This window comes from Xyrauchen texanus, chromosome 8 (genome assembly GCF_025860055.1).
Source record: "Xyrauchen texanus isolate HMW12.3.18 chromosome 8, RBS_HiC_50CHRs, whole genome shotgun sequence".
Taxonomy (NCBI): Eukaryota; Metazoa; Chordata; class Actinopteri; order Cypriniformes; family Catostomidae; genus Xyrauchen; species Xyrauchen texanus.
This window is the reverse complement of record NC_068283.1, coordinates 49203740-49275828: the sequence shown is the minus strand read 5'-3', so window position 1 is coordinate 49275828 and position 72089 is coordinate 49203740. Positions and strand designations below refer to the sequence as shown.

The 72089-nt window shown below is 38.4% G+C and overlaps 1 long non-coding RNA gene and 1 pseudogene across 1 annotated transcript; both read right to left on the bottom strand.

Annotated features, from left to right (window-relative positions):
* Positions 1-25519: 25519 nt before the first annotated feature.
* On the bottom strand, positions 25520-28700 carry LOC127648214 (GTPase IMAP family member 7-like; annotated as a pseudogene).
* Positions 28701-42346: 13646 nt separating this feature from the next.
* Positions 42347-42879, bottom strand: LOC127647619 (uncharacterized). The gene is made up of 3 exons (XR_007971083.1): positions 42787-42879; positions 42519-42557; positions 42347-42416 (listed from the first exon to the last, which is right to left on the bottom strand). It is a non-coding gene; the product is annotated as an uncharacterized LOC127647619 (long non-coding RNA).
* Between the last annotated feature and the right edge of the window lie 29210 nt (positions 42880-72089).

The window sequence follows — 72089 nt, the reverse complement described above, 5'->3', positions numbered from 1 at the left end:
CCCTTACTGTACATACAATAAACTAATAAGTTCAAGAAAACGTTACTGTAATTCCCCTAAAGTATTTTTTCCTGTTCCAATGGCTGTAGTGCTTTCCTAGTGACCATACTGACTTACTACAGGTGACATTTTGACAATAACTCCCTTACTGTACATACAATAAACTAATAAGTTCAAGAAAACATTACTGTAATTCCCCTAAAGTATTTTTTCCTGTTCCAATGGCTGTAGTGCTTTCCTAGTGACCAGACTGACTTACTACAGGTGACATTTTGACAATAACTCCCTTACTGTACAATTATCACATATATTTATGTAATAAACATTATTACATGTGTTTATTACATATGTTTATGTAATAAACTGTAATTCCCCTATAGTGTTTTTTATATTTATATTCAAATGGTTGTAGTGCTTTCCTAGTGATCAGACTGACTTACTACATGTTGAATACTGCCAATACCTACCTTACTGTAAGTATATTACAATCATATTATTCTGAAGAAATTATTCTATTTTCACCTTTTTTCATGTTCCAGAGGTTATAGCATGTTCCTAGTGATCACTCTACTCAATTAACTTTGATCAATGTATTAGGTAAAAGTATGTATTATAACTGCTGTTCCTTGTACAACACATTTCTTTCATTGATTAAAGAAATTCAGATACTTTACATTTATCATATTTTCAACGTTATAAATAAGCAACACCCTTATTGTAATGATTCAAGTTAAGTTTTTGTTATGAAGTCCTGAAGAAGTGGATTCTGGAATACAGGATAATGTATGGAATTCAGAACCATGGACAGCGCCGTTTCCAGCGTCGCGAAAAACATGTGTTGTGCCAAATTTCAACCCCCGCCAAATTATTACCCTCTATTGGTACGTTTAGGATTAGTTATGGGGAGTGGTTAGGGTTAGGATTAGGCAATCAGGTACTGACTTCAACGAGGGGGGGTAATAATTTGGCAAGGGGTCGAAATTCGGCACAACACCGGAAAGGACACGCGCACACACTCATCTTATGTTCAAAATGCATTTCTATAATCACAATTCAGTCACTGCAAAGATTGAAAATAAAAAAAAAAACATGTTACCTTAAGTTAGAATAGAGTATTATGCCTTGGCTTGACTTCGATGTGAACCCAAAGTGTGTGAGTGATACACTCTGGTTTAGCTATCGCTTGCTTGCTAGACATTTTTAGTATGACTTCTCAGTTTCTTCTGTTTGGCACACATGGTTAACTGGCATACGTGCACAGGACTGGTTGGCTCAGCTTGACCAAAAATAGAACATTTGTGAAAAAATGTTTTAAATTCTGAATACTGGACATGGTGAGGACAATTGTCCAACTGGACAATTTAGTGACAATAACATTTTATTTAGAAATATTTATATTTTGCTTTTGATGCTTTCAGAGGGTCTCACCCAGCTAACACAAATCACGTGACTTACATAACTGCAACATTTATAATAATATGGGAGGACATTAAGTGGTCTAATTTAAGTTGTCCTCATTGGCCCAAAACTGTTTTAGGGACTTTTTCAACGACATATGAACGATACAGACTCAAAAATTTGTGCATTTACTATAGAACAAAGCACAAACAGCAAAAACAGTATGCAAACAGGTTATACATTTAAATGAACAAGATTTTTCCCAAAAGCACAAAGAACAGTTCAGTGTTTTCCAATTTAACATTTAAATACACAAAGCAATTAGCAATGAAAGATAGAATCTATAAGCAGACAGTTTTGTTTAAAAATCAGCTCATATATTTTTCTAAACATTGTCACAAAGTTATGTTGTGGCAAGTGCATTATTTAACTTTAAAAAATGTTTATAACTTCATGACATGTATCACTATAATCTAGAAAACCTTAGTTTGAAATCATTACTTTTACATTTAATAATACATATTATTTTGTTTTTCTTCTTCTGAAGTCGTGATTCACGATAATTTGTTTTTTAAACTAGGAAACTAGGCCTATTTATGATTATTGCTGAAGGCAGCATTAAACCCCAAAATGTCAGGTGGTGGTGCAACTGTCTGAACAAATGAACAGACTAAGAAAACAATTTAACATGGTGTCTTAATAATTAAAAATGTAAAACAGTGCCATCATTTTAGGTTTGAAGCCTTTCATGTTATTGTTTTTTTAATAAATATCAGTAGTTTTAAAGCTATTGAGGTAATTGAGAAACTTTTGTCCAACAATTTGTATATTCTCAAATATTATTATGAATTTACAAGGTAATAACAGTAAACATGATAATGCATCATCCAGAGGAGCCTAACTGATCTCTTTGGCAGAGTGAAAAAGTTTGTAGAGCTCTCTCAAATACTGATAAAAAATGCTAATTTCAAGTATGGGTAGGTTGGTGGTACACTTTCCATGTCAGGTGGTACAACATCATATTTTTGTTGTACCACCTGACATAAAAACTGAAATTAGTTTAAACACTTTAAAATATCATTTAACATCTGAAAATTGTTCAAACACATTGTCTTCAAGAGTGTTGATGTCATTAGAAGTCTTACCAAGTGAGGCTGGATCCGAACTGGAGCTGCTGTAATCTCTAGTAAAATATGCTGAACATCCTGAGATACAAACAACGAGACAACAGGAGAAAGATTAGCATTGCTGCTGTTCATATTATTTCAGGCAAAAGATGGTCATGTGCACTTTTTACTATTTCATCACATAGTACAAAATTATGATATGTGTTAATTGAATGCTTAGCTAAAGAGATGTGTCTTTAATCTAGATTTAAATTAGGATAGTGTTTCTGGGCCCCCAAACATTATCAGGGAGGTTATTCTAGAGTTATTCCCTTACATTCTATAGGAAATCATCTGATTTTAATGAGAAATCATGGCCCAATGAGTCGTCATTTTAATTTAGTGCATTTTTATGTCTATGCACAAAAAAGGGGCTGACATTGAAGTGTTTTTAAGGTTAGCACTGTTATGGGGTTAACAGCTGTCAGATCCAGGACCAGATATGATGAAAGAAGACCAGGAGTCCTGAAATTCAATCAAATAAGTAAAATTTTACTGAAGAATAGTTTGCAGTTAAATTGGTAGAGCCAGCGTCAAAGTCACGAGGAGGTCGCAAGCCAACTCTACCTTACAAACAAATCTCACACAAGTATACCTTTTACAAGGACATGCATTACATAATCGTTTACTTCTGATTGGCTAAGACAACATAAAATCTAAAAATTATACATTTATACTTGATTCTTTAGAGACATACACATGAAAGAAGTAAGATTTTGTGAACTAGATCATGTAAATCACATAGAGGTTGACCCCTGTAACCTTTACTTGGTCAAGAAAAATCAGACACCATAATGCACTTAAAAATATAATGGTAGAAATGATGACAACAAAATATGATTAAAACAATATTTGAATCACTCTTTGAATATAGTAATGATTATATTGTGGAATATAGTAATGATTATATAACTTGATTCACACTTGTTATAGGAATAATGTAAAAACTCAAAACGATATATAGATATAGTGAAGAGACAAGGGATTCTGACCCCAACCCTTCAGCACAAAATATAATTAATAATATGAAACTAAGATTAACTCAGTAAACTACATGCATGCATGAACTAAATAATTTTGATCACACATAGTATTTACATTACAACAGTACATCATCAGACATGCTAATTTACATGGATTCAAAACACACCATAATTTTTCAGACAACAAAGCAAAAGCATTTTTTTTGTGAGACATCTCTTACATTTAAGCAAGCTAACATAAACCCTTCTTCTTAACTCTTACAACAGTTATCTCGTACCACAGATAACATCTGCTCTTATCCTTCTAATCATTACCTTGTCACCCTAGGTAATTAAGTTTAAATGTCATCTTCACTGCCACTTTGACTGGAATCATATGTGTCACATACATACAAATCACGATGATGCGTTTGGTGTTGAAACGTAGATGACACAGCATTTCTAATCAATTTCATTACACATGGCCACAAACACAAGATCAACAAGAACGAGCAAACTATACAAATTACCATCATCATCGCATTTGTCACATTACTAAAAATACCTTTAAACCATCCCCATCCAAAAGAGAATGAATTAGTTTCCCGATCTGTCAGAGTCTTTGACATGAAGGTCAAATTATGTATCCCTTCTTCAATGACATGGCCTTTTGCATCATTATCTGGAATGTATGTGCAGCACGTTTCTCCCACTATCACACAAACTCCACCTTGTGATGCCGTAAGTTGGTCTAAAACTAAGCGATTCTGCAGAACCGTGAGTCTTAGTCCTCTCAGCTCCTCCTTGATGCCTTCCATCATAATATTTGTCGTGTCAATGAAAGAAATCAGTTCATACCTGGTTACCTGTACCTCTTCCATTACTGATGCAACACCTATTCCAGGCACAAAAAAAGCCAGCAATTTCTCAGCTATGTTCCAGATGTGATGATTTCTTGGCACTGGGCTGTCTTGCACAATGTTAAGCAGTCCCCTTTTCTTTGGTTTCATAACTTCATGTGGTTGGTGCTGTATGACCATTGCTCCTCCGTGCAGTTGAACTAGAGCACATGTTCCTGTCCAGTTTATAGGCAGAGACACATAGATTGCATACCCACACTGCCAGTATGCATTTTCTAGTACTCCTGTGCCCAATTCATCTGATACATGCACAGTTGCACAAGCAGCCTTACATGCATCACGTATGGCTGTGTGTGATGTCAAGTATTTGAAAGCCATTATAGCTTGTGTCGAACTCCCAGCGGCAAAATTAGGTTCAAATAAGCATCTATAACAACGTCGTTGTGTGATAGGATTAGTGTCGTTCTCTTTGTAGATTATGTTGCATTTACTCTTTGGTGTTTCCCCTAAAGCATAAGTTCCTGAAACTCTGCTGTAACATGTGAGATTAGTTGGTATGTTCCGAACAGTTGCTGCCTTGCCAAACACTCTTTTTGTCACCTTCATTGTTGTCCATTCCTTGTTGTTTAAAAAGAGGATAGTATTGTCGTTATATAAAGTTGCTGACACAGCCACTGTAGCCATGAAGGTTGATGTTCATGGCTCCAGCGGTACTGTGCGCGAACTGTGTGCACACGTAGCAGTTGGGAAACCCACTTTTCTTTGCTGTATGGTTGGTTAGTCTCCACCACAGGTTCGTAGCATATGGATGAGGAGGGCTGGGATGGTCCATCCAGGACTCAGATAAGCTTGCTAAAAAATCTTCTGCTGTTTCTCGTACTCGTCTCGGTCGCAAAGTATGGTTAACTGAAGCAGTACCATTCATCATCATCCTCACAGGCTCAGGATCAATGCCTTTTTTTGGAGTGAGCAGTAAAACAATCAACAATGACAGAACAACCAGTACGCATGTCGTAGCTTTCAGATCGCAGTGTCCAAGAAGTGTCATTGGATGCCATGGTCGTCGGTGTAGCTCCATATTGCTCCCAGTGGCCTTAATTGATCTGGGTCGTTCAAGTCCAGCCCGTGTCACTGCGTGTTCAGCTCACAATACACTGGCTGTGTGTGCCTGTCTTTCCCAGAAATAACGACTTTCATTACCCCCCAAAGAAAGTATGAATAACAATGGAAAGTTACCACAGGCCTCGATGTGAACTTTGTTTTATCTTATCACAAGTGGCGATAGGGTAAAAATGTTGTCCATCCCCAAACTTTCCCATAAGAACGTTTGTAATCATCTGCTGGTCAGATGAAGTCAGAAACAAAGACTCTGTGAGACAGAGCGAAGGACAGATGTTTAGTGTGAGACAGTATTGATATATAGGGATGTGGACGGCATAGTCAGACTTTGACACTATCTCTCACACTGTAGAATGGGGAGGCCTAAAAAAGGCACAAAACCTGTAAAATCAGATCTATGGTCACAGGCTGGAGGGATTGATTTTATGATAAAGACGCTGCAGAAAGCTGATATTTTGAATAGAAACACAGAATATTCCTCACAGATATGGTCCCAACTTGCCATAGATTTACTTAATGAAGACACACAGAAAAATCAGCCATTGGTTATGGGTCGTCTGGAATCATAACCATAGAGGCCTGAGAGAACAAGTACATCTGGCTGCAGAAAATCATACCAATGGGACTGAAGAAATCCAACCCGCAGATCAAGGTAAAATAATTCAATCACAATACTAAAATAAATAAGAAGCTTTTACAGTGTGCTTATTTATTTAAAAATGTATATTATTTGTTTAAGATAACAAAAGTATTACAAGTTTTTATTCAGCTTTGGTACTATTTTCACAAGATGTACATTTTCCAAACTCTTAGTGCTAATATCACAACAGATCATCAAAAGTGCATTTTTAAAATCAATTTCATCATGTTTTCAATTGTGTTAGTACAATTCACAAAATCACAAAGTATCCTTTTCACAACACAAAATAAGTGTTTCATCTACATTATTGTTTCATTCACAGTAACTGCCTTTCATAAAGCTCTTACTATCAAACTTTTGATTTGCATCTCTTTTTGTTCAGTTTAATACATTTGTCTATTATTTAATCCAACTGATCTTAATGGTTAATCAATTAATCATTTGGTAAACCTATAGATTTTCATTTCAGAAATATACAGTATATGGATTTTGAGAACTACAGAAATAAAATGTGTGTTTGTATGAACATTTACGTAAATTACGTGTAACCACACATGAGGAATACTCGTTATTGCTAATTGATTTCACATAGTGGTAACCACAATTGGCCACTATATACATAAAAGTGGGGGTGTAAACAGGGCGTAGCACCAAATTTTGGGCCCTGGGTACAAACCATCTTGCTGGGCCCCATGTACCAAATATGTATGTATAGAAAACTGACTTCTAAGGGGCCCCCTGCCTCGGGCCCTGGGTACTCGGTACCCTTTACCCCCCAGTCCGGCGCCCTGGGTGTAAACACTGGCATTTTCTTTCAACATGGAGCAGGATAGACAGCAAGGAATAGGAAGAGCTCGTGGACAAGGGATCCGTTAGAGAGGTCAGAGAGGTCAGAGAGGTGGGCATGGGGCCCGTCAAAGGGTTGGTCATCAGAGAGAGGGAGGCAGAACTGTTGTGTCTAATGAAGTCCGGGCCATCATCGTTGATCATGTGGTGAACCGAGGCCTTACTTTGGCAGAGGCTGCCAGATTAGTTGATCCAAATCTAAAAAGATCAACTGTCAATTCTATCATCCGAACTTTTCACCAAGAAAACCGGTAAGTGTGGAGGATGTATACTATATTAAATTTACAGTAAATTGTAATGCATGTAAATTAATCAGACATGTTACAGTATTGGTACAGTATGATTTATTGACAGTATACTCTTTTATGCTTAGAATTGACAGAAAACCCCATAGTGGTGGCCGTGTGCTGACCGACCAGCAAGAGAGGGCAGTGGTGGAAATGGTGAGGGCCAGAAATGATATACGGCTGTCAGAAATAAAGCAGGCAATTGAGGAAAACAATGAAACCTTTGCCAATGTGGCATCCATCAGCCTACCAACAGTAGGCCACCTTTTAAAGAGGCACCAGGTATCAATGAAACAAAGTTACCTGGTGCCTTTGGAGAGAAACAATGACCGGGTGAAACAACTAAGGGCTGAGTATGTTAAGGTACAGCACTATACAATGTATTACTGTTACTATTTGATGCATCACTTACATCATATGTATATTGGAACAACACTGTAAAAAGAACTAACCAAAATATATTTTTTAGAGGGTTATGGTGCTTGACGCTGATGTGAACCATCACAAGTAAATTTTTGTTGATGAAGCGGGCTTTAACCTGGCCAAAACTTCGTCGCCGTGGGCCGGAACATCAGTGGCCAACGGGCCACTGTCCAAGTGCCTAGACAATGTGGAGGAAACATCTCCATGTGCGCAGCTATCTCTGAAGATGGTGTCGTAGGACCTAGGCCATTACTTGGTTCCTATAATGCTGCACATCTTATTGAGTTTCTCAATGAAATTGAGCCGGGCTGTCAAGGTGAAGGGGTCACCTATGTAATTGTCTGGGACAATGTGAGGTTCCACCAAGCAGATGTAGTTCAAGCATGGTTTCAGGTCCATCCCCGATTCATGACCCTCTACCTGCCTCCATACTCTCCTTTCCTCAACCCTTTTTTCAGCATGGAGGTGGAAGGTCTATGATCGCCAACCCCTTGAGCGTGCCACCCTCCTTCAGGCCATGGATGATGCATGTGATGACATCAGTGTAGACCAATGTCAAGCATGGATTCGATCACACCAAAAGGTTTTTCCCAAGGTGCATGAACAATGATAACATTGACACTAGGACGAGAATCTATGGCCAAATGCTAAAGACAGGCTTGATCCAAATTAATGTAATGTGTGCATTAAATGTTATGTTTTGTTCTCATTTAGTTACATTTCATTATAGAAAGTATACCTATGTTACAATTATATCTGAAAAATAAAAACTACAGTAATTGGCCCAAATGATTGTAGAGGATGTCTTCATTGATCCTTCACTTGATTACACATATGATGGATATTTTGTAAATTATAGATTATGTAAATGTTGGGTAATGTAAGTGTATTGCCTAATGTGAAAACTGTGTAATCTGTCTTTTATAGTACTGTAGCATATTAATTTCAGCACTTCTAAAGCCGATTTGAAACATGTATCTTGCATTCTTTGCTTTTGGATGAACTGATTGTTAAAAGTACCAAGTTGAAAGAAGATCATACTGTTGTGTTTCTGTGATTAAACCAAATGTTCTCATTACATATTACAATAATCTTGCTTTTGAAACAATGATTATGTGGACTGAAAAATGTATAACTGTAATGAAAGCATGGGATCTTGTTTTCAAAGAATGACTAGCTGTGTTACAAGTGTGATCAGTTTGGATTTTTGTACTAAGAGTTTTGAAAATGTACACCTTGTGAAAATAGTACCAAAGCGAACAAAAACTGTAATTAAATATAGAATTACTTATTTTAATATAGGGATATTTTCTGTTTAATTTTTGTGTTACTTTAAATAAAAGTGTGGTTATTTTATATTATTGCTTTTAATTTAAAAGTATAATAATAATAATAATAATAATACAATTCAAAAAAATAATTGAAAATAAGTAATTAATAACTATATATATACTGTATTTGTTTTTTGGTTGTTTGTTTTTAAGGACCAACATTTTTATTTCGGTGCATATTCATTCCTAATATTTTCTTTATTCATAATAAATAAAATATTTTTTCAGTCATTTTCCATTTATAAATGAAATGATTGGTAAAATTTGCACATAACAAAACATTTATTGTATTGGAAAAATGTATTAATTGATTCAAGTGATCTACCACAGATACAGAAGTGGCAGATGTGGAAACCCAGTTTGACACAGAGATTTTGAAAAGAGAGACAGACTTCGACTCACAACCTATTTACCAAGAGCCAGATACTGACTCGGAGGGTCTAGAGAGTACACCTGAGCCCACAAAGGTACAGGAAGGAGAGCCTGGAGTAAATGTTCAGAGACAATGTCCAGAGGTACCAAAACAATTTGTTATCTCTATGAAAAGAAAAATGTGGAATGGGATCAAGCCACGAATATGGTCCTCAAAATTAAGACCACCTTGGACAGACGATGTGTATGACAGCTTTAAAGAACAAAATCCATGTTGTACTCTCTCATTTAAATATCAACATGTCAAGACTCCCTGGAGCAGAAAAAAAACCTTCCATATTTACATATAAAGGCAGTGTGCACATTTTCAACTTGCCCAGCCAAATACACTTTCACAATGCAAAATAATCCTGCTGCACTGGGAAAATGTGATGTGAAAATGTTAGTCCAACAAACTGGAGATATACACCACAAACTTTCAGAGAAAAAGGCTAGGCCAGCAACCAAACTAAAAAGAGGGAAAATAGCAAAGGCCCTAACGCATGGACCCAGTCAGTATTTTTACAGCGCACTCCAATCAACACCAAACGAGCAGCTCCTGGCTGGGAACATGACGGAATCTCTCAATAAAAAAGTGTTGAAAGTTATAGGCTCAGAAATGAGGAAAAAGGAGTCCATTCACTCCAATGTCATGATGGAAATATACTTAATGCAGACATTGTTCAAGGAATGTGACACAAAATACTTCAAGGTACCAGGCTACGTACAGCTTTTCAGTATGAATCCGTTCATTGCTCATTCGTACACCGAGCTTGGCATCAGCATTCTTGTGCATCATTTGCGAAGTAAGTCTCCCGTGTCCCTCTATCTTGATGCCACTGGAGGAGTTGTGTCAAAAATACGGAACAGCCGAGGCGTGTGCTGTACTATGCACTCGTTCTTCCAGGGAACGCTAGAGATGCTCCACCTCTTCCCATCTGTGACATGCTCTCCAACAATCACTCAATACCACCAATCACATTTTGGCTCATGCAATTTACATTGCATTTGTCACAATACACACAAATATATGTTCACCAGGTCGAGACTGATTACAGCTGGGCTTTAATACAAAGTGTAATGCTTGCTTTCAACAAAGAGCACATCAGCTCTTACCTCGACAGAGCATACAAGTTCTGCATTGGGAAAACATCATGGGATGAAATGAAGTCATATACTGTCTTGCACATTTGCTCTGCACACATTTTGAAAGCTGTCAGACAGGCAATCTCTAGGCAAACAGATGACAAAGGACTGAGAGACTTTGCCACCTATGCTTTCATAAGACTCCAAAATGCCAACAACATGACTGAATCAAGAATTGTGTTCCGTGCATTTTGTGGCCTGCTCACAACCCCACAAAACACAAACCTTGTCAAAGAAAGTCTGTGTGTTTTGGAGAGTGTCATTTCAAGATCCAAAGAGAATACACTGGAAGAAACTTCCCAATCTGAAGACTGGGAAATGTGTGAAAGTGAAGAGAGAAGACATGCAATGACCATCATTGGCAGATCACCATTCACTGCTTTCTTCCAGCAGATCATGAAAGAGGTGAAGGAAGAAGAGGAAGGTGATGAGACATGTTTGGCCAAAGAGGACAACCCATACTTTTGTCCGGGCATCCTCACTGTCCTCTTTGATACCTACCTTGCCATTTTTCCTCTTTGGAGTGGCTTGCTGTTGGGAGACCTGACTACCAGTAGGTATGAATCTTGTGAACAGGATTTGGTGACAACACTGACACTACCAAAAACAAGAGATACCAATTGTCACATAGAAAGGTGGTTTGGAATTGTCAAACATTCCATAATGCATAAACAACAAAATGTCAAACTAGGAATCTTCATAAGAAAAATGCATCAGTCTCTGCAAACAAGATATACAGAGCACATCATTCTGCATAACCTTCCTCAAAAGCTGTTGCTCCAGCCTGAGCCACCTCTGAACCTTGATCAGTGTAAAGAAACTTGGATGAAGAAGAAGAAAGAACGTTTCCCAAACACCAAATCCAAATTCTTTTCTGTTCCTCAGAGAATGCCTGTTCCACAAAAAAAGAAAAGAAGGATCCACAAAGATAAGCCAAAAAGTCACAAAGAGTCAAGTCCTGAGCCAATGCAGCTTCCTGCAGAGGCACTCCCTGTAGAGGAAGAGGTAATTAAGTTAGTACAAGAAATGAAACTATTTATTGCATATATTCAGCTAACTTATTATTGACTATATGAAGTGTGTAACATTCACAGATTGACATGTTATGGACAAAACCGCACAATGAACTGGTTGTAGCCATTGTGAAGTCTGAAGATCAGAATCTGGAGTTCCTGTTACATCACGAGGAGTTCCTAACACTGAAGCCGCATGACTGGTTATTTGGAGAGGTACACATATCATAACAAAAATATCTAGTAAATACAAAATTTTACTATATATACATTTATAAACTATAAAAAATGTTGTACCTAAGAAAAAGTAAATGCCAGATACTACATGTTTTTTCTCAATGTACGTACTAATTGAAATAAATTGAATAATTGCAATAATTTATCTTTTTTTTCCCCAGACGATCGAGTGCTATTTAAGAGCTGTACTTAATGCAAAGGGTGCAAATATCTACCAGCTAAGCCATTACACCACAAGTGTCATTTTAAATGGCACAGAAGACCAGGTCATACGACAAGGTTTGAAAAAAGTGAGTGCAACTACTTATGATTCTGCATTTTTATATGTCCATGTATTTTACAGTACACAAATACGTTTATTTACATTTCTGATATATACGTCAACTTTGAGCAATATGATGGGGTCATCTCTGTTGTAAATATCAGACACATGCACTGGAGGTTTGTGGTAAGTAAAAATATATTACAAGTAAAAAATACAATTATTGTGTTGTATGACTATTACAGATAAACATTGATACACCCATACATAAATGTTTGACCTTTTCACAGACATTTAATTGAATGACTAATTATTATTCTTTTTTTATATTTAGTATCTACATGCTACAAATAACACCATTTTCATACTTGACCCTCAACGGTAGTGATGAAATGAAACTTGCCACACAAGCATGCAAAAAATTTGTGTATGTTATGTTGTTTAAAAAATCTGTAACCTTTTTCGATCTACAACACTAATATTGGAATATTACCATATGGATGTTGCTGAAGACCACCACAACCCCACACACTGTATTTTTCCTACAACAGGGAATATTTCAGGAAGAGAGGAAACCAGCATGGAAGAAAAGACTGGGTGGACACTATGTGGAAGCCTGGGACAATACACCATTCGTTCCAGGAGGATGCTTTCAGCTGTGGTGTCTTTGTGATGCAGGTAAATGGAGGAAAACTACTTTACATAAACACTGTTCTCACATTTTCCCATATGAGACTAGTAATGTTCTCCGCTCTCCTTCTAGATGGCCAAGCAGGTGGTGGAACACTTTCCAAAAATTCCTGAGAGCATCAACATAATACCCAGCAAAGAGGAGATGTGTCACATCAGGAAAAATGTTGCCAAAACTATTTTGCAGGCATCAGGTATTGGCAAACTATTTAAAAGAACAGTTTATTTCCTGAGACAGAGTGATGGAGTATAATTATCTACATTATCATAATTGCAGTGTCGAGAGATGAGTATTGCTCTGCATGTGGACAAAAAGACACTAAGGACCAAACAGAGGAGCTCTGCACCTGGGTATTCTTTATGTCATTATTGCCTATTTGTTGAAAGTGAAAAGAAATTGAAGAGAAAATGAGTTTTCTCAAATACATTTCATAATTACAACAGTTTCTGAATAAATCTAACAATGTCCTATTTTTCTTCCAGGTTCAATGTGAATTATGCCAGAGGTGGTTTCATGTCCAGTGCCTCGAAATTAATCTGCCACCAAAAGAGGAACCATGGATTTGTGGTTTGTGTTTGTAAGCTATTCAGTTAGAGGAGCTCATGCTAAAAGTGTGTTTAAATTGTAAAAAATATGTATGTATTTGATGAAGCAGAAAAAATACATACGTATATATACACTCACCTAAAGGATTATTAGGAACACATACTAATACTGTGTTTGACCCCTTTAGCCTTCAGAACTGCCTTAATTCTACGTGGCATTGATTCAACAAGGTGCTGAAACTTCTTTAGAAATGTTGGCCCATATTGATAGGATAGCATCTTGCAGTTGATGGAGATTTGTGGGATGCACATCCAGGGCACGAGCTCCCGTTCCACCACATCCCAAAGATGCTCTATTGGGTTGAGATCTGGTGACTGTGGGGGCCATTTTAGTACAGTGAACTCATTGTCATGTTCAAGAAACCAATTTGAAATGATTCGAGCTTTCTGACATGGTGCATTATCCTGCTGGAAGTAGCCATCAGAGGATGGGTACATGGTGGCCATAAAGGGATGGACATGGTCAGAAACAATGCTCAGGTAGGCCGTGGCATTTAAACGATGCCCAATTGGCACTAAGGAGCCTAAATGCCAAGAAAACATCCCCCACACCATTACACCACCACCACCAGCCTGCACAGTGGTAACAAGGCATGATGGATCCATGTTCTCATTCTGTTTACGCCAAATTCTGACTCTACCATCTGAATGTCTCAACAGAAATCGAGACTCATCAGACCAGGCAACATTTTTCCAGTCTTCAACTGTCCAATTTTGGTGAGCTCTTGCAAATTGTAGCCTCTTTTTCCTATTTGTAGTGGAGATGAGTGGTACCGGTGGGGTCTTCTGCTGTTGTAGCCCATCCGCCTCAAGGTTGTGCGTGTTGTGGCTTCACAAATGCTTTGCTGCATACCTCGGTTGTAGCGAGTGGTTATTTCAGGCAAAGTTGCTCTTCTATCAGCTTGAATCAGTCGGCCCATTCTCCTCTGACCTCTAGCATCAACAAGGCATTTTAGCCCACAGGACTGCCGCATACTGGATGTTTTTCCTTTTCACACCATTCTTTGTAAACCCTAGAAATGGTTGTGCGTGAAAATCCCAGTAACTGAGCAGATTGTGAAATACTCAGACCGGCCCGTGTGGCACCAACAATCATGCCACGCTCAAAATTGCTTAAATCACCTTTCTTTCCCATTCTGACATTCAGTTTGGAGTTCAGGAGATTGTCTTGACCAGGACCACACCCCTAAATGCATTGAAGCAACTGCCATGTGATTGGTTGATTAGATAATTGCATTAATGAGAAATTGAACAGGTGTTCCTAATAATCCTTTAGGTGAGTGTATTTTCTTGCTTATGTTTTATCAATTTTGCTTATGCTTTATCATTTAATCATTTGTATATTTAATATCATTTAACCAAATCTAATCAATCATATTGTAAGAAACATTAGTATTAGGTTGATGTGTTTCTCATTAGTATCATTTAGATGTGTTTACCATTATTATCATTTGAAATGTATGCTTGCTGCTTTTCTTTTATTAATTTGTATGCCTCAAATGTAGCTGACTGATTTAGAAGTCTGTAAGTGTCCATAGACAGACCACAAATGCTTGAATGTCTCAGAATAAAGTGACAAATTAATGTTCTATTAGCTAAACATCTTGCAGAAGGGACATGTTGTGCAGTTCTGTATTGTGTATTGTATTAAATGAACATAAAATAAACAACTTTCTGACTGACACTTTTAGGGTACCAGACAATGTGTGTATGCCTCACCCCACTTGTCCTGGCAAATTATCTCCGCCCCATAATTCCCTTTATAAAACAGACAATATAATTTTCCTTCAATGACTTCATAACAACAAAATATCTCAACATTGCTGATTCCAGATTCATTTCTGGAAGCCGGGCTAAATTAGCAACCACTGTTACTGCATTCAGATATCAGATACAGACATTAAAGAATACATGAAAAGAACATTTCAGTAATTACACTGGTAACTTCTATAACAAAGTAAAATCTCACAAGCCTAGAGAAGTCATTCAACTCATGTGATATTTAGAAAGAAAAATATTGATGAATACCTTGATAACTCACTTATTACATTTACATTGAAGCAGCAGTTTATTCCAAAATCCACACCCTCCACACCCAAAATAAACATCATGTTTGCTGTCATGTTTTCTGAGTACTTGTCAATAATCTGATGGATTCAGTACCACGGACAGTAATATTTCTGCAGGACTGTAAACATTATAGTATATTTGCAATATTCTAGTATGTTTTTATATATAAAAATACTTATATGAGTTTCCAGGCCTTTGTGTGAGCCAGGAGAGAGCATATGAGGTTACTAAAAGTGTTGATACTGCAGAGAACACAAAGAATGGTATATAACCTTGAAAAACAGGTGTATTCTCTTCAAAAACAAAAAGTGTTTCTGTTAATCAATAGTACACTGATGAGAGTCCTTGGTGTGCTGGCATGTATCTTTTCAAAGATACTTTTAATCAGTTATTATATGAATGGTGTCTTGTTTTAATAAGCTAAATGCATTATAATTTGGCAACTGGTGTTTTCTTTCAAATAATAATGTGTTTGAACAAACAAGGCTGCCCATTGAGGGAATGTGCTGAAAATGCAGGAAAAAGATAAAAAGTATTTGATGGAGACATGGCTGTTTACGCAGATGTTTCTAGGAGTTGATGTACTCTGTCCATGAACTGTAACATGAGGTCAAGTTATGAGAGGCTACCAAAGATGCATGTTTCTTTTTCTTTTTAATAGATAGACGAGGGATCTCCCACCAATATTTAATTAACAAAGGACGTAGAACATATTGGTGGGAAAGAGACAAGGCAGTGACCTCATGCGTCAGAGACAGTGGGTAACAAGATAACAAAAGGTATATAAACTGAGAACTTAGGATAATGAGTCAGAACGGACAGCTGGCCGGTCTCATGTTTGTTGGTGTTCAATAAAATACAACTTTGGCATCTGGAACTCAAGACTCGAGAGTTTTCTTACAACTTAGAGAGATTCATTGTGATATTCCACGACAACATCAATCAATGTACATGAATTGTGTTATTGTTAGAGTTCCATGTTAAACACAGATGTCATACAACAGGAAAACATAAAATAGAGTTTAGCCATTTTTTTTATTCAACACCTGGAGAACACTGTTACACAGTCTTTATCACAGATAAAAACAGAAAAACAGAGGTGAATAAAACAGCAAGACATGGGCTGTAGTATGTTCTGTAGGGTCCAGACAAGATGATCCAACTTGCTTTGTAGCAGTGGTCTCAATGCTTTTCAAAACCTTTTTAAATAAATCATATGTCATTATTAAAACCACCACACTTACACATTTCTTTTTCATTTTTTTTTTCTCAAATAAATAAATAAATAAATATAAACGGTTGTACAATGAAGCAATTAACTATGTTCAGGAGATTAAACATGATTTTCCTTTCTACAGTCTGGATTGTTACCAAATTACAGTTCATGTACAGATTCATTCATTATTATTTCATAAACACCTTTTTCAACACCATCATTATAATGCAGGTTTTGTTGCTAAAGGACATTCTATAGCATCAGAACACATAATGTGAGAGATATTTGCCAGTAGGCTAAAATGTAGTTGTCTGTTTGCACACGATGAAAAACAATATTAACTTTTAGACGGTCCCTATCTTGGTTACGACACACATTGAATATTCATCTCTAAAGTACATGCTTAAAAATATACTTGCCCATTTTGATCGATTGTAAAAAATGTTGTAGTTCACAACCTTTGTTGTCAATATCATGTAGCTGCTTCGAATCTGAAAAAAAAATTGCTTTATTGACTATTTAATTGAAAAAGTTCTTTAACGCGAATGTGCGAATGTGCGAATATCAAACCAACTTTACCTAAGTAGATCCAGATAGACATTTTATCAACGGGATAAAGGAAAGTATTGAAAACGTGTATCTAAATGCTATTGTAAAATGTAACGTTAGCTAGCCAGCCATACTTACCCTGCCATGCAGGTGCAATGCCCACTCTGGATTTCGCCGGACTTTATCGCAATGATCCAGGCGGAGTAGCTCTTTGAAAGCGTCTGACCCGCCTCGATTTCCCCGTAAACGACACAGGTATTTCCATCCGTGTGTGTTAGAATTTATTTTACTTTTCCGGAATGAAAATAGTTATAGGCATCCAAGCTACGATATGCCTTGAACGCCTCCCTTGTGTACACACATTCCTTCTCGACTACAGATGTTATTGATTCTACCGGAAGTTAAGTTTGGGCCACTAAATCGCGCATGCGCAGTAACGTTTGTTTATGTTGCCGTTGAAACCGCCTATAAACATATGTGTGTCTTTTGACAGTTGTGTCACGTTTCACTGTCTTCAATTGTACACATTTCGATTCACCTCCATTCTGCTCTATTTTTGTCCATGTACGTGTTTGTTGTGAACGGTTACTGGAAGAAATGCTTTTATTGGTTCCTGGAGGCACAACATTGCACATTTTGTATATCTCGCTATTCTGACACACACAATTCAGGTGTTGGAGTCTTCACTAATGAGCAGATGAGTGTGTTTGATAAGGGAGATTTATCAAATGTGTAGTGTTGGGGGTCTCCAGGAACAGGGGTTAGGAATCACTGTGTTTAAAAACAATAATAATTAAATAAACAAATAAATAATTTTAGTATATCCGAACCCCCCTAGATATAAGAGAATATTAGTCTCTGTGTATACCCCCGGATGAAATCCTGCAATCGCCCATGATTGATTGAATAATATATGGAGTCAGATGCATTATTATCATTTTTACTGTGTTGGAAAACAACATTTTTAATTCACAGCTGACAGGTTATATTCTCACTTTTATGGAAACTAAGAAATATAAAAGTTATTTTTTCTACCGTAAATCTACATGATCACTTTCACTTTAGTGGAAAACAAATGGACTTAAATATTGATCTGTTTCTCACCCACACATATCACATCACTTCTGAAGACATGGATTAAACCGTCTCACACATCTGGACATACGGCCTCTTATAATGCTGTTCTTCATCATTTAATCATTATTTGATGAATTTCTTCAACCATGATTAATAGAAAATGTACACAAACATCTGTTTTAATGCTGTTTTCTCCGGGTGATAATAATGCTGTTTATTGCAATGGGCCAATAGCACCGAGTTTCCTTGGAGAATCTCACAGTGAACAATTATCTAATGAGCTATTATACATAGAAAGGCACTTTTGCACAGAAAGGAATGAAATTGACTTGGTTAAAGACACACCTGATTAATTAATAAAATGCAGGTTTTTGTGACAAAATGTCTCGGGTTACATGTTTAACCCTTGTTCCCTGAAAAAAGCGGAATGAGATGCTGCGCTTTTGCTAAGCGCTACGGGGAACAATCCTGCATTGTGAACAGCTGTGAATTTGTGTGTAACACGTCAATGAACATTGACCTGAATTTATAGCCTCGGCTGATGAGATCATTAGATGCACCTGTGGCCAGGCTATAAAATAGAGGCGTCACCAGCGTGTCGTCAGATACCTTTTTCTGAAGAGCAGTCCTGGGACGTCCCAGTGCAGCAAAAATGCGCAGCATCTCGTTCCGCTTTTTTCAGGGAACAAGGGTTATACATGTAACCAGAGACGTTCCCTTTACAAAAAGCTTCACTATGATGCTGCGCTTTTGCTAAGTGCTACGGGGAACGCAATACCCACGCTGCCGCACTGGGGCTGTCCGGACCCCTACGGTTGTGAAGTGTGCTCACAAAAACGCGAGAGGTCTCAGACATGAGCTTGATGTCGACTCAAGGATGTAAGAGCCCGGAGTAGCAGAAACATCTAGCCCATAAAGTTCGATGAACGTGTGCGGAAAGGACCAGCCTGCCGCATCACGAACTTGTTCAGGCATGAGCCTGCCATAAAAACTGATGAATGTGCACGGAGAGGACCAGCCTGCCGCGTCACAAACTTGTTCAGGCATGAGTTTGGGATGTCGACTCAAGGACGTAAGAGTCCGGAGTAGCAGAAACATCTAACCCATGAAACTTGATGAACGTGTGCGGAAAGGACCAGCCTGCCGCATCACGAACGTGTTCAGGCATGAGCCTGCCATAAAAAACTGATGAATGTGTGCAGAGAGGACCAGCCTGCCGCATCACAAACCTGCTGCAGAGGGACCCCCTCTAGCCAAGGCTTTAGAGGTGGCGACCCCTCTGGTGGAGTGAGCCCTGACACCTACTGGCGAAGCTTGACCGCGCGCCTCATAGGCCAGGGCAATAGCATCCCTCACCCAATGTGACATAGTCTGCTTGGTAGTGGCCGCCCCCCTGTTGCGGCCCCCAAAGCAGACAAATAATTGCCCTGACTTACGCCACTGGCTAGTGCGGTGGACATAAGTCTGAAGGGCACGGACTGGGCAGAGTCCGTGAAGACTTTCCTGCTCCGGCGTTAAAAACGGCGGGGAGCAGAAGGCTTCCAGAGTGACAGGGTGTAGTGCCGAAAAAGGCACCTTAGGAAGGTAGTCAGGATGAGGATGCAGGATAGCTTTGGCCATACCTGGGGCAAACGCTAAACAGGTCGGCAAAACAGACAGAGCCTGTAGATCCCCGATTCTCTTAAGAGAGGTAATCGCCATAAGAAAAACCATCTTGAGAGTCAGAAGTCTGTCAGACGCTGACTCTAGAGGTTCAAAGGGGGTCTCAACCAGACCCTCCAGGACTATTGCTAAGTCCCATGAGGGAGTTCTGGTCCTAACAGGAGGCCTCAGTCACCTGGCTCCAAGAATGAAGCGAGCGAGTAGAGGGTGCCTCCCCAAAGGCACCCCGTCCATCAAGGCGTGGCAAGCCGAATTCACGGCCACATAAACCCTGAGAGTAGCGGGGCATATGCCTGCTGACAGTTTTTCCTGCCGAGAGTCCAGAACTGAAACAATCTGGCAGTTAACTGGATCTGCACCATGTAAACTGCACCACTTTTTGAAGACACCCCATTTATTGGTGTAGATTCTTCTGGTGGAGGGAGCCCTAGCACTAAGAATGGTCTCGATAACTTCAGGCGACAGCCCTGTGTCCCTCAGTTGGTACCCTTCAGGGGCCAAACATGAAGTTTCCACAATTCGGGCTGGGGATGAAATATCATCCCCTGTGCCTGAGACAGAAGGTCCCTCCTGTCCGGAATCGCCCAAGGCGAGCCGTCGAGGAGAGATATCATCTCTGAGAACCAAATCCTGTTCGGCCAGCGAGGCTATCAGTAAGAGGCAAGTCCCTTGCTGGCGAACTCTGGCTAAGACTCCCGGGAGCAGAGAAACCGGGGGAAATGCATACAGGCACATTCTGGGCCATGTATGCGCCATCACGTCCAGACCCAGGGGGGCTGGGTGACTCAGAGAGAAGTAGAGGGGACATTGCGCAATCTCTTGAGAGGCGAAGAGGTCCACTTCTGCTCTGTAAAATCTCTCCCAAATTTGTTGTACTATCTCGGGGTGGAGTTTCCACTCGCCCCTCGGTATGTTTTGTCTGGACAGAAAATCTGCTCCCACATTTAGGCATCCAGGGATATAAATTGCCCTGAGTGACAGGAGCTTGTCCTGGGCCCAAAGGAGAATCCGACGTGCCAGCAAATTCAGGTGGCGAGAATGTAGACCTCCTTAATGGTTTATGTAGGAGACTGCTGCTGTGTTGTCCACCCGCACAAGGACATGGCAGCCTCTCAGATGTCAAGCGCTCGGCGCGTAACCCTTATTTGCCTTAGGGGAATGGCCCTTGGATGAAATCCCCTGGCATTTAGCCACAGCTGAAACGGTCTCATATGGAGAAGGCCCAAAGGAATCACCGTGGACGCAGATGCCATGAGACCTAGTATTCGTTGATACTGACGAACAGTGCAACTTTGACCTAGCCTGAGATTGCTCAGGGTGTTCTGGATGGACCTGACACGAGCGGGAGACAACTGTGCCCGCATCGTGATCGAGTTCCATATAATCCCTAGATAGGTAATTTCCTGGGTTGGAGAAAGAACGCTCTTCTGGACGTTGAGTCTCAGACCCAGAGAACCTAGATGAGCCAAGACGATATCTCTGTGCTGAACTGCCAGTTCTTGAGATTGTGCTAGTATCAGCCAGTAGTCTAAATAATTCAGAATGCGGTTGCCCTGGAGTTACAAAGGAGCCAGTGCTGCATCCATGCATTTCGTGAATGTGCGGGGTGATAGGGCTAGGCCGAATGGAAGAACCCGGTACTGGAAGGCTTCGTCCCCGAAAGCGAACCTCAGGAACTTCCTGTGCTGTGGCAGAATTCCAATATGGGCCAATCGTGATGTTGGATCTGAGACACGACCGACTTGACAGTTAGTATCTTGAACTTGAACACCCTGACTGAGCGATTCAAGCCTCGAAGATCTAGAATCGGATGCAACCCCCCACCCTTCTTGGGAACCAGGAAGTATCTGCTGTAATAGCCTGACTCTTTCTCTGGAAGGGGAACATGTTCTATGGCCCCTTTTGCCAAGAGATTTTGCAGTTCTTTCCACAGTAGAGATGCCTGCTCCGGTCTTACGGTAGTGGGAACCATGCTGTTGAAACGCGGAGGGTGGCTAGCTAATTGAATTCTGTAGCCTCTTTCTACTGTCTTTAGAACCCACATAGAAATACCTGGCAGAAGTTTCCACGCTGCCAGGTTCTCTGAGATGGGTACTAATTTCAACACTTCCTGTTGAGGGGGTGTTGAGTGTTCCGTGTCCTGGATTAAGGCAGGAAGCAACGGTACACCCAACTCTTTGTTGGAAGCCTCTATCACCCGAAACACCAAAGGCGGCAGGAGTGTAGAGTTTTCATGAGGGTATCGGGATCAAGTGGATGATACACGCGCCCCGTCCCGAAGGGAACTACCCTCACAAGGTTGGGTACAAGACCGTCAGGGCTTCCTTCTTTTAGAAATCACAGCCCTGAGGTCTTTCTTGGGCAGCTGCTGAGGGCGACGAGCCTGTCCCCAGTCCCTACGAGGGGGAGCACGACTCGCCACGCTCTGTTTTTGAGCCTCTCTCCTAGCAGAATCGGGGCGAGACTGGGTGGCCGACGGCCCTGCCCCCTGATTGCGGCGAGGAAGAAACTGCCCAAAGGCTTCCTCGTGGCTTTTCGCCTCCTGGAATCTGGAGATAACCGTATTCATGGCGTCTCCGAAGAGACCAGAAGGCGAAACCGGGGCATCGAGTAAGAAAACTCTGTATTTATCTCGGATGCCTGAAAGGTTAAGCCATAAATGCCTCTCCGTACTGACCAAAGCGGACAGAGACCGGCCAATGGCACGGGCTGACTGCTTGGTCGCACGGAGAGACAAATCTGTAGCCATGGTGTGCAGCGCAGCACCAGCCTGACCTGCCGCTTGATAAGCCCTCCCCACTAGCATGGAGGTAGTTCTGCATGGCTTAGAGGGGAGAGCAGGTTTTTTCAAAGACGATGCCGAACCCGGCGAGAGATAACCCGCAAGTGTCTCTTCGACCGGAAGCATCCTTGAATACCCTCGCGCCTCAGCACCCACGATAGTCGAATATAACGACGTCGAGGGCACGTGAACGTGCGAGGTATAAGGTTTCCTCCACGAACGAGCAAGCTCATCGTGGAGGTCATCAAGGAAGGGAAGGGACTGATGAGGTGTTCCCTTCCCTTGGCCACCAGACAGAAATCTGTCCTCTAACTTGGAGCATTTGGGGGTTTCTTGGTCACGTGGCCAGTCTAATTGAAGTCTGGCCACTGCACGAGTAACCACATCGAGTAACTCTTCAGAGGATTTTGTGTCATGCTTTGAGTGCTCGGATGTGGGTAACTCGAAATCTACAGATCCAAGAGAATCGAGGTCCCCCTCCTGAACTGAAGAGGCGCCGGAGCGCGCTTCAAGATCACGCAAAGGACCAGCCAGATCTGGGGAGACAGCGAGCGAAAGGGACGCACCCGTCTCTCGCTCCTCAGCCAGATCCATACGAGAGCCCCACGAATGAAGTGCGGGTGCTGGCTCTCGGAAGTAAGCGAGGCGAGCGTGAAGCATTCTGACCGAAAGAAGGTCACAATGCGCGCACCCGCCCTACACCAACACGAGAGCCACGTGCTCTTCCCCCAAACAAACAAAACAAAACTCATGCGTGTCTTTGTCAGTCATGAAACGTTGACAAGGAAACACGCATCGTTTGCTCTGTTTCTCCGCCATTCTCTTTTTTATATATATATATATATATATATATATATATATATATATATATATATATATATATAATCTCTTTCAGAGCAGAGAGAGAGAAAGGAAAGAAAGTTCTGCGCACTGCCTAACAATTTCTAACTACTAACAAACGGAAGAAAGTTTTTTAGCAGGTTTGTGAGACACACAGCACAGTATGCTCTGAATGAAAAATATCGGACGACACGCTGGTGACGCCTCTATTTTATAGCCTGGCCACAGGTGCATCCAATGATCATCACCAGGCGAGGCTATAAATTCCGGTCAATGTTCATTGACGTGTTACACCCAAATTCACAGCTGTTCACAATGCAGGATTGTTCCCCGTAGCGCTTAGCAAAAGCGCAGCATCATAGTGAAGCTTTTTGTAAAGGGAACATATAATTCACTTTGTTACCTTGGGTGAATTCAAATCTTTGATAAAAAAGCATATGACTGAAGAGTGCAATTGCTATGTATAAGCTGGATTCTATAATTGTAGTCCATTGTTTTCATTATTGTGTCCTATTTTTGTCTTATGTCTGTTTTTTGTTGTGTTGATCTTTTAACTTTTTACCTTGTTCGGTGTGCTTTCTTGGCCAGGTCTCCCTCGAAAAAAGATTTAATCTTAAGGGACTTCTTGGTTAAATAATGGTTAATAAAACATGGTGTTTTTGGCACCATTCTGAGTAAATTCTAGAGACTGTTGTGGGTGAAAATACCAGAAATACTCAAACCAGCCTGTCTGACACCAACAATCATGCCACGCTCCAAATCACTGAGATCACATTTTCCCCCATTCTGATGGTTCATGTGAACATTAACTGAAGCTTCTGACCCGTATCTGCATGATCTTATGCACTGCACTGCTGCCACACGATTGGCTGACCAGATAATCACGTGGATGATTGTTGGTGTCAGACGGGCTGGTTTGAGTATTTCTGTGTATTTAGTGACAGAAGGGGAACAGTATTTTAATGTTTACAGATTGACTCCATTGACTTCTATTGTAAGTGTGACTGGAACACAGTTTTTAATAAATGTTTTATCATGTTAACACACATATTGTTTATGTCTTGTGTTTACACTTTTAAAACAGTATTTAATGTTTATAGATTGACTCCATTGACTTCTAATGTAAGTGCCTCATTGTGACACTGATTTGTGCTTCTTTTTAAAGAAAAGGAGGCACGAGTCTAAATCAGTTTCTGTGGTAATCAATATTATGCCACAAATGCAGTTGATCTTAACAGTTAACAGTTATCTTAACTATTGATCTCTACATATTTCTTTAATTTTTAAGTAGATAAAATGTAAACGTTTTCAACAAGCAAACATTCCTTTCATGGTCAGTCAGAAATAGAGCAAACCAGTGGTCCAGTACACGTTGTCCTTTCAATGTTTGCTGTCCGTTTAAGTAATTTTGTAAACTGTTGGTGATTTTCTTCTTTATTTTAATGTTGACAGTAGCTCCCCTCAATTCACAGCCGGAGACTGTTTACTGTCAGATATTTATTTTATTCAAAAGTCAACAAAACCAAAAGTCAGCCAAAAGAATCCCAAATAAAAGTGGCATAAGTCACAAACTAAAGTGACAGCTGTGAAAATATCAATGAATTAGAAAACAATTTAGAACAAAATGTCACATTACAATGTTAATGTGAATAGATTGCTACAATAAAAATACAACATTCTCAGCAAACATGCAAATCTGATGTTGTACTGCATCTTCAAAACAGTAATTCAACAATACAGAACAAATGACAGGAGTCAAAGGAAACAAACTACTTGTCTTTGTGATTGAAGTCTATATTATATCCACAGATAATCTTTACACAGCATTAAACCACTACTCTTTTCATTCACAGGGGTTTCCTCTAATAAACAGAAAAGCCGTTGTCCATATTTAGTTCATCTTGCACATTTCAAAACATGCCTGGTTCAGTTCTCTTTTAAATGTTTAAGAGCAATGCCAATTATTGACTGCCATTGGCCATTATCAAAACTGCTGATTTGATTCTGGAAATAGATAACCACAGCTCTGAAAAAATCAGAGAGCATACTCGAGAATTGTTGAAATGTAGATCTTTGCGCCAGTTTGTACATGTCATTAGTGTAGTATCCTCTATTCTCCGCTATCATTGAGTCAATCATCTGCAGTAGATCTTTGACCTGCTGTCTGTCTGATCTTTGTTGTTGAATAAGTGACACCTCGTACGGTCTCCTACACTTTTCTGTAAAATCTTATTCTTTTTATCTCTGTCTTTAATGTCTCATTTTCACATTCATCCCCATATGTAAAGAGAATTATGACATACTTCAGCACATTTTCACCAAAAACGTTTTTCATTTGCTGCAATGTTTCCGCTTCCTGTTTTGTGAATCTACCAAAGGGAAGCACAAATAAGAACGCATGAACTCCTGGTTTAGATTCATACACACTTCTTGCAAACTCCATTGCCAACTCTTTTTCTGAACGTTCTGTGTCAAAAAACCCAGGAGTGTCAATGACAGATACACTTCTGCCATGAATCACTGATGTCTCAACACTGGACTCTTTTGTTACAGAAGACAGACTTCTTCCACATGTGAATTTGTTTTCTCCCAGTATGGTGTTTCCTGAAGCACTCTTCCCAGCACCAGTCTTCCCCAAGAGAACGATGTTCATGTTGTTGTGTCTCTGTGCTAGAGCTGCTGCAGCGGATTCAAAAGAGAGAGATGATTAGAACAACAGACTGATAGTGAGATGTGTGTTTTTTTGGTTATTTATATGAATATTGATCATATGATTTATACTCTATGACATCTGGTCAAGTTTACCTGCCATTTTTAAAGGCTGAGAGTTCTGAGATCCTCTGCAAAGCAGATTATCTGCCTGTGAACATAAACAGTGACTGAATTGCTATCTAGATTCATAAATGGTAGGATGAGCAGGTGTTTATGATGTCATAATTTATTTTGTTGTCAAAATTTCAAAACTAGGGGGGTAAATATTTGTTTAGATGACAATTTGATTATGATTGTTTACTTAATGATTATGATGCATTGTGAAATCTGAAATTTGGCCTTGATTCGATTCAACTTGATTTTATTGGAACGATTCTTGCTATTTTCCAAAATATGATGGAAGCACAAATGTAACAGTGTTCACAACATGAGAATACTCCGACATCAGGTTTTTCATTCACGTGCTCTGGGTTTTAAACAAAGGAGAACCAGAATAACTATGTTTGAATTGAGGATCCACTGTTGAACTCTAAGAAAGTAATGCAAAGTCAAATTACTCCACTTCAGACATTATTGCTTTATCATATGAGCACATAAAGCTCATATTTTGGCAAGTTCTTTGTACTTGCCATACAGTGTCAAACAAAAGCAAAGTGCAAAGGTGACAATACACCAAAACAAGAAAAAAAAAAGACGATGTTGAAGTAGGTGTAATGTCCTTAGAAGTTTGCTGACGCCATGCCTCATGCTTTCACTTAATATGGTTACCCATGTTGGTTGTGTTGCCCTTGAACTTAATTTCTGTTCTGCATATTTTGTATATTTCAAATGTTTTGTCCTGAGAGCTGCCCTTCTTTCTAAATCTAAAATGTTTCCAAACATCTGATTTTGCATGAGGAGCAGAGGGGTTACCAGGATATCATGTTTGGGGGGGCATTTGGCTTGTTTGGGGGGGCAACATAAACAATTGAAAATATCGGCGCAAAATTAAGCTATACTACACACAATCTGTTTTAGTGCATATCTTTCTCTAAGCCAGGAACCCAGAGATAGGCACAGGGCCCCTATTAGACTATAGGGCTTAAACTGGATTTGTGTTGTGTCAGACCTCACTCATCTGCTAGCGATGGAAAAATATGCACAAAACAATCCACTTTTAAATTGTAATTTATCATCAGATCATGGACAGATTATTTCTCAAATTCTCAGCGGAGGCACTGCCTCCCCCAGCCTCCCCCTAGACACGCCCCTGGATGATATAAACTGTGATTCTGTGAATGTTTATCTCCTCCTCAGGTGAGCTCGGGTGTGGTCTATTTTCACTCTCAAACTTTCTGTTTCGATTCTGAAAATTATTGATGACGCAGAGTCTGGGTGAGTCACATTCGATTAAAATGTGTTTAGCAGAGTAAACCGTTTAATCAAATACAATGTTTAATGCATATCTTACACTATTATTTGGCTGATTAAAATGTTTCTATTGGTTTTGTACATCCGCGATTTCATCGTTCAACCAGGAAACAACGAATAAATGCGACAACACAAACGTCACGCTCCAAACATCAGAATAATGGAGGATTATCTTTCTAAAATACTGATTCACTCTTTTTGAAAGGTTTCTGAGATTGTTGAGTTTGTACAGTGCTGCTTTAACAAGATTTGTGTCGTTTTCAAGTACAGCTCGAGGCCCGGAACGAATGTTGTCTGTTTAGACAGTTTGCTAAATAAACTAAACTTTATTGTTATTATTATTATTATTATTATTCTGATTATCAGTAGTAGTAGTAATTAGAGAAAATCTTTAATAATTTTCTAGGACTTGACTACAATGGCGATTAGAAAGCCAATTGTTTTATTAAAATCTTGTTTTAGTATTATTATTCTTAATAGTTTTCTCATTGATCACTTGATATTTTAGAAAAGTGATTATCTATATTTGTTGGGAATCCAGTTGCAGTTTTGCTCACCAGGTTCATTTTAAGTAAATTGTTTTTTATTAGTTTATTGTTAATGCAACACTGTCCTCTGCTGGACTAGATCACAACTATCATTACACAGTCCAGAATATTTAATCTATTATAATATTTATATACAACATTGACAGTGGTCAGCGGTCCTAGCCCATTTTGCACCCGAGGCGAGACTCTCCAGTCTCTACAGTCTGCTGTGGCAGTATCGGTACAATATGGTAAAATCTGTTATTTTATTATATACAGTAGACCTATATCAGGGTATTTATAGGCTACTCAAAAGAACATGTCCAATAAACATGGTATTGCTTTGGTAATTTTGGTACTTTTAAATGCTTTCATGTAATGTAATGTGTTTTGATAGCTTTAGAAAGTTACTGTACCTGCAGTAGACAGTCGTTCACAGATTCGCACATGATCTTCATAACTGCCGATTTAATTTTGTTTCAATGACTTGTAAGTAAATATTTATTTTATTCAGTGTTGTTTTTGTTCTCTGTTTTCTAAAGCATCCCGTAACTGTTTTACTGCGAGACAAAAAGCTTCAAATGATTCAGCCTGCATGTTAGACAAATTCATTGAGAAGAATCGATTAAAAAAAGTGATTAATTCCCACATCGGGCATAGCTTTGATTCATGAGCCCTGCTGAGTGAGTTTATGGCCGTGTTCACAATGACATGCTATCCATACTACTATCACTGTTTTTTGCCTTCCACAGGTATTAGCCTACAGAAACAGCAAGAGTAGTATGGTAGTAAGGCATTCAGTACACAGTCGGAACACACAGGGCGCATTTTGTTTGACACAGATTGAACACATATTATTGGCGCAGTAGATTGTCGCCTAATGGGTTGACCAGCCCCGAGCATTGAATATTGTGAGATTATATTGACATTTTGAAACATTTATCTTTGTCATGAAAAATGATTTTATCTGGGATGATACAACAATGAACAAGATAAAATGTCATTTGTATTTTCAACGCCTCCTCATGTGAGTTCAGGTGTAGCTAATCATTCTATTTGTCAAGTAAACTTCCTCTTTCCATGTAGAAACGAATGCGGAGGTGACCATCTGGGTAAGAAAGAAATCCAAAAAAAAAAAAAAAGAAGTTACATGTTTCTTCAAATAGGCCTACCGATTTTTATCAAAACATACAATAACAGTTTTTGGCTTCTTTGTTTAGTTTATTAAATGCTTCTATTGTATTTGTTCGTCCTCGCTTTCACATCGGCATAGCAAAACAGGAAACATTAACTAAATGCCATTAACAAAACTCCACATGGGCCGCCACGTTATGCACAACGTGCAACAAAATAGCGCTGCGATATGTGGAAGGGGGCGACAGTATGCAGAAAAGGACAGCAAAAGATAATATATTGCTGCCGTTCATGAAAATCATCCATACAGTATATAGACTACTCATCCTCATCGACACATAAGGGCATCCTCGCCCACACGACGCGTTGTGTAGTACCATACATCAGGGGTGGTGTTAGGGTCAGTGGACATCCGGGTCTTAGCCCAGACCTCTGTGGATATGGGACCATATACTTAAACCTGAATACAGTCAATTTATGAGGTCATTTTTACAGTAAAAAAAAAATTCTTACTAACTTTTGTCTCAGATATGCTCGAAGATCAAAAATTGCATGTATTTAACATCTATACTTTAAAAGTGACCCCCCTTTCAGCTTCCTTAGTTTGACACACTTTGTGTATGGCTGTATACTGTATATAGTGGTGGTGGCGGCATAGTGGGCTAAAGCACTAAACTGGTAAGCAGAAGGTCGCTGGTTCGATCCCCACAGCCACCACAATTGTGTCCTTGAGTAAGGCACTTAACTCCAGGTTGCTCCGGGGGGATTGTCCCTGTAAGAAGGGCTCTGTAAGACACTTTGGATAAAAGCGTCTGCCAAATGCATAAATGTAAATGTACAGTTTTCATTGATTTGTCGGTTTGTAAACAAGCTAAACAGTTAGAAGCTATGAAAAATAATACTCAGGGCTTAAAGTGAAAAAAATTCCTGAGCCTGAACTTTTGGGGGGGGGGGGTGTTATTGTTTTGCACAGACGGACTTATCTTCAAATGGAACCATTTATTTTTAAGTATTACGGCTGTATCTTAATGGCATCTTTTTATTAATGAAGGCCAGTATCACTGATATTTTATTTAGTATACTAAATTTTAGGGTTATAAAATAGTCCGCAATGCATAAATTATAAATTAAATTAGATTAATCCTTATTAAAGCTACAAGCGTTCTTTAGTCAAAGAGTAGTTAGTAGTTTTCTCTGTTCCCTTTGTTCTTTGGTAAACTTTACTGACAGACAGAATTAGTGGCTACTGTCACTTTAAGATCTACAGCTGGTGACAGGATCTCACGCGTCTCATTCTCTCACTACTCTACTTCCATTTAAGATTTTATTGAACTCATTTAAAGTTAATAATGATTGATTCTTGTGAGGATACTCGACAAAACGGACATTTTGGCATAAATGTGTGTTATTGTTCATTCAAGCGCGAAAGAAATTTCGATACTGGTTCGCGACTTTTGTGCCTCGTGTGTGTGTGTGTGTGTGTGTGTGTGTGTGTGAGGAGGACATTTACTGAAGTGCGTTTTCTTTTGTCTTGTCGCACATTAATGGTTTAAAGCATTTGGTGGACAAACTAATAACTAATAAGAGCTAAAGAATGACAAAGAACGGATGCAGCGTTAATTGTGTTAAATATTTTAAAACATTAAAGCTGGACAAAAAAAGAAATCGCATACGTTAACGTTGACAGCACTAACGTTACTTGTCATACATTGCTGACAGAAAATGAAGCGGTTTAAAGTGGACTCGTTTTCATGGTAGGCTACACATAATGTTTTTTTTAGTAAGCTACACAGAATGTTCTACATTAAATATTTAACTAACAGTCTGAAGTTACCTAGCAGCAGTTTATGTTAATGTTAGCTCAGTCAACGTAAGGCTAACATCAAAAGGTGTAGACAGAAAATATGATTATGCTGACCTGAGCTAATTTACGAAATCAACCAACTCACATCTCCTTTCTTTCTTTTGATCCATGATGACATTAAGTCACCTAATGTTGTTTCTGGAGTTCTGCGCTCCATGCTTTCACCGACGACGCTAACGTGAGGTATGGATCTCAATCACACTGTTGCCAGGACCCGCCCTGCTCTGCTTCTGATAGGCTTCCCAGACAGCACGTTCAGTCTTACCAACGTTGGCAATTGGAGGGCACCAGCGGCAAAGTATCGGAAGGGGTTTTTCCCCTGCACACCAAAAAAACTTAGGTGGGTAAACCATCGGCACTATGAATCTACAGCCACTCCAATTCATGCACACTCCGGAGATCGGCGGAGGAACCGTGAGGAACCATTTTGCCGATCCCGCTTCTTTTTTTTCACATGCTGCTGCTACTACCCAGACAACAAATTAGATCGTGCCGACGTTGGGGCGCGTGTGCCTGCCCGACATAAAGTGCCTCGGTAAGATGTCTTATGGAGATCGGTAGCTAATCGGCAAGATGTCGGGAAGACGGTGGCATTAGAATGATCGCCGACCGTGAGCCAACGTAAACCCCACATGATCGCCGACCGTGAGCCAACGTAAACCCGAAATAATTATGACCTATGCGGCGCGATCCTAATAGAGCGAGGAAAGCATTCGGTCGCCTGCTCTCCCATTGACAACACCGGAACAGCTGATTTTCGGCTGCATCGCTGGAAACGCCAGAGTATGCTTGAAAATCAGCTGTTCCAGTGTTAAGTCAAAGGGAGCGAGGCGTCTGAATGCTTTTCGCCGCTCTAGTAGGATCTCACCGTTATGTCTTGATTTGTTTAGGCTTACTGCTGTCAGATTGTGTTCCAAGGACACAAGTTTCCTATTGTGTATCAACAACACTCAATAACAGTTTATGTGATGTGTAATCATAAAATTTCTTCCCTAACAGTTTGACAAGAGTTGAGAATTAGGCAACTACCCTTACAGAAAAAACACATGAATTTCACATGTTATCACATGTTTTCCACATGTGAACAACATGTGACCACATGTGAGCAATGTTTCACCACATGTGAACAACATGTCACCACATGTGACCACATATGAACAACATGTCACCACATGTGAGCAATGTTTCATCACATGTGAACATAATGGAGCACGTGGCACATGTGGAAAACATGTTACTATAGGTAATAATGTGGAGCTCATGTGAAATATATTTGCACGTTGTAATAGGTTTTAACATGTGAATTATGTTACTTACCACATTACAAATACTGTAAATTTTAGCTTCATTGTAATGGAAAGTTCAGATCATTTTACTGACTCATAACATTTTAATTTTGAACGAGATTCAAAAGATCTATGTTAATGGGCAAATCCCCAAACTCATCAACTTATGCTATGCAGTCTGCAGTGCCGGATACAAAAGTGATACAATACTAAGTGGTAAGTACTGACAAGCACAAATTGTTCGCAAAATTGATTAATGTCAATAAAAAGGCAATGTAGATAAATTAAAAGGCAATACATACAACACAAATGTAGTAGGCTTTTTAAAATCTTTATTTTGACAGAATGAGCTATACCAAAGTAAAAATACTGACCAGCTGCAGATTCTTAGTTATGCAATATGTTTTGAAGAACTATTCACAATTACAGGATTGCAACATCGACATCAAAAACAGTCATTCAATGGCACTAATATTGAGTTAGATGAAAATGAATTTGATGTTCATATAAAAAAGAAAAATAGAAATATATATATATAAATAAATTTTAAGTTCATATAAAATATATATATATATATAAAATAAAAAATATTTTTATATATATATATATATTTAAAAATGAATAAATACAGTTTTTTCAATCGCTAACAAGCGCTTACCCATACTTCAGATACTTTTTCTAAACTCAACACAGACTCACACCTACAAAACACAATTGGCCAAATGGATCATTTTCTTCTCAAAAACACATTTTGTTAAATATACACTGATGTTAGTCTCAGATGTTAATCTCGCTCAAAAGTGTTTGGCATCAAGCAAAAAAACACACAACCACTTTCTTGTCTATACACTATGCATTTTTCTGAAAGTTGGCATATGTCCAGAGCAATCAAATCACCAAATTCCGATGGTATTGACATTACATGCTTAATCTGGCACCTAGATTCACCATAGTAACCTTGAAGAAACAATTTTGGTTTTGACACACACTTTCTCACTATACATAATGCATGTTCACAGCCAGTGTGACTCACAACATTGGCAAAAGAGACTATCTGGCAAACACTGCCATCAGATATCCTGACCAGAGTGTTATCCCTTTTAAGTTTTCTTCTGTAATTAATGCTCAGAAATATTTGAGAGTTCACTACAGATTTGTGGTAAAACATAGCTTGATCTCTGACAGGGTATCCAAGATGTTGCTCAATAGCATCCCTTTCATATAGATTAAGAGCCCTAAAGCAGCCATGTCCAAAAAGCACAGTGCCGTTCACTCTTCTTGCATGTTTAGTTGTATTATAGCCATCGAGCACTGTGTCAAACAGCTGCTTCACTCTAGGATGAGCATTTATCATCACAATCTTGCCAATGCATTCTACTTGTTTTAGTAAAAGAAACAATTTAACTATCTGTAAGGGTACAGATTGAGTACCATTGTATAGTTTCAGCAGAAATCCATTGCACCCTTCAAAACTGTATGCACTATAACACCATAAGGGTCCCTAGTTTCTGACACTGTCACTAAGATGAAGAAGAATGTGAACATTGTATGTCATATGTGATCTACCATACAAGGTCTCAAAATTCCGCACAAACTCATTCAGGTGTTGAGATGCATAAAAGAGCTCCAGCTGTGTAATGGATGTTGTTTGCAAGACAAAAACTGCTTGGCACAAAAGGAGGAAGTGCTCAAAAATCTACCTGGAAGAACAGATTTCAAAACAATGGGAGCATAAAACAAGAGAAAAGCACGCCATTCTGAGGCTTTCCAGTAGGCTCTGGTTATGATAGATCTAGGCATTCTTGTGATGTTAGATGGAGGTTGAAAATGTTCCATCTTCCTGTCTATCTCATTGATTCTTGTTCCTATATACCAGGGCTCTCTATGGTGAGAACTGTCGAACCACAGGGTAGACAGCTGCCTCATCATGCCTAAATCAATGCAATGCATTGAGTCAACAATAAATCCAGAGACAATGTCAAAAAAGGCAGCGACATCAAAGGCGTGGGTCCTTTCACACCAAAGGTTTCACCAACCACTACATTTCTTCCACATTCAACTGTATCTTTGTGAGAGCTGTTCGGTCACTTCCTCCATATAAGGATATACTTGAACATGTCCTTTACCTTTCTCAACTCTTTCCCCTGGATGTAGACACCAGTTGCAGCCAAATTTCCCATTAAATTGCTTGATATTTTGTATCATTGCCCGAGCTACACTATCACATGAACAAATTATAGCATATACATAAGATTTTATAATCTTTCCCTTTAAACACCACTCAAAACCTGCTGAACCAAGAGTTTTCATTTCACTAATAAATGGTCTAAAAAATGTGGAGATGGTTGGTTTTTCACACCAAACCATAGTCCTGTTAAAAACATGTTATTTTTCCTTATATTAGGTGGGAGCTCATTTATGTAACACAACAAGGGCCAGATAGAAAAAGAGGAGGATTTGAAGATAGGCACACCATCAGAATTAAAAGTAAAGCTAAAAGAGTAATCTTTGTTTAAATTTGAGTTTTTCAACATTTGTTCATACAATTTCCCATCCATAACATCTGAAATTGTGTCTGAGTTCCTTGGCCTGGTCTTTTTGTAGTTCAATGACTCTCCAAGATTCAAAGTCTCTAGGACATGTTTCAGTTGGCCGATAAGCGGCAATGTAAAAAGAAGTTACCATTTTTCATTAGTTTGGTTTTTCAAAGAACTGATTGCACATCTTGCATTCACTATTTTCCAAAGCACAACAGCAGTTGGGGCAATAGACATGAAAATCATAATTCCCTGTTTTGAAAAGTTTTTTTAACAGGTATTTGGTGGCTGGCAAATGGCAATCTTTTGGTAGAATGAGAATCAACATTTGGAGAAGTGTTTGCAAACCATCTTGCGTCAATCCCACAGTTCCAGCAAAGGCCATCAGAAGTAGAATGGTTTGTCCAAGAGTAACCAAAGCACCTTTGTACAGTGGGGACCTCATCATTTCATCATTAACCTAGAACAAAAAACAGGATCCCAATAAGTTAAAGTATTTGTGGTTTAAATGTAGGACATGTGTTCGAACCATTTGGCATTTTGACAGCAAGAACCCACTCCCACCCTCTTTCTAGGGCTATATGAAATGCTCTTCTGAACCCATTTCAGTCTATGCTGTCTTCATTTGATGCATGAAAACATTTGTAGTGTAGTGTATTTGTACAATAATCTCAATAAGCGTTTTGCTTTATTACTTTTGGTATGAAACAAAGTTTTAGGATTCAAATTTGGTCATTTGTTTCATGAAATTCAAACAATACCGTTTTGACACTCTTTAATGTGGCGTGACTGATTGCTGTATTGCCTCAGTTCTAGAGGCAGCATGGAGATCAACTTATGATCTCTTCCTCTTTACTAAAAGTTAGGGGTGGAACGGTGCATGTATTCGTATTGAACCGAAACGGTACGGGCGTCACGGTTCGGTGCACGAATTTACACGGAGAATACACGGTATAAAAATAAATAAAACTCGCGTGCAAATTATTTAATGTAATGCGGAACTACTGTTAGATATGCGGGTTCTTTAGGGACACATAATCTGTACCATCGGTTTAGCTCTGAACGCGCGTTCACTTCAAACGTTGGCTTTATACGCGCGTCCTATTCGCTTTGGACTAGCGTCGAACTAGACGCGAATTTGACGCTCTATTCGCGTTTGGTGTGACCGCATAATGAACAGGCTGCGATGTCAAGATTGCAATGCTTGTGCTTGTGTGCGTGTGTGTGTGTGAGAGAGGAGAGAGAGAGGGAGAGGCGCGGGCGCGATTGAACAGTGGAAACATAAAAAACATACTCCGTCATTTTGTTCATACAGATCATTAAACCTGCAAAGTGTTTACTTATATTTGTGTACACTCGCAATAAAACACAACATTGTGCTGTTGTCACACTGTAAACTCTCACAAAATGGTGACTCCATCAAAACCAAAGGTAACGTTATGTTATAACGATATGTTATAAGTAATAGCCTACTTCTATTACTTTCTATTCTATTCTAAGTCTTAATTACATTCTCTTCTGTCTTCTATTCCCCTTTGTAATGCACTTGCTGTTTTGTCAGACTATAGATATTGAGGAAGATTGGCCTAACGTTACTCACTCCGATGACGAGGATGAGACTCCTCAACATCAGGTGCAGATGGTGTCCAAACACATGTTCATCTAGTCTCTACCTGTACAATGACCTTTTATTTTAATTCAGTTAAATATAATTAACTGATGATTTGTTGTATGTCATATGCAGTAGTGTTGGGCGACATGCTCCATTTTCATATCGCAGTGGCAGCTCATGGGTTTTAAAATAGAGGAGGCACACTAAATTGTAATGTCTGGGCATCCCCTGCTGTTAATGATAATGACAATGATTATTATTATTTGCGTAACTGATTTAAATGGCTTATTTTGTCTCTTCTAGACAGACATTGAGGAAAAATACACATACAACACAATACAAATATAATTTCACTCACCTATCACTTGAAGGCAATCCATCCCTTCTTAAATGTCTGTGTGAGCGCACTGGACCGTTTAGTGAAGCATAGTTGAAGTCTTGAGTCCCATGAAAACTTGGTGTGACAAGCAGGACGGGGTGAGAGCCGTGAGAACGGCACAAGGCCGATGTCTTGATTGCTAAGGAGCATCACCTTCTCCCATTTTTACATCAAAATTTTGGGTAGGCTGTGCCTCCCTTGCCTCCACAAGATGCCACTGGTCATATGTTTATCATAGAAGTTTTTACACACTTGAGCTTCAAACTATTTTTGATGGTACCTGTGTTATTATTCATAATTACTGCTGACCCTTTACACTCCATACACTTGTTTTTCAGACAGAGGATGACTCAAACACCATGACTCCAGAGCAGGCTTCAGTCTGGACTCCAAAACGGCCAAAGGTAAATGTAAACAAATCTGATTTGTTTACACTTATTTATGTGGCAAAAGTGTCTTTTTTATACATATGTCACCAAATAGGCAGTACATGGTGAGAGAAAACAAAACACAATACATTAGTTGTCTCTTCCTGAGCAACAGATAACAGAGATATCTTTTCACAATTACAAGATTCTAGAAAGTTCTTCAGCACTTCAAGTGGCTTTCTCTATTTTCTTTATCTTGTACACTTTTCCTCTTTCTAGAGAGACTTCAGAAATGAGGTAAAGGAGCTTGAAGAGAGGCTAAAAACCAAGGAAAAGGAGATAAGGCGTTTGCGAAAATTAAACTTTCAAATGCATGAGGGTAAGCATTTCCATTTTACAATTCGACCAGTAATGCATTTTGCAATTTATTTTCCTTTTCTCCTAGAGAGTTTTGCAATCAAAATGACTGATTTTGTGGTGGTAATTTCAAGAAATGTGCACCCATACGCTTTGTGCCGCGACTGTACTGTGCCGCACTCACGGTGCTTTCAGACGGAGCCGTGTTTACAGAGCCGTATATCAATGATGAGCTGCTGCGTAAAAGATAATCGCAGCCTTTGCGATTTCGAAATCGCGATAAGCCATCTCGATTTAAGTGCGATTACATGTAAATTTTATAGTAGGCTATATAAAAAATAATTGATCCTTTTGATTTTTGTTATCTTGTTTTTCATTAATGTATTTCACAACAATACAAAGAGCAATGTGTAACGTTTTACCAGATTTAGTGTTACACTTATTGTCTCTTATTTGTTCCCAACTAAATGTTCAGATTATCAGTTCAACACAGTTATAGAAATTCTACTTGATTTAAAAAAAAAAACTGCTGGTATCGAATCGGTATTAGTTGTAATTTACAACTTTAACTATAGGGAGACTATGGCTGCGTTTACTCTGCAAGTCTTAATGCACAGATCTGATTTTTTGACCATATCCGAATTTTTTTTTTTTTTACACCTATTACATTTTCTTTAGACATTACTGGTATCTGATATCTGTGTTTACATTAATAGTGCAAAACTGGAGGTACTGGTTATAATATTTTAATAATATAAATATTAAAACTAATAAGTCAAAACTTCGGTTGATGTGTGTGTTGACTGTTCATTCCTTTGATTTGAACGTAGGACTTGTTGATACAGTCACACAAGCGGTCAAAGATGCCATTCAGGCAGCTCAGTCAACCCCAGCCACCCAGTACCCACGTCTAACACCCATCCAGTACCCACTTCTAACCAAGCAGGAGAGATAAAGGTATAATTTACATAGTCATGAGAAGTGATTTCAGTTGAGGACCATTTCATTTTCAATTTCTTTAATCTATTTAAAAGAAATGTATGAATTTAATTGGTTTGAATTAATGATTTAATGACTCACTCATAAAAGCCAAAACAATTTCATATCAGTTGATATCAATAATAATCACGATAAATGGCAAATCTTCATTTTCTTTCAAGTTTAAAGGTAGATTTTTGCTGCCCAGTGAAAGATGTAAACAGAAAGTTAATTGTGATTTTATCATTAGAAAACAACAAACACAATGTTGACAATTCTGTGAATGTATTCTATTTTTTCTTTTATCTTTTGCTTTGCAGAACAAGTCTGTGACTGACTTAATGAACCCAGTTGCTTTGGATCATGCTCAAAGATGTGAGGGTTACAAAAAGTTAACCAGAACTCTTATGGACTCCATCTTCTCTTTCGAAGAGATGGCAACATGCTCCGTCACTGGAAAAAAGGGGTTGTTGGTGAAAAAGAAAGAGCCTTGACCTAGAAAAAGTGCAGCTAATAATTGGTACGCATGTCTGAATATCTTTTATCAATAGTTTTTATATATGACAAGCGCTGAGCGCGTCCGTCAGCGCCAGCCATAGAGTGAAAGCACAGTTTGAATTTGGCAGTTATGTCACGTCATGTCAAACTGGTTGTCAAATTTGAATGTAATCAATCTCATTTCTTATAGACCATGTCAAAAAAGAGGCACCCAGGCATCGGAGGCACTGAGATCAAGGTCTGCATGGCACAAAAGTTAAAAGATCTGAGGAGACGAGCAGAAAGGTAATATTCAGACGATCCAACATCCAAGTGTGGTCTGTTCACATTTGCGAATCCGACATGCGCGAGGACTGAGGACTCAGTTTATTCCTCAGTCTATATTGTGATCTATTCACAAATTGTCAATAGTGCTTTTATAAAAGAGACGCACCACTCTTATACAGTTGTTTAAGCAAGATGAAAACGGCATTGCTGTTCGCCAGCATTTTTTGTTTCCATAGCATATTCACGTAAAACGGTTAATGACATAATAACATTACAAATGAATAATTAGTGCTGCGCGATTAATCATATCGTAATCGCAATGTCAAGCCCATGCATATGACGCAAAATGCCGCGATTTTATATGAAATAAACAAATTAGGCCTGGTAACGTAATTAACGCAGCATCTGTTATTTTTTGTCATCCTTTGGCTAGTGTTACATAATCCCGTTCTTATTCTTGCGAATGCCTTTAAACCATTCAAGTCAAAAGAGACCGCTGCCTGTGAATGTCCTGACTGTGACTCACAGAAAGATGTGCGGCAGTATCGTGACGCATGCACAGACCGGCGTGCCAGAATACAGTTCTCTTTCGGCTTGAACGAACAATAACACACACAATTATTCCAAAATATCGTTTTGTCGAAGTATCTTCATAACATAAGAGCAGTCTTATGATGGACGTAAAGAGTTGTGAGAGAATGAGGCGTGTGTGAGATCCGCGTCTCTGTCAACAGCGGCTGCTCTTAAAGGGAGCATACAATAATGCTTTCTGTCAGTAAAGTTAATCAAAGAACAAATTGAATAGAGACAATTACTCACTGCTCTTGACTAAAGAACCTTTGTAGCTTTAATAAGGATTAGGGCCTAGTCTATATATAATTTATGCAGACCGTTTGATAACTTTATTCAATTTCTGTATACCTGTAAGACAGGAAGGGCACAGGCAAATATGACATTTATTATGGGTTTATGTGAAGATTGTTTAAAGTTCACTTAAATTAAAAGCTGTTATTTTTTGAAGCCTAATACATTTTTTAAAAAAAATTGATAGCTTTCACTTGTAATGACTGAATCACTGTAATGTTGGATATAATATTTGTTTAAATATTTGTTAATTATATCGCAATCGCAATATTGACCTCAATAATTGCAATATGACATTTTCCCCAAATCGTCCAGCCCTATTAATAATAATTAATTATTAAAGGAGAACTCCGGGCAATTTTTAAGTTAATCTTGATCGTTACACCTTTGTGAGTACTGTCTATAGAAAGAAAGAAAAACGAACCGGATCGGTGCTTGCAACACGGAGCTGTTCCCTCAAATGCGTTCTCCTTTAAGCCCCACCCACTTTAGGCTTCAAAAACACTCTTCAGAAACCTACGGGTGACGTCACGGACACTAAGTCCATATTTTTTTACAGTCTATGGTTTGCACTGCCCTAATCTTTGATCTTTTTCTATCCCAAAACAGGATGCCTGCTGCAGGAGACACAGAGGACTGAGACAACACACTTTCACAAACGCACACCCCACACACACACACACACACACACACACACACGTATACACCTGCGTTTTAGAGGCTTTTTATGTATTTATGTTTAATTTGAATTTGGTTTTGCTTTGTTTGTTTTGAACATTCAATTTGTATTGCATATTTTGAAATGAAATAAAAGCTCAATTTGAATTATTTGTTTTAATGTTGGGAAACATGGCTATAGGCCTTTCTGTGGTATATTGCTTAATGATTTTTACATGGATTCACATGAAGTTACAGGTTTACATGGGGTGTAGATTTAACATACCGGTAGATTGTTGATGGGTTTCAAATGTTATTCCATGGGTTTCAAATGTTATTCCATGGGTTTCACATGGGAATTTTAAGTTTCACATGTGATCTCATGGGTTTCACATGTGATTAAAGGTTTCACATGGGAATTTTACGGTTCACATGTGATCTCATGGGTTTCACATGTGATTAAAGGTTTCATATGGAAATTTTACATTTCACATGTGATTTCATGGGTTTCATATGTGATTCAAGGTTTCACATGGGAATTTTACGTTTCACATGTAAGCTCATGTGTTTCACATGGGAATTTTACATTTTCACATGTAAGCTCATGTGTTTCACATGTGTTGCACGTGTTTCACATGTGTAAATGTTCCAAAAGCACACATTTCCCATGTTCAAAACACATGTGAAACACATTTTTCACATGTGCTTTTACCATGTTTTACATGTTAAATTTCAAATGTGCAAAATCACATGAGCATGTGGTCACATGTGACCACATGAGATTTTGCACATGTGAAGTCCATGTGTTTTTTCTGTAAGGGTAGCCCACTTGCATGCGAGACTCCATGGCTGCGCAGTCTGCAGCCACTTCATTATTTTTGAGTTGGCAGGTTTTATAATAAAAAAAGTTTAAATTGAAAGTAAGTGATTGTTTATATGTGTAGGGTGTATTTCATACACAATCTGACCACCTGGAAAATGTCAGTCTAACAGAAAAAAAAAATGGATCAGTGATTTTAAAATTAAGTTTGATGGTCATGCAAATTAGGCTACAGGAGGAAATACAGGTTTTCCGGAGAAATAACAAAATAGGACACCAGGAGATGAACTTGAAAATTTTTTTTACTTTGTTTTTGCAAAAGCAGCATCATTTATTTTAACACTCAACAAATCAAACATAGAAAACTACAACAAAAATAAGAAATTCCCTCCAAAATAGTTAATCAAGAAAAATCAGTCCAATCAATTATTTCACTTTAAGATGCTTGCTCGCCCCCCATTCCTGTCCCCGCTCAGACGCAGCCAGTTTCTCACAGTCATCTCTACATCTGCCTCAGTGGAATTTTGTTGGGCAGGATTTCTTAACACAGCACCTGAACAAAACAAAAAAAAAATAGAGCAACAAAATAAGACAGTAGCACAAAAGTCTATATCTTTGTTTGATTGTTTCTATAAAGACAAGTCAGAAAAGATACCTGTGCATCCAGCAGGAGCTGATCTGGCAGATCTATGACCTGTGGAAAACAGAAAAATATTTGTTAACAAAAATACAAAGTATGAGTGTGTCTTGTTTTTTTAATAAAACTGTGAGAGAGAGAGAGACAGAGACTTCCTACCCAAATTAAAACCGAAACAGGCAGCCAGCTACTGTAGTGACTACTCTGTCTCAGCCTCTAGCCTACCATAACACAGAGTAAGAAGTACAGACACATAAAACACATCATACACTAAAATATGTCTTACTTTGAGGGGTCCTGTGTGGAAGGCCTGGACGGGATAGGGGGGTTTCACGACACTGCGGCATGTTGGTGTTCACAGACACTTGAAACACAAAGCTTAAAAAGGTTAAAACAAAGATTAATGATTCTTTCAGGTAATCAGTGTCAGATCATATCGGATTCAGTCAAAATGACCGTACGAATGAGGGCAGCCTGTTTTGCACTCTGCACAGCCTAGCCTACACAGAGAGAGACTTTTCTTCCTACCCTTAAAACCGAAACAGGCAGCCAGCTACTCTAGTGACTACGTGTTCGTGACTCACGTAATATGCAATTACGTTCAAAGGTCACGCTTTGACGTCGGCGAAGTACCGAGTCAGTGTTTACAAATGTGAGGAAGGAGGACCATATACACATATTCAAATGTCTTTGTGTCAGTTTATCGCTTAAAATGCCCATTTCGTGTGCGTATCCTGGGTGTTTTAATATTAAAAAGGCTAAAAGAAAATTTCCGTAATGACAGAAGCGTGACCTTTTCAACGTAATTGCGTATTACGTGATGCCACGAACGCGCATCACAGAACAGAGCAAGGCGAGCATTTGTGCTTATAAAACATAAACTTTTGTATTTATTTTTTAAATGACCGATCGTGTCGCTAGATAAGACCCTTATTCATCGTCTGGTATCGTTTAAAGCCATTTGAAGCTGCACTGAAACTGTCATTTGGACCTTGAACCATTTGGGGTACATTGAAGTCCATTATATGGAGAAATATCCTGGAATGTTTTCATCAAAAACCTTAATTTCTTTTCAACTGAAGAAAGAAAGACATGGACATCTTGGATGACATGGGGGTGAGTAAATTATCAGCCAAAGTTTTTTTAAAAGTGAACTAATCCTTTAAAGCTGCAGTCCGTCGTTTTTCCTCTTTGTCGAAATCAATTGACTCGAAAATATAAAACGGCAACAGCACATCTCAGGTGTAAAATACATCCAGTAAATACAATAGCTGTTGGGAGTAACTGTACATTGCTGTGAAACATGTAAATGTAGGGAACAAACAGGGATATACATTTTGATTAAATAAGGGATTGATGAAGCAGTGGATTTCAGTATGTAAGGTAATGTTTGAGTAGTAGGCTAGTTAGATCCATCTGCACATATATTGTGTTCCTGATGACAAACTTCACATGACTGAGATCAAAGTGAACTTCAGCTAAGAACCAAATTATAGATGAAATCTTAGGGTGATGATGGTCACTGTGTACCTGTGTTGGAGCTGTAAACTGGACAGGATCTGGAATATGAGTGGGGCTGAACATTGCCTGTGGAACAGATAATCATATTATATGTAGGGAGCATTAGTTTATAGACAATTTGAAAACCCTGCAATCAATATGTATTGGACCAGGTTGTGATCTAATATGTAACCACTGGTCCCTCAGATTCAAAAGAAACCAGTCATATTGACGATATGTGCCGAACTTCACCTCTGCTATGACTCTCCTTGCTATGGCCAGCGAAGTGGCAAGCTAATTATGCTAATGTTAACGCTTGCTGAAAACACATCCCGTAGCATTTTCTAACCACAACAGACGTCATAGGATACAATATCTGATTTAAAACACTTCTACAATGAGTTTACTTATGTGTTATCCTCTAAGTTAAAATAGATATATAATGTTACAGTAAGTTAGCAGCCAAGTTAACGAGATAGCTTGAGAAACATCTTGTGTAACTTAACCGTTAACGTTACTATCTCCAAAAAGTTAGCCTACATGTATATGCATCCGTTATGCATTCTACCAAATATCAAAACAAGAGATGCCAAGAAACAACTCTGGAGGCAGTGGAGGACGAAGTAAAATCAAATAAATTAAAGAAAGAACATTAATATGTTACTCGCAATTGTTGACACACAATATTACAGTACAGTCATTACCAAATGTTGAGAATTATGTTATTATGAATATATAAGACAAATCAAAAGTCAAACTCCAAGAATGTGCCAGGCAGTTAAAAAAAAATCTTAGGATGCCAATAATCAAGACAAGCAAACAGGGAAAAGTTATTACATACATGTGTATCGATATATATGTGCAAAATAACTTTAACTAGATTAATTAAAGATAGTGTTTCAGTTGTCTTTGAGGTTAATTAAAACACATACTTACTGTTATTGTATATTTTTCAAAATCTTCTAGTGTGTTTTTATATATCAAAATACTTATGAGTTTCTAGGCCTTTGTGTGAGCCAGGAAAGAGCATATGAGGTTACTAAAAGTGTTGATGCTGCAGAAAACACAAAGAATGGTATACAACCTTGAAATACAGGATGTACTTCTTTAATCAGTTATTATATGAATGGTGTCTTGTATTCTTGCAGCTGGTGTTTTGCTGTTTCTGTTAATTAGTAGTATTTTGACATATATTCTTGATGTATTTCCTTTATGCCGACACGTATCTCTAAAATATATGGTGTGTCTCATTAAAACACAGGATGCACTTCTTACAAAAATACTTTTAATAAGTTAGATATCTCTTATATGATATGTTTTCTGGCATGGTGTTTTACCCTGATGAGTTGAGAATCATTGAAGCTTGTATTTTCTTTCATTAATTAAATGATACTGTGTATGAACAAAACAAGGCCGCCTCATTATGAGGGTATACTGAAATGTAGGGCAAAGGTAAAAGGTATGTGAAGGGGACATGGCTGTTTTTCTCATACACAGGTGTTTCTAAAATTAATGCACTCTTACCATGAACTATGACATATGTCGAAAATAAGTGGAGTTACCAGTTGATGTATGTTTTTTAAAAATAATTAGATGGGGGATTTGCCACCAATATTTAATTAGCTGAGGAAATAAACTATATTGGTGGCGAAGGGAAGAGATAAGAGTAATTATTCTATTGGTCAGAGATAATGGGCAAAGAGATAACAAAAAGGTATATAACTGAGAACTTAGGAGGATAGAGTCAGGACAGACAGCTGACTGGACTCATGTTTGTTGATTCTCAATAAACTGAACTTTGGCATCTGGAACTCAAGACTCTGAGAGTTTTCTTCAACTTAGAGAAAATCATCGCAATCTTCCACGACATATCATTGGCGCTGCGAGCAGGGTTGGCACTGAGGTCAAGGGGACAGAGGTCGCTGGTGGGACGGCTGCACGAATCGCACAGAAACACCGGCGCCAAAACTGAGGTAAGCATCTTTGCTTAAGGTGTTTTTGCGTGATCTGTGGTAGCAGTCCCAGTAAGTGGCTTCCCTGAGACTTTTGCCAGTCCGAACATAGAATAATTCGAACTAATTGGCTGAAATAGAAACGAGTTCCAGATTTCAAACAAATTAAGGTGGGGTTATTTAAGAAATATTGTTTAAAGAGTCAAGAAGTGACTGAATGTTATTAAAGAGAGTTGAGAAGCAGCTCTGGGCCTGGAGGTGAGTCGAGAAGCGACGACGCGTGAAATTCCCGGTTAGGTGCATTTATTCAAGGTTTTGCCAGAAGAGTGGCTGAAAATCCTGTACAGGTGAAAATCCTAACTCGGGTGGTTGAAAATTCGCGTAGAAATTCCTCCAGGTGGTAGATATAGTGATTTTTGAAGTATTTGATGAAGACCGGACTGTGCAGAAAACAAGGGGTTGTTGAACTATGTGCATGTTTGAGGTGATGAATAATGAGCATGACTAACTATGTTGTTATTCTATGTGCACTTACAGTACTAACTGCACTGTTCATGTGTTTATTCAAATGCATAATTATGGTGTTAATGATGTATTGTGTGCAGAGGCAAAAGATCACAGAGAATCAGGTGCAATGAGGACAAACTAAGTGAAAATAAAAGTAGAAAATGAATTGAAATAGTGAATTAAATAAAATAATTGTTGAAAAATTATAAAGACGCAAAAAACACCTGATTCTCTGATGCCTCCCTGCCTTCCTCTCGCTCATTGACTGGCTGGATAAACGGCCCCATGAGTGAGAGGAGGGGAGATTTAGAGGTAGAGAGATAGAATAAGGCAAAATGTTTTCCATTACAGTGAACAAGACTAGAGAATATGCAGAGACAAGCAAGCTTTGTAAGGGTTGGAGATCAACGCAGATCTGAAGAATTGGAAAGAGCGCTGATAGAGTCAAAGGGAATCAGCGATCATTTTTGGAACGAATCAGAGTACATAGATTACACAGGGCAGAGGAGAGAATTAACTGAAAAAAAGAGGAAAGAGCTAGTGAGAACCTTAACTGAGGTGGTGAATTTAGAAGAAATAGAACAAGAGTGGCCATTTGTTAACTGGTTGGAGGTTGCTGTTAGGAATATAAAGCTTAAACCATTTGTGGATCACATAACTACACTCTGTCAAACAGGCCATGTAGATGAGATAGACATATATAGGGAAAACTGAAAGTGTCAATAAGGGAGGTGAAGATTCCTTACCTAAAATGTGAAGTGGCTCATTATTGGGACACACTGGAAAGGCCAGTGGGTTTGGGAGTAACTATCTTAAGGAATGTGGCCATGGAAGTCACTAGTGTATTGAGGAGGGTGGAAAGAGAAAGTAAGGTGATATTCTATAAAAATGACAATGGAGAAAGGGTACCAGCCACCACAATTGAGGGAACAATTGAGAGATTTGAAGTAATGATCTATTTGGAACCCCCAGCAGAAATAAAACAAACATGGGTGGAAATATATAAAAGATAGTTAAAAAACCATCAAAGGGTTGGATAGGGAAATATAGACATGCATGATATAAAGCAGAATGCAAAACTTAAGTGTGTATTGCCAATAAAGACATAGAAAATGATACATTACTTATGTGAAAACAATGTATTGCTTATGCTGAGATGAATATGTAACCAAACATGAAAAGTATAATGCATGATAAAGCAATAGTTAGAAAAATGAATGTATTAGTTTAGACACTTATAACCATGCTGTATGTATAAGAAACAAGCAATGTATAAGTATGTTAACCAGATCAGACTTTGTACTCAAGTTGTATGTATAAAAAAGTAAGTGATGTATAACCACTTCTAAAAAAAAAAAAAAAATCTTGTAATTCATAAAGTAAGATTGTATCAACAAACATAAAGCATAAATAAACAAATAGTTGGTTTTGAAAAGAAATAAAGTGAAACCATGTAAGTAATAAAAGAAGGAACATAAGCAAATTATAAAAATAATGCGATAAGAAAAATAAAAGGGAATGACAAAAGAGTATAAAGAAAAGATAATAAAGAACTATGAGGAAAAAGAAATGATAAACAAAAGATATATATAAGGAATATATGAATAAGTATTAGTTATAATAAATATGGGTTTTTGACATTAAATTGAATAATCCAAAATATAGCTGGTGAGATGCAGACAAATAAGCATAATTGTTGACTGCTCTCTCTCTCTCTTACAGTAAGTTGGAGACTGAGTGCTGGAGGGGAGAGAGGGAGGGGCTGCTAGAGCCAGAAAAAGGAGCAATGAAGGGAGGGCTTTGAGCACACACACACACAAGAAAAAACAGAACAAGACTTTTTTCCTGTCTCAGTTTTCCTCCTGAAATAGGAATCATAATGTGGAAGTAAGCTGTTACTAAATTTAAGAGGAGACTAACTGAGAGAAGAAAATAAATAAAATTAAAAAGATTAATAACAAAAATATAGGGAATTAGTAATTTGTTTCTGGACTTATGAAACACATTAATAAGTAATAAGAATAAAAGGGAAAAAGGAGAAGGGACAAAAGGCATACTACATAAAAATGAAAGAGTCTTTTTATCTAGAATAAATGTGATAAAGTTGAAAAGCATATTACTGTGAAAGCATGAAAAGAATGCCAAATAAAATTAACCTCATATGTTACTTTCATACACTGGGCAGGAGAAGTAATTACAACAGGTCAAGAGTGTTGTGGAAAAATCTGGAGCAGTGATTTGATAATCCTAAGGAGTGACATTATTCTGGACACAAAATAATCCGTGTGGACTGGCACCAGAAGAGGAATCAACAAAACCACTGAGAAAGACACAAGTAAAAAAGCGGTATTGAAAATAGTTAAGAATAAAAGAATTCCTCAACCCAGAGAAAGCCCAGGAGAAGTCAGGGGTCGGATACTTTTAGTGGTCCTCGTCTGACCAACCTGGTGAAGATTAGCATAGAAGAATAAAACAATCTGGGGTTAAAGAGGTACCGAATTACTGTAAAAGAAAATATAGAGAGATAGTAGAATGGCACCAACACCATTGGATCAGATATGCATGGAGTTTCCAACATATAGGGAGGTGATAAAAGAGATGTCTAAGAAATGGGAAGGAAGAACGAAGGGGCTGAACACAAAATGGCCAGCAGAGGGAACATTTGATGTAGGGATATGTAGAGAAATGGAAGCATTGATAAAAAATTATAAACCAAAGGATAAAAGCCAGAAGAGGATAATGAAGCGGGATAGAGAACTAATGATGCTCCATATGTTTAAAACCAAGGGGATAGAAATAATAAAACAAGAAAGGGAAAGAAAGAAGGTGGATGAGGAAACAGGAGAGAGACCCCTCCCTATGCACCAACAATGGAAACAAAAGGGATTTGCAAATGCCCATGATAGAGTTTAAAGGAGAAGTACGCATGGCCGGAGAAATAGAAGTCAATGAGAAAGTGCCAGTAGAGCAAAAAGAAAAGCCAGCAAATTTATACCCAACAGCCGATCTGAGAAGCATCTGTAGTGATGAAGGAGCAATAGGACCAGAACAAGACAGCATGAAGGGTTCAAGGACCCCGATGTGGGAAGAGCCAGAAGGATCAGATCGAGAAATCCGCCAAGAAATGTCAGGTCAACAGAGAATGAGGGAAGAGATAAGCAAACAATGCCAGGAAGCAATACTGGAAGGGATAAAAAAGTACGCAGAGCTGCAGGACGAAGAACAAGGAAAACAAGAGCAAGAAAATACATCTGAGGAGGACGATCTAATAGACCTTGAGACAGATGACGACATAACAATACCATCGAGAGTGAAAAGAAGTGCAAAAAAACAGCGGCAGATGAGGAAAGAGGTGACCAACATCAGGGCCAAGTCACTAGAACTATTGAACTCCATGAGGAAGGAGGAAGAAATGCTGAAAAATACGAGAAGGTCAACAAGAAGAAAGGAGCATGTTGCTCCAGATATAAACACCCTGAGACATCGGACAAAAGGGAAGATGAAGCAAGTCACAGGACGGCTTTACATTGAAAGCGTGCCAGAAGGGACTACACAAGCATGGCAGAGAACGTCAGGACGAATGGTCAGAACTGATGCGGAGTCTGATGGAGGGGATAATGAAGCGTGGCAAGATGAAATGGAAAAACCAAGTGGACTACATAACAAGATGGCAGCACAGTGTCCCATTATGATGAAGGGACAGTATGACTGCTATGTGCCATGGGCCAATCATGATCTCGAAGGACTACTGGCAGCTCTTCCTGACATCTATGAAGGAGCAGGAAGATGGATTAGAGATGTTGAGGAGCGAGCAGTAGGAACTCAACTGGCCCTGGGAGATATTAAAGCACTGCTTGCAAGATGCATTGGAGGAGGCAAAATGGCGGAAATACTCGAAAAAGCCAAAGTGGGAAATGCAGCAGATACCACAGAATATGATGAGATACCATTCAGCAGATGCCGAAATAACATCTGGAAGGCCCTAAGAGAAGAATTTCCCACCAACCTAGACCCAAAATCAATAAAAGGAGAGCCACTGGGAACAACTGAAAACCCGAAAGCCTATATCGAACGAGAGCTAAAGAGATGGAAGCTGGAAATGGAAAAAGATCCAGAAAAGGATCCCTGGATGACAGCAGTGTTCCGAACGGCCATAATAGAGGCTATGCCTACACCAGTAAAGGACAAGCTGGAAGACGTGGTGGGGTTAACTACCAAGACACAGAAAGAGTTCTGTGCCCATGTAGTACATGCAGTGGAACAACACAGACGGAGTGAAGAAAAACTAAGACAGCAGGAGAAGGACATACGTAAGAAACTAGAACAATTGCAGCTGGAGGAACTAACAGGAAACAGGAAGAAAATTCAAGCAGCAGTAAAAGGAAAAGACGCATCAACCTCCGTAATGGCACCAGTAAATACAGCATCACCAACTCCAAGCACTGCACAGGCTCAAATAACTTCAAGTGGAATGGCTGCACCTCTGGTACCTGGCATATCACCTGTGCCCATGTATCAACCTGTACCAACAATCCAGGTAGCACCAATGGCTCCTGGGCCAAGTGTTCGGACCAGATACCCATGCAGAGTCAGGCGATGCAACAGCCTATGCCGACTGTAATATATCAGTTCCCCGATCAAATGAATAGAAGATGGAATCGACAGTATCAAGGGGGAAGAGGAAGAGGACAAGGACGACAGAACTATAATAATGGCCCAACAAATGTATGTTGGGGGTGTAACAGAGTGGGACACCGAAAGAGAGACTGTCCCATGAACCCCTGGCCACAAGCACACCAGGCAGACACCAACAACTGGCAACAGGACCCCCACCAGCAGCAGCAGCAGCAGCAGCAGGCCCCAGGTCCCGTCAATCCATGGCGTGGACCACCACAAGGTTACTAGGGCTGCCCAGAGAATCCTACGGGGAGGGGTCAGCTTCCAATGATATCAACTGATGCTGATCAAGAACCAATAATGAAGGTTAAGATAGAGGGAAAAGTAACACCTGTTATGTTAGATACTGGAGCCACCTTTACGTGTATAAGTCCAAGTTACGCCTCTCACCTCCCCGGTCTGGAAAATATGTGAAGACAGTAGGATTCTCGGGACAAACGCAATTGATTCCAATGACGGCTCCAGTAAACATAGAAGTAAAAGGAAAAGCAGTAAACATCCCAATCTTAATATCAGAGAATACACCAGTGAACTTATTGGGAAGAGACGCTATATGCAAAATGAATCTACAAATATGGTGCACTCCAGAAGGAATCTACATTGACAACAGAGGGGTAAAACAAATGACCATGACAAAATCACCTGAACCTCAATATCCACAAGCAAACGTATATTGGCTGGGAAATCTAGGAAAAGCAGTGGGCGACACAATAGACAAATGGGGAAAATATATTAGGGCACAGTTAAGGGATCCAAATGTGCCTGGAGCAGAGCATCATTGTACATTAATGTACGATGAAACAAGAAAACCAGAATTGGAGGAAAAATGGCTGAATGAAACAAAACAGCAAGAAATTACCTTGACGTCAGAATACATAGTAATTGGAGAGGAGGGAGCAGCTCTCAAGGTAGAAAACAATGACTTTTTAGACAAATGGTTTCAGATACCGGACTCTGTTCCACATGTAACAATTTATGTGAGCAAAGGAAGGGAACAAAAAGACTTAGGACAAATGATGAAGAAAGCAGAGAGGATACATTGGAAAGAAACAGAGAATCATCTTATCATGGAATCATCAGATAAAACATTTCTAAAGATCATATGTGCCACCCGAATGATAGGAACGCCTAAGGTAGTAGTTATCTCGCCTGCAGAAAAACTAGGCTCAAAAATGGTAGAACTGATGGCAGAAATGGAAAAGATGGTGCCAGAAAAACTGTGGTCACGCCATGACACTGATGTAGGGTTAGTACTGTCAGCAAATCCAGTCCAAATAAGGGTAAAACCAGGAACCCAACCTCCACGAAAAAAGCAGTACCCAATTAAGCCTGAGGCAATATTAGGGATTGAAAGTACAATTGAAGGGTTGCTCAAAGCAGGAGTGCTAGTAGAAACATCAAGTTGTTGTAATACACCTATATTACCAGTAGCAAAGGCAAATAAGGCAAAATGGCGATTAGTACATGATTTAAGGGCAGTTAATGAGGTAGTAGAGGATTGGCCTGCAGAAGTACCCAATCCGCATACTCTGCTGACCAATGTTCCCCCTGCTGCAAATTATTTCACTGTGATTGACTTGTGTTCTGCCTTTTTCAGTATTCCCTTAGCAGAAGAAAGCAGACAACTCTTTGCATTCACCTATCAAGGTAAACAGTTCACGTACACACGTTTGCCACAAGGATTTAAGCACTCACCTCATGTGTTTAATCAGGTATTAAAAACAGACTTAGAAGATCTAAGAATGGACAGCACATTGATCCAGTATGTAGATGACTTATTGATCTGCTCACCAACACTGGAGCAGTGCCATCAGGATAGTATTAAGGTCCTTACTAAACTAGCTGAAGGGGGTCATAAGGTATCAAACGATAAGCTACAATACTGTTTACCCCAGGTGGAGTATCTGGGACGGATCATTGCACATCAGACTAAAGCAATATCACCAAGCCAATTGGAAGGCATAAGTAAAGCTCCACAACCACAAACAGTGGGGCAAATGATGACCTTTTTAGGTATGACAGGATTTAGTTCAGATTGGATAGAAGACTACGCTATGAAAACAAACCCCCTGAGAGAACTAATGAAGCAGACAGGACAGCAAAACCTTAGAAGTAGGTTAACCTGGGGTGCAGATGCACTGGTAGCATTTGAAACACTAAAAAGGAACTGCAAACAGCACCTGCACTAGCAAGTCCGGATTACACCAAGCCATTTCATTTGTATATAGCAGACAGAAAAAGTGGTTATGCATCAGCAGTACTGATGCAGGAGTCGTGCAGTGGGAGACGAAAACAACCAATAGCATATTATAGCACGAAACTGGACAGCGTAGCTCAAGGATATCCGCCATGCTATCAGGGATTGGCTGCAGTTTACTTTGCGTATGAGAAAGCCTCTACAATAACTATGGGATACCCGGTAGTGATTTACACTCACCATAAGATAATAGAGTTAATAGAGAGTGGGAAATTTGTACTAACACCGGCAAGGTGTTTAGCATATTCAACACTGCTAACCTACCCAGATGTAACTATAAAAAGATGTACCACTGTAAACCCAGCAAACTACATTCCCTTGGAGGACGAGGGCACACCGCATCGATTGTGTGGCAAATTCATTAGCATTTACACGATTGAGGCCTGACCTGGAATCAACGCCTATGATTGAGGCTGAAGTAGAGTACTTTGTCGATGGATCTTGTTTTAGGGACTATTTAGGAAATCATGCTGGGTTTGCTGTGGTAAGAAAGCAGGGAGATTCTTTTGTGCCTGTTGTGGTTCAGCATTGCGAACAGCCATGCTCGGCACAATTGGCAGAATTGAAAGCACTGACCAAAGCCTGTCTGCTTGCGAAAGATCAAAGAGCAAATATATATACAGATTCTGCTTATGCTCATGGAGTGTGTCATCTGTTTGGTGCAGTGTGGAAGCAGAGAGGTTTCAAAAGAGTGATGGAACACCGATTCAGCATAAAGACCAAATAATCAGATTAATTTCGGCAATGCTGAGTCCAAAAAGGTTGGCTATCGTGAAGTGCCAGGCACACAAAAAAGGCAATGATTTTGTTATTAAAGGAAACAATGCTGCGGATGAACAGGCCAGAGAAGCGTCAGGATGTAAGGTTGCAATAATAGCACCGCAAGTGATATTACAGGTCCAGCCAAGCCTAGCAGACGTAGCTCGAATACAGCTTCAAGCTGGTCAGCCTGAACTAGCACAATGGCAGCAGAGGGGGCAACAAGGGATGTAAATGGAATATGGAGGTCACATGAGGGACAGATATTGGCTCCAGTAGCACTTCTAAACATGCTAATTTCTGATGCACATGGATTTGATCACTGTGCAAGAGGTGAGGTGGTGAGGAAGATAAAACAACAGGGTTACTGGTCACCATACTTACAGGCCTCAGTAGATGAGTTTTTAACTAACTGTGAAATTTGTCAAAAACATAATGTTAGGAAGGGTACAACCGCTCCATTGGGACACATTCCAGCACCAGAGGGCCCATTCAAACACCTAGTAATGGACTATGTAGATATGATAAGATCAGTCAGAGGGAAAAGGTACATGTTAGTAATAATAGACAGATTCAGTAGGTGGGTAGAAGCAGTACCCTCAGCCGATCAGGGAGCACAAACAGTGATTAAATTTCTGACAAGAGAAGTTATCCCGAGATTTGGAATACCGTCGCAAATTAGCTCAGACAATGGATCAGCATTTATTCAGAGAGCGTTAAAAACGGTAATACAGCAGCTGCGAATAAAACAACGACTAGGATGCGTCTACCATCCGCAGTCTCAGGGGATGGTAGAGAGAGTAAATGGAAACATCAAGGCAAAAATAGTGAAAATCTGCCAAGAAACAAGACTTAATTGGGTTGATGCGCTTCCACTGGCATTAATGAAATACCGCATGCAAACAAATAGGATTACTAATCTAACCCCGCATGAAATGTTGACAGGACGACCTATGCCAGTGCCTTATCTAAGAGGACCCTATGAGGGTCCATCATTGGAACAACTAGAAATGGAATTGAAAGCATATATGAGACAATTGACGGCAATACATGGAAAAATCTGTTTGCAGGAACAAAGAAGAAATCCTAGGCAGGAAGAGAATGAACCTTGTTCAATTACGCCTGGAGATCTTGTGTACCTGAGGGTGTTTAGACGGAGGTGGAATGAGCCACGGCGGGAAGGACCTTATGAAGTGATACAGGCGACCCCAACGGCAGTGAAGGTAAGAGGAAGTAATACATGGTATCATTTGAATCACTGCACTAAAGTACGCAGGAGAAACCTTCCACAAAATCAGGAACCTGAAGCAGAGGAAGCAGCGGTGCAGCAAGAAGAGGACCAAGCCCACGAGGTTGAAGAAGACCCACAAGTACCAGATAGAGACGTTGAAGAGAGTGACGAAGAAGAAGAAGAACGACAACCGAACGTAGGGGACGAGCACACTGTGGAAGAGGCAGAAATTGAAGGACGTGCCACAGTGGAGCAGGACAGCACAGAAGGAGAAACGGAAGTACATGACGCAGAAGAACAGGAACAGGAAGGTGAAGAAAGAGAAAGACAGGAAGAAAGTACTCGCCTTGCTGTACCAAATACAGAAACAATTGAAGAAGATGGAGCAGACCAATCGAGGCATCCGTGGGATGACCTCTTGTCAGCGGCAGAGGAAAGGCTGGGGGATGAAGGAGGTACTGTGGATAATGATATTGATGATATATCTGGGACAGGTATTTCCCCAATACAGGGCCTACCGGGAAGCAGCACAAGAAGACCCAGGCTCACCCGGTGAAGGACCGTCAGAGCGACCATGGTATGACGATCTCAACACAATCAACACATCAGACCTTATGTCCCTTTTCCAACAATGAGCAGGAACAAGACGTCACAAAACAATTAATCAGACAGAAGAGAGCCTCTGGTGCATTAAGCAAAGATGACACAAAGAAAGACAAAAATTAATTAATAATCGCTCGACACAACACCAACCAGATAGTAAGCCAAGTGCAGCTGACCAAGACAAAACAAGGCCATCAGATTTAATATATGATTCGGAACCTATTGAGACAGCAGGAGTAGAAGAATTATTACAACATGCAAATCAAAACGACTGGTATAAATGGGCTAAATATACGGTTAAGCAGGCAGACATGACAAATTGTGTAATGTGCTCACCCTCACCGTTGAAGAAGTTGACAGTAGTTCGAATCAGTATGATTACAGACACTGCGCCAAGTATTATGCCAAAAATTGTGGAATTAAAGGAAGAACAGTGTTCTGCCCAGCGGAATGTTTGGCTTTCCTAGGTCACCCAGAATATGAAAAGTATAGTAAGCTGCTAAGATGGGGAGATGAATGTAGGAAATTAGATGTACGCGTGGATAATAAGAATAGAGAAAGTCCATCATCATTTACGATTAATCAACAACTGGAATATGAATGCTTTAACAGGACCAAGGGACAAAATAATGTAGGACAGTTTAAGGGCAATTGCGCAGTAATATGGCATTTAGACGAAGAAATGTTTTTCAACGATAATGTAATCAGATTTGGGGGACCACGTTATGCAACAGCAACATTAGGACAGAACTTTACTGCAAATATAACCCCAGGATGTTTAGGTGTAGTGGCGGGTCATTGCCTTACAGGATGTGAAAATCAAACCTTAGTATCTCCTTCGGTAAAGATTCATCAGGAACAAACAGAAACCATAGCGGACTACTTTTGGTTATGTGGGGGAGGTCAGTTGAAAACCTCTCTACCTAAAAACTGGAAAGGGCTGTGCACTAGAGTCAGGTTACTACAAGAGGTAACTATGGTAGAGTGGGATCTCTCTGAAATCCAAACTGCACCAAATCCTCTTGTAAAACAACAGGCAAGGGTGAAAAGAGCGTACTCCCCAGATCCGGATGTTTATTTAGATGCAATTGGTCAACCAAGGGGAATACCACAACAATTTAAAGCTAGGAATGAAATTAAATCAGGCTTTGAGTCAATATTTGTATGGGTAACAGCCAGCAAAAATGTAGAATGGATTAATTATATTTACTATAATCAACAAAGGTTTATAAACCATACTGATGAGGCATTGGAGGCATTAGGAACCCAATTAGCGGCAACTAGTAAAATGGCATGGCAAAATCGTCAAGCACTAAATTGGTTATTGGCAGATAAAGGAGGAGTATGTGTTATGTTCGGAGCAGATTGCTGTACATACATACCGAATAATACATCCCCAGAAGGAGCTTTTACACAGGCAATGAAAAAACTGCATGACCTCAGGAAGGAAGTTACATCTAATGCAGGAAGAGATCAGATGTTTGGCAAATGGTTTGAGGATCTGTTTGGCTCATGGAAATCAGCACTAATAAAGTTAGGGATAATAATAGCTGTAGGACTGGCCCTATTCAGCATTGCTGTTTTGCTGTGTCATACCAATTATCAGATCACTAATGGTCAGAACAGTAGCAAAGCAGATGGTAACGGTCTCAATGATAGCACCAGCCCTAGGGGTGGAAACTAGATATTGCACTGTTGGGCCTGGATTGGATGAGCTTGATGAAATTTACTAAGAAGCAATCAAGAAACAACACTGAAATTTGAGGGGAAATTTATTTTTGAACACTTTTCTCATGTTTTTGATAGTAAGGGAGATAGCATGACTATTATACTTTCATTTTACATAACAGAATACATAGCATCTCAAGAAAGGAGTTAGAGGGTTTTTTGTTTGTTATTTTTGACATGTTCCCCTATTACTTTCAATATAACCCATTACTTACGTTAACAAAGTTTATATTACAATATAATTAATCAAGTAGAAGTAGTATTGCTGATGATTTTGTTCAAGAAAATATAGTTGTGAAGTAATTGCTAAGAGAAGACATACAAGAGCAACATGTGAAGACAGGAGCGACGAGCACCTCAGTGCTTGGCTGCAAGAGCAAATAGACTCAACTGGTGGTTTAAAAACCCGCTGTCTGCTCCAACACACCACCAGATAGCGCTCCAGGCTACCGGAATTGTCTGTGAGTTCCTCTGGCAACGAAGGATAAATATTACTATGGTACTTTTTACTAGTGTTTTGTTAAACATATATATGTATCTTCTATTTAATGGATAATCAATTGTACTCTACATCACGCAAGGCTTTACATTTGCATGCACATGCTTATTACAAATGAGTTTGATTTTTGTCATCCACTCCCCAGGAACAGTGGTAGCTACTGGACTGGGATCTTTTACTCCTTCTTGGTCAAGTGTGGGGGGAGATGTTTGGTCCCAGGTCCTGCAGAGTGCAGCCCCATATAGACAGCATTGGATAAAGGACTGGTGTAGCCACTTTTGGCTGCAAGTTGGTATGGGATTGGCTGGCTTGTGTGACTGCACTCTGGTTTAAGGGAAAAAGAGTGTGAGACTTTTTAAGTCTCAGAGGAGGGAGTATATTGTATATTTTTCAAAATCTTCTAGTGTGTTTTTATATATCAAAATACTTATGAGTTTCTAGGCCTTTGTGTGAGCCAGGAAAGAGCATATGAGGTTACTAAAAGTGTTGATGCTGCAGAAAACACAAAGAATGGTATACAACCTTGAAATACAGGATGTACTTCTTTAATCAGTTATTATATGAATGGTGTCTTGTATTCTTGCAGCTGGTGTTTTGCTGTTTCTGTTAATTAGTAGTATTTTGACATATATTCTTGATGTATTTCCTTTATGCCGACACGTATCTCTAAAATATATGGTGTGTCTCATTAAAACACAGGATGCACTTCTTACAAAAATACTTTTAATAAGTTAGATATCTCTTATATGATATGTTTTCTGGCATGGTGTTTTGCCTTGATGAGTTGAGAATCATTGAAGCTTGTATTTTCTTTCATTAATTAAATGATACTGTGTATGAACAAAACAAGGCCGCCTCATTATGAGGGTATACTGAAATGTAGGGCAAAGGTAAAAGGTATGTGAAGGGGACATGGCTGTTTTTCTCATACACAGGTGTTTCTAAAATTAATGCACTCTTACCATGAACTATGACATATGTCGAAAATAAGTGGAGTTACCAGTTGATGTATGTTTTTTAAAAATAATTAGATGGGGGATTTGCCACCAATATTTAATTAGCGAGGGAAATAAACTATATTGGTGGCGAAGGAAAGAGATAAGGGTAATTATTCTATTGGTCAGAGATAATGGGCAAAGAGATAACAAAAAGGTATATAACTGAGAACTTAGGAGGATAGAGTCAGGACAGACAGCTGACTGGACTCATGTTTGTTGATTCTCAATAAACTGAACTTTGGCATCTGGAACTCAAGACTCTGAGAGTTTTCTTCAACTTAGAGAAAATCATCGCAATCTTCCACGACACTGTACAAAGGCAAAGACGCTGTGTAAAATTGGCTCTGAAAAGAGCCTTTGGGGTGTATGTAGCTCCTGTTGACAAAAATAAGAAACATGAAAAGGAGTCAAATATATTGCAAATGCCTTTGTGAATTAATAAGTTTTAATGTATCTTTATTGACTAAAACAGTATGTTAAGAACATGGCAAATCAGAACTGTAGGATGACTTCTAGATTGATCACTTACAAAAATCAGATGAAAATTGATCACTGAAAAAACAGAAAAGACAATTATTCTATTTTGTTTAAATTACAAAGGTTAATAAAGGCTCTATTTTATGAATAGGCGTGTGTCCAAAAAAATAGGGTAGTGGCTGCGTGCTTGTACTAAACTGAGCTGTTTGATTGACAGGTCTACTTTTAACGTTACCATAGAAACGCACAATAAAAGAGCTGCCTTTAATTTTAAGCATGTCACTTAGATAAAATCATTAATAAATGCCTTCAGAGTGTAAGTGGTTAATATTATAAAATGACAGATGTCATTTTTGTGTGGAAAAAAGCCAATCCGTCAATTTTATGACCGTTTATTAGTTAGTTTAACCTGGCTGCTTAACGTTAACAGTTACCTCTCCTCAGACTGAAAGAGAAAAACGAGTTACCCTCATGTCTAAAAATACTGTCTCAATAACTCACTGAAAATATTTAATACGCGAACGTATTAACAGTCAGTTAAAAACTAAAGTCAACAGTTAGTTAATAACAACAACTAACTTAACCAAGTCTCACACGTAACGTTAATCCTCCGCGCCAATTTCTGTCATCCGTTAATCGAAAACATTTCTCAGAAAACTCGGCGTTTTTCTAACAAAATAATATTTTTCAAGAAAAAAATAAGTACACAAAACAAAATAAACACATACTGGCCTGAAAACTGTGTGTTTGAAATGGATAAACAACAATGGATAAACATACTCACAAGAGAGTCCGTTGGCTCTCGAGGCGATGCTGTAGACTTGATCACGCGCATAAAAACGTGCACGCGCCACATAAACGCCCCCTTAGTTAAAAAAAATGGCAATATTTACTGTTGTAAATCACACTTGAATTTGGTCAAGTTGCAAATTATACTCAAAAGACATGCAGTAGATTTTGGCCCGCGCTTGAAAATTCATTTATAAACAGATAACATTAAAACCTAAACAAAATTTCTCACAACAAATACGTGAAAAACTTTTTTTTTTTAATCAGAACTCATTTTGTCATTTTCATTGCATACGTATTTATCTCTTTTTTCCTTACCCTGTTTTGGACGTCTGTTTGTTGGGGCATACGGATTTTACACAAGCTCACCAACGGTTGCGTATATGTGACGTTAGTTAGAGCTGCGCTCCTCTCATATGATTGGTAGGTGAAATCAATTGACTCGAAAATATTAAACCGCATTCAAGTTCCCAGTTTCAAATGCAGCCGCGGTATGCGCGCTCATAATGGAAGCGGCGCACTCGTTTTTTCCTAGCGCGTCCGCGCCGAAAGTGCGTCCGACTGTAATTTGCAGCCTGATTAATAAATTTTGCCTGCGCCGGAGGCCGGACCTGCCCTCAAGCCGGAAATCCGGCCCACGGCCGGAATACTTTAAGCCCTGAATACTAGATCTTCTAAAGTTTGATCTGATCAATCAATCATAATACGCCATTTTTGTCCGACAAAGTAGTCAGGAGAGAGAAGATTAACGTTGGTGGATTTGAATTTGAATAATGGATTGTAGGCTACTGTACTGACATCTTTCCTCGGTTAAAACAACAGTCCTTCTGATGTAGGCTACATTCATGTTAACAACACTTAAGAATAGGTTTAATGTTGAAGTTGTGCAATCACTATGTGATTCAGAAGGTCACTTTCTTTGTTTGCTACTCAATTATAATGATATGTTTATTATTACAGCTAATGTTTACGGGTACAATAGGAAGTCAGAGGATCATAGAGAATACATTTAAAAGTTGGTTAGACAAATATCCACATGCTTATATTATAATGGGAGGGGATTTTAACATTGTTCAGGACTATGCTGTAGATAAATGGCCACCATGTGACCAAACTCTACAACTACTAATCTCAAAAACTTTATGGATAAATATAATCTAATAGATATTTGGAGATATAAATGTCCTAAAAGTGTAGCCTTTACATGGAGTAATAAATCAGGCTCTGTTTTGAATTGACTACTGGTTCATTTCTGAAAGTCTTGACAAAGATGGGGTAGATGTAGATATTTTACTCCCTTAACAGATCACAGAGATATTTATATTTATATATATATACCAAAAAACACAATGTGAAATGTTCATATTGAAAACTTAATAATTCCCTTCTGCTGCATAAGGAGGTCCAAGAGAAAGTTAAAGATTGTATTTCTAGTTATTGGATTAAAGCACAGAAAATTCCTTTAGCACAAATTGGGAACTTCTAAAGTTTGAAATTGGCAAATATACGAGATAATATGGTTGAATTATCTGATTGATGATCTGAAGAAACTAAAATAATAACAAGAACAACAAATTTGTCTCAGAAACATCCAGATTCTCTCCTAGAAGATGAAACTGTTGTGTTAATTTAGAGTTAACGAGTAAATGAGATGATATATATGCCTTTAATCGTTCAAGAAGAAGGTGGCTTGAGGAAGGGGAACAAAACTTGCATTATGTTTTACATTTAGAAAGGTGGAATTTTGTTAGTAACACAATTAATATTTTAAACATTAATGGGGTTATGACAGATGATCATACAGTATTATCTCAGTACTGTTGGGAATTTGATAAGAATTTGTATTTGAATATTGTTACTCTCAGGTGACAGCTGATGCCTTTTTGAATTTGTTGCAAATGAATCCTATTGATAAACCTGAAAAGGACACTTGTGATAAACCTATTATCTGAAAAACTCCAAATCACCAGGTACTGATGGATTGACATCAGACTTCTATAAGTTATTTTCCAATGAGGTATTTATTGACAGCATTGAGGTTCTTCCACTCACTCTAACACAAGATTTAATTACATTGCTTCCCACACCAAAAAAAGACAAGCTGTATATTGATAATTGGCGCCCTATCTGTTTATTAAACAATGATTATAAATTGCTGGCCCTAATTTTAGCTAGAAGATTGAAAATGGGATTTATGAAAAATGGGCATATAACAAATAATATAAGATAAGTTTTGGATGTCCTGGACTATTCAGAATTGAGTAGTGATAATGGGTTTATACTATTTTTAGATTTGTATAAAGCATTCGACTCAGTAGAGCATCAGTTCATCTTTGACACGCTTAAGAAATTAGATTTTGGTATTTTTTTGTTTTCTGCAGCAATTAAAACCCTTTATAAAAATGGCAACTGTTGTATTAAGTTACTAAATGGCACTTCCCCTAGATTCAATATTACTAGAGGAATTAGGCAGGGGTGTCCTGTCTCTCCATACCTCTTTCTATTAGTGAGTCAGCTTCTTTCTTCTCATTGTTAATAAAGATGTAAAAATAACTCAATTAGCTGATGACACAACACTCTTCACTCTGGAATACCAGATTTCTGTGGCTACTGAATTAATCGGCACATTTTCAAAGGCATGTGGTGTATTCTTAAATTATGGTATTCCCTTCAAAAATGAGGTTCAGTATTTGGGAATAGTCATTACTAAAGATCAGCACAGAAGCTTTTTACTAAATTTCAATCCTATTGTTGAAAGAACTGAAAGGAAATGAAATCTTTGGCTTATGAGGGATCTTTAAGGGATCTTTAAGAGGCAGAGGTTTAATGACAAAGCCTGAGGATATTTCTAGACTGACTTATGCAGCAATGGCTTTGCATCTTAATAAAAAATGATGTAAAGAGACTTTATATGGAAAAACAAAATACATTACACGAAGAAAACAATTCTAATGAATTCATATGAAAATAATGGCCTAAATGTTTTGGATTTTGAAACGTTAAATAATACATTTAAAATGAATTGGCTTAATCAGATTGTTAGAAATCCTTATTCCATTGGGAACTTTATCCCCTCCCATATACTTTCTAATCTTGGTAATTCACATTTTTTTTTAGTTGTAATTAAATTTTTGATAAAATACCTGAATTTCATCGCCAGGCCTTTTTATCCTGGACTTTGATCTTCAAGCAGAACTTTTCAGCACATAAGTATTATATATGGAACAATAAGGATATAGTATATAAACACAAGTCGTTGTTTCTGATAACAGCATCATATTGATGGAGCAGTTATTTCATTTAAATGGTTTTCTTTTCACTTACAATGAGTTTTTGGTGCAATATCTCCTGAAATCTGTGTTCTGTTTAGACATCAGAAAATAAGTAACTTTCAACAATAGTTCCCACCTACTTTAGTAAGTTCTTATTAGTTTTCCCTTAGACAACAGATCCATAAGAGCTTTATTTCAAAGAAACAATGTGTGTCTGCCTTATATTTACTCATATTGAAATTGTTTGACACACAATATTGTGTGGAAAAAGGTGTGGCTTATACCTAATCAATATTTAATTACAAAGTTAAGGAGGTATCATTCAAAATGATACATAGATTTTACCCAGTCAAACATTACTTTGTCAAATTTAAAGCTGATATTGATTTTAATGGCACTTTCTGTGACAGTTGCCCTGAATCTGTGGTTCATTTATTCTGGCACTGCCCATTTGTAAGACCGTTTTGACAAAATGTTTGTGATTTTATCACAAAAAACATTGATGGCCAATTTGTGCTGTTTTGGAAACATTTATTATTGGGTTTTCTGGAGAATTGTAGAGACAAGAACAGTCAGATTTATATAATACATTGGCAAAATTCCATGTTCACAAATAAACTATAAAAACCCTGTTTTACATCATTCAGAAAGAAATGGAACTTTATATTGACTCAGTCTGTTTTATTTTAAGAAAAAAGCTGTAAAAACTTTGAATATTTGTATGTAAATCTACATTAAGTGTGCATCTATGTGTTACATTTATGTTGTATTTTCTTGTATACTCTAATTATTGTAACATGCTTTTTTGTTGTTAATAATAAATAAACATACATAAGTGCGTGCGCACATAATCACACACACATATATGTGCACACACACCAACACACACAAGGGCTGTGTCTCGTTTGGAAGGATGCATCCTCCGCAGGTCGCATTTGTTGGCCACATTCGTCATCGAGACGGTCTCGTTTCAGAAAGTCCAATAGGACACTTTGAATGCGAACTTCTTTCACAGTAATTCGGAGGATGCATGAGGCGTATCCTTCATGGTCAATCACAACCCACAATTCTTTGCTTCAACGGAAATGTCTAAAAAAATATACATGATGTTCAAATGCAAGTAATCTTAATTCCCAAGTTTAAGTACCTCAGTAGACGGGTGCAGAGAATATAATATGTATAATTATATTAATACATAATTAAAATAAAGTATTGGAGTAAAACTACACCTGTAAAATCTATTTTCATTTCTCTTTACATCATTATAATGCTCCTAAAATGTACCTCATACATTCCCTAATGAGGGACTTTGTTCCCTTCTCACTCAAAGCACTCGCGCTTGTTGAAGAGGGGCGAGCTGTCATAGCAACTATGTTACGTTACGTTTCCATTTGACCTTCAAAGGCTCGTTTAAACGAGACTAGTTTATAGGAGGACACTCGGTATACTGCAGCCTTCAAAGGACACGTCCTACCTAGCACACATCCTTCCAAACGAGACACAGCCATACACACACTCACATACACTAACTTGTCACTCCAATGCCGAAAAGCAACACATGTAATTCCCAGACCTAAACCTCTCTTAATCCAGCTAATAGATCTCAAACTGTTCTCTGTGTGATCTGACAATGTGCCCACAGATTTATTCATGAAGAAATGATACAGGAAATCCACATTGTTTAACTTTAGTTTTTTCTACATATGACTCTAAATGGCATGAACTTTTATTACATATTCAGATGTCCATTGAAGAGTGTAATTCAGTTATTTTCATATGATTACAGAATTGAGTGTGACATATGAGAAATACTGAGGAAACTGTGAAACATGTTTTATTTGTATTGTATTAGAGGAACACAACAGCCCTTAAATTAATAACAATCTTTGCATTTATGATTTTCTGTTGTCAGTTAATTATAAAGCAGGCTGTACTTTTGCATTAGTATATTATTATAATATCACCTCCAATGAGCTAAAGATATAAAAGACATATACATGTGCATGCATGTATACATTTATAATACAAAAGTGTCCCTTTCCCAAAATAAGGGTAAGATGAATCATATCAAAAGGCAAAATTAAACATCTGATGCCATATTGGACAAAAATGATGTGACTTGTGTAAGATATGTTAATGATATAATATCTTAATATATAATAATATTTGATAATATCTTTGCACCGTAAACTTAATTCTTATAGTACATGAGTTTGTAAATATTCATTACTATCAATAATGGACAGAAATCTGTGCTTTTATTTGAGTAAAATGCATTAAAATTTACAAAGTAAGACTTTGCCTCTTATTTGATTACACTCATTTATTTATCATTTGAACCAATTAAATTGATTGTATGATCTTTGTGTTTTTTGTAATTGATTTCCTGTCTGGAGCTCATAATTCTTCCACTCAGCTGAAAGCACATCTCCTGTGGAGACTTTACTGATAATCTCTGCCTTCTTCCTGACTTCCATTAAAGACTGAATGCGATCTTGAAATCCAGGTTTGGGTTGTTGTTTCTCAGATTCAATCATCAGATCAATGTAGTCAGGGGTGGACAGAGGATTGGGCTTCAGGGCGATTTCCTGCAGTCGCTTCAAACACTTTTGAGATCTTTCTATTAGTTGAACCACAGTATCCTTCATTGCAGCAAACTCCTTCTCAAGTTGCTCAAAGATCTTCTCTGTTGACATCACTTCTCCATGTGCATCCTCAAATCGCTTCTTTAGATCCTGGTAGGTTTCCTTTCTATTTTCTGTGACATAAACCCATTTATATTTTTGATTAAAGTGAATATTCCAAACACACTTTCCAGGACAGACCGTACACTTTCCATCTTTCATGGCAATGCACTTATATTTGTCTTGGTCATTTGCATACGGACAGTTGTCATAACATGTGTAATGACAGGTTTGGCAGTTGGTCAAGAAGGAGCCAGTTGTGTTTTCGATCTGTTTTGGAACAGTTACTTCTAATTCATATTCAAAATCCTTGTTTGCCTTCATCTCAGCTTTGTGTTTCTCCAGAGCAGCTCTTATCTTCTTTATTTCATACAGTTTTGACAGACCAGCATTGATCTGTGGCTGGAGACCTTCCACCAGCACTTCTAGATGTTTCCGCTCTTTAAGGACTTCCTGTGTCAAAGACAAGCTCTTGGTTTCCATCATGTTGAGGGACGTGAAGAATTTCTTTAAGCTAGTAAATCCCATCTTCCAGAACATTTGATCAAAGTTTCCATCATCAGACTCCTCATCATCAGACTCCTCATCATCAGACTCCTCATCATCAGACTCTTCATCATCAGACTCCTCATCATCAGATTTCACAGGTTTATTACTGGACACAAACATGGCGGAGTTATTAAACTTGAAGTGAAGCGGTTCTCCAGACTCATTGGTGGAACAGGGCACCTGTGAGACTTTGATCGCCTCAAGAACAGGAGGTCTCTTCCCATCTGCAAAGGTGACCAGCACAATAATATTTCCAGCAATATCCTTCCCAAATATTGAGAGAATGGCATCAAAGATGTATTTCTGTGTGTGTGTCAGACGAGCAAGTGAAGCTTGAACCACAAAACACACGGCATCAATATGGTCAATTCCTCCACGCTGAGAGAAGAACTCATGAATCTGTGATGTGATCTTCTGATCATGTGAAATTCCTCGAGTATCCCCAAATCCTGGTGTGTCCACAATGGTCAGAGAATATGGGACCCTGAATCCATCCATGTGATTAATTTGATATGCAGTGATCGCTGATGTCTGACTTTCAGCCTGTGATTTCTGCTTCCCTTCATCTATTAACACAAAGCGAAAGTCATCTTCCCATTCCACTCCCATAATGTAGTTAATCATGCTGTTTATTAGAGTCGTTTTTCCTGCTCCTGTCGCTCCAATCATCATTATGGTCTTGTTCTCTTTTGAAGTGTTTTTTCCAAATGTGTTTCTTCTGCAGGATTTATCTCTGTTCTGCCATGTTTCTTCCGTGTGGAGTTTAAAGATCGGTGGACTCTCACTGTTTCCTTCTTCCACTTTACTGCTCAACTTGTGCTTGATAGCATGTACAGTACGGCCTTTTTTCTGCTCTGCTGCTTAAAGGTGGAAAGAAAATAATTGTTTGTAAATCCACTTTGAAAATACAATTAATTAAAGTAATCATGAAATCAAAATTGACACTTGACTTTTATACAAATTACTTATTGTGAACAATTCATCGGTGCACGTTATCCTTTAACAAAAATTGTGTTTTGGAGAAAATATCTTCATGAATGTAGAACATTTTGACACCAGAACTTCTTAATTCCAGAAATGTCACGTTTAAAGGTCAAAAGGTCAAGTGTTGTTTGTATGAAAGGAACAAACATCACCCTGAAGTGTTGATCTTTCATTTATTGTTCATCATATGAAGTTTTTTTATTCACACCTCAATTCTACCAGAAAGACCCAGAAAACTCAGAAAAATGTATATGAATATAATAATAGAAGAATTTAATTTGGCTTAAGTCTCGTCCTACAGTTCAGCACTCAGATTCAAGATCAAACTGTCAGATTTATCCAAAACCTGTTTGACAGAAACTGTAAGATATAGAAGGAAGATTATTTATTTGCTTTTTTCCACCTGTAAATCACATATCTGAACTTACATGAACCCTCATGGCTTTAAATCACATCCTTAAAAACAGCTGATAGTTGATAGTTTCAGATTTTCACTGTTTATTTACTGGATAATTTCAGTTGTGCGGTTCTAATAGTTCTCCAAAACCTCAAACATTGCTGAGATGTCAAATATTTTACTCAAGAATTATTTGTCACAGGGCCATAACCACAATAGATATTTATTGAAAATGAATACATTTTGTGATGCAGGATCAATTATATATTTGGAAATCAGTTTCTTTAAAATGTTTCAAAATGATTTGACCCAAAAAAGGTTCCTGCAAGCACAGAAACAAATTCTGATTGAAAAAGATTGAACATTAAGTAAGTGCACTCAGTTTATATCTGGCTCTTATTTGTTCCAGTTGTAACAGTGGTTTCAGACTCTATAGTGTCTCGTATCTTGAGATGGCACAAACAAATCTGACTCAATTAAACCAAACGATTCACTGTTTCGACACGGCACACTGGGGACACCTGCTAGCCAAAACTGTGTAAATGCAACATATGAAACTTAGTACAAACACACTGCAAATGATTTCATGAAAGTATGATCTATTAAATGTAATCTAAAAAATCATTAAATACCATTAAACCAGTGTTTGTCTTCAATAATCAGGCCAAATAGAGACAATGAACTTCACATTTTCCGTTGTACACTCGTGTGTGTCACTAAAAACAAAAAGTAAATGTAAAAAAAAAATTAAATTTAAAATGTGGTGCTCCCATTTTACCCAGAGACATCGCTAGACCCCTTTTACTGGGGCAAGTGCCCTAGTAAAGTGCCCCAGTAAAATTTTACAGATAAATAATGAGAATAAAATTAAAACGTATATAATGATATGGGAAATAGGATTTCCCGATTCAAAACAAGAGGTTAATTAGGTGTCTTAGACTTCAACTTCATCACGATTTGCCAATCGGTGAGATTTGTCGGCTCAGTCAGGGGAGGACTTGAAAAGTCACGGTAGATCGCATAATGTTTGTTTTCTTTATTTCAGATGAAGTGGAATTCAGATAGACATTTTTACATAGAATAACTAGTAACATATTCATTTGAAAAGTTTATGTGCTGCTTAATACAGTATCTGCTGGTGTACAAAAAAGTCCAATAAAAGCCTATATTATTTTAATAAAACAGACAGCATTTAAAATATTTTTTCATCTTTTGTTTATGAATAAACATAATATTACTATGACAAACAAAATATAACATGATATAAACATGATGTTCTGTTATAAAAACATGGAGCTGTGAGAGCTTTCACCGAACTGGAAGCGTCAGAAGAATAAATACCTTTGTAATGGCATTTTAATATTGTACTTTTATAGACTGTAGTAAGAGTAGTATTTGATGTACGCAGTTGCGAACGCAGACCATTAAAACACATACAATCTGTGTGATGTTGTGAGTCTGGCCAACCTTAAATGAGCTGTGATGTCATCAGAGCTTGTGTAGCTCCTCTGGAGCAACTGCAGCTGCTGCGCCATCCGGCTGCTCTCGAATCGCTCTCGTGGTGCTTTGATTGCATATGTCACTGTGACACGGCCGTGGCGCCGGTGTTACAAGATTTTGGATTTATGAGATATTTAGTTTCCCTGAGCAGAGCTTGTATACATATTCTTGAGTTTCCTCAACATGTGTGTGGAATTGAAAATCAGACTACTCTCCTGATATCTCAACGCGTTTTATAGATTACTTCAAAAAGATGCAACAATAGTTCCAGCTTAGGCCACTGGGGGCAGCTGTTCAAAATTCAGAAAACAGAGAACGATTAGAGGAAGCACCATTTTATACCTCCTATCACCGATTTGAGCCTCCAATCAGGCTGCTATATGTCACGAGGAGATACTGGACACAATCAATGATTCCTGTGACTGCCAACTTGAGAATACAATACATTCTCTGTGGTATCGGAAGCAAGCTGCAAAATGCGACAAAGCTACATCTGTTTATTTAATTGGAATCGATTGCTCCCTTTCAATAATGTAATTTTTGTAAAGACCCCACTAACCCTACAGATTCAAAAGACTTTTTAAGAGATCGGGTTGCACAAACTACAATAAAAGTGACATCCAAGAACAACACATCATGTCAAATCTAACCCTTGCTTTTTAAAACTCAAATTCATTCTGCCAGAAAGACTCAAAATAAGTGTGAATTAATCAGTAATATAGTGATGGAATAGTTTCCTTTGACGCAATCCCATCCTACGATTTAGCACTCAGATTCTAGCTTGAAACATCAGATCATGCCAGAAGCATGAGAAATCGGCCCTGGATTTGAATTAGGAACTGGCCCAAAAGTTGTTGAGCGGGCCTGTTTGGCCATTTTTTTGCGGCCAGCTTCAGCTTATCTTAATGGAGACGCACGATAAAGAATTTACTCAAGCTTTCAGCATTCACGAGGATGTCTACACTCTGAGTAATTTGTTTGCAGTTATTTATTCACATTTCATTAGAAAAAATTAACATGTGCGAGTACTTTTATTCATTTTTATTCGTATGCACAGATGTTATGAGCGAACATCATTAGACCACATATTCAAACAATTTTGACTTCCAAAAATGTTTAAGACTCTAAACATGTGCTTTTTTTAATGTGCCAATATCCTTGCCCATATTTTCTATTTTTAACAAGGATTATGAAATATGAATGAATTCATTTGGATGTATACCATTGTGTCATATTCTGTTATATTCTCTTGGCAATAAAAACAAAATAAAAGGTGAACAGAATTTATATTTATGGGAGCAGAATACTTTATCAAATTAATTTTTTAAATATTTGAAAAAGAATCGCAAGTTTCCATTACATGAATTAAGCTGAATATTGTGAGCACATTATTTGTATCATATTTGTCTCATTACATGCGTTAAGAGTTTTACGCTAAATGTGATAACCAGAAACGCTATCTGTGAGTTATGAGTTTTGCAACACACACACACATTTACACACACACACACACACACACACACACACACACACACACACACACACACACACACACACACACACACACACACATCAGGTGCGTGTGGCAGTGTACAGCAAGCGAGTGTTTCAAACAGTTAGATAGAGCGCAGGTAAATTAAACACAATGCAGCATCTTCAAAACGGAACTTCAACTTAACGCGCATATTAAAGCACAATGGTTAAGGCGTCTCCTGATATTTGAAAATAGACGCTTGCACACTTACTAAGATTACTACAGTAACCTGAAGGAAGAACAGACAGACACGTGTTGTGTACATTCATTCAGAGTTGGGCAGCGAATCTTCACATAATACAAAATATGAAGCATTATATTGAAGGGTGAGGGTCAAAAATCCCTTGTCTCTTCAGTTATATCAATACATATATAAATATGTATTGATCACTATGTATCTATATTCTGTTGCTTAAACTTCTTTAATAAAGTGATGAATTAACTATATGCATTCTCACATAATCAATTTCATTTTCTTATGCATAACTGAAATATACTCTGAATCATATGTGTGTTAAGAGTTAACTTTTTGATTCCAGGCACATTCCAGAGCCTTTCTCTCTGTCCTGCACGTAGGTTGAAGGTCTCTTGGGAATAAGCTTAGCTGTGATGAGAGGGGGGCAGGTAGAATGTTAAACATATGTGTTAGATGCATTCTGTGTTTGATCGTTACCTTCCATAATTACTTATAT